The sequence below is a fragment of the Canis aureus genome, chromosome 28 (genome assembly GCF_053574225.1).
Source record: "Canis aureus isolate CA01 chromosome 28, VMU_Caureus_v.1.0, whole genome shotgun sequence".
NCBI lineage: Eukaryota > Metazoa > Chordata > Mammalia > Carnivora > Canidae > Canis > Canis aureus.
In genome coordinates this window covers 9,422,929-9,495,017 of record NC_135638.1, presented here as the reverse complement: position 1 = coordinate 9,495,017, position 72,089 = coordinate 9,422,929, and the positions used below count along the sequence as shown (strand labels likewise).

The 72,089-nt window shown below is 37.5% G+C and overlaps 1 protein-coding gene and 1 non-coding gene across 2 annotated transcripts; one reads left to right on the top strand and one right to left on the bottom strand.

Annotated features, from left to right (window-relative positions):
• Positions 1 to 765: 765 nt before the first annotated feature.
• On the top strand, positions 766 to 900 carry LOC144300691 (U4 spliceosomal RNA). Its single transcript, XR_013367493.1, has one exon. It is a non-coding gene; the product is annotated as a U4 spliceosomal RNA (small nuclear RNA).
• A 31,491-nt stretch (positions 901 to 32,391) lies between these two features.
• SLC7A13 (solute carrier family 7 member 13) lies at positions 32,392 to 46,121 on the bottom strand. The gene is given in 9 exon segments (XM_077876126.1): positions 32,392 to 32,902; positions 35,664 to 35,726; positions 35,729 to 35,772; positions 35,775 to 36,023; positions 41,152 to 41,285; positions 45,451 to 45,767; positions 45,769 to 45,940; positions 45,942 to 46,010; positions 46,012 to 46,121. Coding segments are annotated over 9 exon segments (1,422 nt in total). The 3' UTR covers positions 32,392 to 32,638.
• Positions 46,122 to 72,089: the final 25,968 nt, after the last annotated feature.

Sequence of the window (72,089 nt, the reverse complement as noted above, 5' to 3'; positions counted from 1 at the left end):
CAACAAGATAAAAGCAAGACTAGCAGAGTCCATTTTTATATTTTTATGATACCCTTTATGGATCTGAGAACCCCTGGTCAGCAAATTTGATATCTGTGTTCCCGAGAGATTAGCATTCCCCACGTTCTCTGCGGCTGAGTCTTTGTCTTACAACACAAATTCAAACTACCATAAAGAATTAACATATTTGGGGCACTTGATGAGATGAGCACTGGGTGTTATTCTATATGTTGGCAAATTGAACACCAATAAAAAATAAATATATAAAAAAATAGAATTGACATATATGTACATACGATCCACTGATTTTTTTACAGTAAGTTTCTCTACTTTAATGGTCATTTCTTGATCTGTCCAAGTTAGTATATTAGGCTGAATATTCTTTTGTTTCCTTATTCAATATAGCCATCTAAGAAATACGTTTTTATTTTTTTTATTTTTTATTTTTATTTTTTTATTATTATTTTTTTAATGATAGTCACACAGAGAGAGAGAGAGAGAGAGAGGCAGAGACACAGGCAGAGGGAGAAGCAGGCTCCATGCACCGGGAGCCTGACGTGGGATTCGATCCCGGGTCTCCAGGATCGCGCCCTGGGCCAAAGGCAGGCGCCAAACCGCTGCGCCACCCAGGGATCCCCGTTTTCATTTCTTACCAGTCAAAGCGTTTCATGTAAACTTTTGCAATTGTAATATTTATTATTCTACCAGTATTTGAGAAATCAGGAAGAATTATGAAAATTATTGTTAATTTACTTTTATAAACTAAGATTTGCACAATTAATCGTAGCCAATGAGGTTTATCTGAGGTGCGATTATTGCTAATTAAAAACTTTACTTTTATAAACTATTAGAATGGTAGAAACACCACCTACTTTAATTGTTTAATATGTACCTGAGTATTCACTTTTATAAATTAGTAAAATAGGAGAAACACTATCTACTTTAGTTAATCATTTAATATGTGCCTGAAGATCCACTGTGCTTTATTTAATCCTTTAATATGTACCAGGCCTTAACACACTCAGTGTAATTTAAGACTTCCAGTTGGAAATAATTTTGCCATTGTTCAATGCTGAGGACCAAATGCATAAAATTATTTGGAATGCTAGTTATCAAAGCTTTGATTTATTAAAGTTTTAAACTTAAAATGTTAATAATTAAGTTATATAATGACACCTCAATCTCCCTCATCCATCATTTATCCTGGGACTCCAGGATCACGCCCTGGGCCGAAGGTAGGTGCCAAACCGCTGAGCCACCCAGGGATCCCCCCTTCAGGTTTTAATGTCACCATGTTGCCCGACTCTGATGGGCACCTTTCATAACTCCGGAATTGTGCAAACCACCAGAGTACAATAATAATGCATATTCACCTCCTCAAAGAGGTCCTCCAGTCTTAAGGAGATATCTCACATTCGTCTCTTCACCTCATAATTCTTCCCCTCCCGCCTTTTTTCACCTCACAATTTGTAACCATAAATTTATTTTTTAAAATATTTTGTTTATGCGTGAGAGACACAGAGAAAGAGACAGACATAGGCAGAGGGAGAAGCAGGACTCAATCCTGAGACCCTGGGATCACAACCGGAGCCAAAGGCAGACGCTCAACCACTGAGCCACCCAGGCGTGCCCATAAATGTATTTATATGTTTGTCTTGTAATGTCGGTCTTCCTCATCCAACTATGTTCTATGAGACTAGGAAATTTATCTTTTTAATCACTGCTGTATACTTAGTATTTGGCATAGAGACTGGCATAGGGCAGCATTTAATGTATATTTGTTTAATAAATGAATGAGCAAATTCCTCTACCTGTAAAATTCTATAAGTCAAATCACAGAACTACTAAAAGAACCATATTACAAATTTTAAGACTTTATTTGATCAAAAATCTATCCAATTGGGCAGTTCCGCATGGGAAGTAGGTAGAAGGGCTCCAGCGAAGGGAATGAGGAGAAAGGCTTACAGAGGCAAAGCTGAGGCAAGGTGAGGAAATCACTCATTGACTATAGCTTAAGCATTTGCCTTATTTGGAAAAGTCTATCGGCTATTTGGTTTTTTTTAAAATAAATTTATTTTTTATTGGTGTTCAATTTGCCAACATATAGAATAACACCCAGTGCTCATCCCGTCAAGTGCCCCCCTCAGTGCCCGTCACCCAGTCACCCCCACCCCCCGCCCACCTCCCCTTCCACCACCCCTAGTTCGTTTCCCAGAGTTAGGAGTCTCTCATGTTCTGTCTCCCTCTCTGATATTTCCCACTCATTTTTTCTCCTTTCCCCTTTATTCCGTCTCACTAATTTTTATATTCCCCAAATGAATGAGACCATATAATGTTTGTCCTTCTCCGATTGACTTATTTCATTCAGCATAATACCCTCCAGGTCCATCCACCTCGAAGCAAATGGTGGGTATTTGTCGTTCCTAATGGCTGAGGAATATTCCATTGTATCCATAGACCGCATCTTCTTTATCCATTTGTGACTTGTCCTTAGGTTTTGATTTCTTAACCTTGAGTCACTTACGGGCCTAGGTTTTGCTTTGCTTACTTAGATCCTGGAACCACCTCAGTCTAACGGCCTCCTTGTTTAATAAATCTAACAGAGGGAAAGACCAAAACATAACTAGGCTAGGGGACCCATAAATTGCCTTTGGGCACAGATATTTCCAGTACCCAGGAAGACAGGAAAAGCAAAACAACTAGACTGAGAGATTGCCACAGTCTCACTCCGTGGAGATACAGAAACACGCTGAAAGGTAGAGACCCTGGGGCCCCTGCACATGCATCTGGAGCATACTGCAATACTCAGCCCACACGAGGCGCATCCCACGGATCTGCAATGAATGAATGAATGAGTAAACCCATATGTGAGGCAAGTATTGAATCAGTACCCACATCTGACCCTTGCAGCAAAAGGGAAACCGTGACGTGGGATCTGCATCAAGCACAGCATTTGCTGAGACAGTGGAGCAGCCAAATTGCCACTCCTGCCTGCGCTCACATCTGGCAGGAGCGCTCACAGTCAGAAGCCAAGCCAATTTGATCACAGGAACATACTTTGGCCAAGAACTCCTTAACTAAATGGAGCCTACTTCCCGTGGTCTACAAACACAGGTGTTTACAAAGGACAAACCCAAAGGACAGGGAAATTCACTAAAATGGTTTCATGGTGTTCTCTGAACACCAGGATAAACTCGGGTAATGATTCCCAATCCAATCTGCCTCCCTGCTCAAACACTTAACATCTACCCCGAAATTTATAGGACTCTGAGAATGTATAAAGAATTGGTTAGGTCCCCTGTTCTGAAGCGTATCAAAAGAAAAAAAAATTCAACTGAATTATCAAGTGGGATTTACTCTGCATGGCACTGTTTGTCTATTCAACTAATTATGTTACCTCTCTCCTTCAAAGGGTTCATGTAGGTAAAAGCAGAAGTACGGAATATTACGTGCTGGTGATGAAAATCAGTATATTAAGTAAAAGGTAAAATGGTATTTAGAAAAGGAGAGAGAAACTATTTCAAACAACTGCAAATGGCACATAAGGTTAATTGCAAAGTCTCCAATGTTGCTGAAACCAGTGTCTGCCTGTCTAGCAGGCACCGAGCCACACCCCATTCATCGTACCAAGACCAGAAAGGCACTTAGAGAGGCCACTCGACTTTCAACTAAGAGGGATAGCAGAGATTTTCTGAAATAATTGTTTTGGAGGTTTCACATTCATTACATACTCTTAGTATGGTCTCTTGATAGCAGGCAGCAGTTAGATATCTGTTCGAAACAAACAATTTTCTTTACTTAAATGTGGAACCCTTGACAGGGAGTGGAGAGTTATTCCACACTAGACTCCTTCGGGTGTAGGTGAAGATGAAGTATACCATTGCCCAAACACAGACTAAAAGCCATATAAATGCATGGAGTCTTAGGAAACCTCTATAGTTCTACAACTCTTTTTTGAGATGAAGAGTGCTAAAAATGCACTCACTCTGGACGAACATTGTATTTCTTCAATGACATCTGCTCTTCCTAGGCACTTAAACAATAAGTCTAATCTGCTGAATGTTTCTCAATTGCATCCATTCCAAGAGAAAAAAGCTTCAAAGTACCACTCCCCTAGTTAACCAGTTCAATAGTCTTAATACTTTAATTTACTTAAATTTAGGAAGATGTGAAGCATAGACCTCGGTGCAGGAAAGCAATCAAAGACATTTGGATATCCTGGTCATGACTTTGCTGTTTTTCAAACCTTCTGTCATAAGTCCTTTCTCCAGAACTTACTTCACAGTTGGGGAGTAATATTTTGAGACAAGTCTACCTCAAACACTATTATTTGCTTTGATAGTATGGGGGAATGGGGAGTTAAAAAAAAAATCAAAGTGTAAAATGGTTTCAGAGGAGAGCTTCATTTTCCATAGTCATCCTTCAGAATAATGATCCACCCCTCAAAACAGATTGCCTTTACTCTGCTAGGCGGAACTCAGGAGATGAAGGCCTCAAAAATTAATATTTCAAATCTTGTCAGACATCAAACAAACACACTTTGACTCTAAAAAATTAATTGCTTAGAGCAATTAGAGAAAAGCCTTGAGGAGTGTATGAGTCAGAGGAATTTGGATCTATCTTCCCTAACTTCCAGAACATTGTGGCTGTCGGCAAGTTAACTGAACTTCTAAGACTCAGTTTCCCCATCTGTGAAAGTGAAATAATTATATCTTCTTTTAGGATTGCTATAAGACTTAGATAAAATAATTTATTTAATGCTTAGTACACAGCCAGGCACAAAGCAGGAGCTCAATAATTGCTCTACTCATACTTCCTTAGACAGACTTGCACTAGATTGACTTGGGCACTTGCCTATCCCAGTCACTGGACTGAAAACACCTGGGAAGTGAAGATCATCTCTTTGTGTTCCTATTAGTTCACAATACAGTGTTTGCTTAAAATAAATTATACGTGCTTTTAATTATTTTTAAAGAGTTTCTTTCTTTCTTTCTTTATTTGAGAGAGAGAGAGAGAGAGAGAGCATGAGTGGAGAGAGGGGCGGAGGAAGAAACAGACTCCCCATGGAGCCAGGACCCCAATGCAGAGCTCGATCCCAGAACCCTAGAATCATGACATGAACCAAGGGCAGCTGCTTAACCCACTGAGCCTCCCAGGCACCCCCTCATACATGCTTTTTAGATAAAGTCAACATTTGCTTGATGTTGATAGATATAGACATATGACTAAAATCATTTTACTTTATTCTCAGATTACAGTTGGCTAAATATTAATTAATTAAAATAAAAGAGGACCCCTGCCTCCCATATCAACTTGCACAACACCGGATGGTCCCTTTGGTTCAGTAAGTACCTTCTTCTGCTTCCAACCCAAGGCATCCCCTCTCCAGACTCCTAGAGCAGCTCATGGGCCTGCCTCCCAGTTCCTGCTCCTCTGCTTTCCCATTCCTCCCATTCATCGGACCCATCTGCTGCTACCCTGCTGCCCCTCCTCATGTCTCCTACTTTGTGTCGGGGCTCATCACTTCAATCTCTCTCTCTCTCTCTCTCTTTTTTTTTATATCACTTTTCTTTTTTTAATATCCTCTGCCCCCCCAACCTCAACTCGGTCCTACAATCAATCCTAATGGAAAGTTGGGCAAATAGGCCCCTACCTTTTTAACTAGAAGTCTGCCCGCTGGATATAAACTCTTCTAGATGGTTCAAGTTACTTGCTTTTACTACCTCAACCTCCATTTTTTTGTTCGTTTTCATAACTTATATTTTGATAATCTGCCTTTTTAGAAAGCATCGGTGGACCCACAAAGCCTGAGTTAAAGAGAGATCCCGGGGAACCTGGACACGTGGAGTCTTGCCCCCTTGCCTAGTCCTTAGGGACAGGGAGTACCTCCCTGCACCAGGAGGGGTGAAGATGCCCACAGACAGTCAGCCCCCTGAACGTGCCCCACGCCGTAGGTCACCTCCCTGTGTCCTGAGCCCTCTGCCTGACACTTATAAGCAAGTCCCCCTACCGGAGCCCACTCAAACCCCAGCACCCTCTCCACAGCCCTCCCTTTGGGGGCTGTATATAGGTGTGTCTTATTTTCAGTGCACAGTATTAACATGTGTTCAAGAATTACATTTATATTTAAAAAGTAATTAAATAGCTAAAATTTTTTTAAAAGTTAAATTTATACTTCCATTCTAAAAAACTACTGTTAGAGGGACACCTGGGTGGCCCAGTAGTTGATCATCTGCCTTTGGCTCAGGTCGTGATCCCAGGATCCCAGGAGCCTGCTTCTCCCTCTGCCTGTCTCTCTGCCTCTCTCTGTGTGTCTCTTATAAATAAATAAATAAAATCTTAAGAAAAAAATCTGTTAGTAAATATCTTTCATTATTATTTCAGAATATAAAACAGCAAAATAACACAGTGTTGCCTCAGAGGCTGCTAAACTATAAATAAACTCATTTGGCCTCCTTTGTTGTTACTGTTTTTCTAAGTGAGCTCCATACCCAACGTAGGCTTGAACCCTGGGCCGAGATCCAGAGTCACATGCTCTACCAACTGAGCCACCCAGGCACCCCTGCCTTTCTGTGAAATGTTTCCCAGCAAATACATGTTTTGTAGTTTGGGGATCACCTTTCCTAGAACTTCCTTTTCCCTCCTCTCCGTGCCAGTGTAATAGAATTATTTTTTATCATTTTTCTCTGGTTTCTTTCCTTGAATCTGATTTGCTGCTCACCTACCTGGGAGCAATAAAACTAAACCTTTATATCGGTTCCAATTAGGTCTAAAAGAAGAGTAAATAGAGCTCAGTGTAAACTTTAATACTTGGCATTGTGATGCAGCTTGGAATTCTCAGTAAACCCTTTGGTTTGATGGATTATTTTCTATTTCCTGAGAGCTAAGATTACTTTGTTAAATAACTGCTGGGTACATGAAGAGTCTTTATATTAACATTCTTGTTGACAGGAAGTGGTGGGACCCAATCAGCAGACTGAAATGTCCTCTAACTCAGTATTAAATCATGTCTGCGTCGGTTCACAAAGACAGCGGGTAGTGGAGATGCCAGTTGCCAAACTGCATGACAAAATCAGCCTTTAATTCCTTCTGATTATTAAGTATTCCACTGAGTGTGTGATAACGAAACAAGAGAGGATATTTTCTTCCCAGGGCACAGCCAATTCTCAGCTTGGATTTAACACTTTGGCTGAGCACATTTCCCCTTTCTGTTTCATCTGGGTGACTTTTGCTTTTCTGGTTTCCTGTCATATGAGGTTATGTTTACCAAGGGGCCATATCATCTTTGGGTAGAAGGTATTTCACAGGGCACTGTCAGGCTAATTAACAAGTAAAGCTGCTTAGCCCAAGCTGCTATGGAAACGTCAGATACTACATTATGTCAGACCGTGTCATTTTAATTGGCATTGAGGGAAAGTAGACCTAATCTCTAGGAACAATTTAAGCCAAAATCCTTCACTAACTTGATGTGGCATTTTAAGTTTGAAGTGGAAATTCAGTTTCTTGAAGGGGAAAAATATATTCTTTTTATAAAAAACATCAAAATAGGACACCTGGAAAAGAGGGAAGAAAATATTTTAATTGAGTTGATAGGGTTTGTAGGAAAGACTGTTGTGTGTTTGCCTACCTTTGCTTCTGCTCAATCTAATCCCTTAGAGGGCTATCGAATCTGTAGACTCAACGAGCTTCACCGTGTGGGTTTATGAGAACCTAGTCATTAACCCACAGAACAGGGAATCTACCAATAGTTCGCAGTCCTTCAGTACTTTTCTAATGGGTGCTCTGGTTAAGATTCTTTTATTCGCAAGCAAAAGAAACTGACCGCCTAATCCAAATGAAACAGGAGAGGGTGTGTTAAAAAGTGTTGCCCTCAAAATCAAAGGAAGGGCAGGAATCATCGACCTTGAAGATGACAGACATTGGAGCAGATGCAGGGAAATCATCAGGATTGGTTGTTCATGAACCCTCTCTCCAGGACACTCACATTAGATGACTCAGCTCTGAGAACTTTCAGTTTTTACATACCTCGCTTTATTTTCAAATTTCTAAGAAAGGACTATTCTATGGACCCAGCTAGATTTAGCATCTCTCTAGCCTTGGATTAACAGCATAGCCAATGCCAAGAATAAGGAGAAGAATAAAAGGGAAGGCAGTACAGTCAGGGCCACTTGGAGAATCATTGTGCACCCAGTAGCAACCTCACTTTGCAACTTCCGTTATCAGTGAGCTTATAATCAGGCTTTAGATTCATGTGGTTAGAGCATTGATTTTCCTATATATTTTTTTGAAAATTAATAAGCCATTTCAACACTGTAGTACGTACCTATAGTATACCAGGGAGAAGACAAAATGCCAAGCATAAAAAGATAAGCTCATATTCCAGAAAGAGACAGAGATGTGTAAGTAATGTAATTTGAATCATATCAGATACAATTCAGGTTGTGTGTATTTAGGGAGTTACTAGAAGCTTTGAAGGGAAGTGTCAATGTACATATTCCTGAAGATGTCAGGGAAAGCTTCCTAGAGGAAAGACTATTTGAGGCGTGTCTTAAAGGATAAATGGGAATTTGTTACATAACAGGAGAAGAGAGGCATGCCCTATAGAAGAGGTGCATTTTTGAAACATGCAGCACCTACAAAGGATAGAAGAAAAGGACAGCGTGGCTCATTTGGGAGCTGTGAATAGTTTGGTATTGTTGGAGGAGAACCTGAAGAAGAAGTTGCCAAAAATAGGTCTGAGGCGAGAGGCAAGTCCCTGAAGTTTCTCTTATGAAACATTACGGTGAATGAACTAAATGCCTTAAATAATGGATAATCTAAACGATTTATGATTTGGTAAAGTAACACAATCAGGTTAGAAAAACTAGTTCAGGGGATGCCTGGTGGCTCAGTGGTTGAGCATCTGCCTTTGGCCCAGGGCCTGATCCTGGAGTCCTGGGATCGAATCCCACATCAGGCTCCTCTCAGGGAGCCTGTGTCTCCCTCTGCCTATGTCTCTGCCTCTCTCTCTCTCTCTCTCTCATGTCTCTCATGAATAAATAAGTAAAATCTTTAAAACAGAAAAAGTAGTTCAGTAGTAAGGTGGAGGAGAGTTTAAGAGACGAATACCCTGTCAAAGACCACTACAGTAGAGCAGGAGAAGGAGGTCCAGGGAAATTCAGTCTTCTTTCTGAGGCAATAGTCTAGAGAGTGGCTTCACTAATGGAGACACACAACTAATGAAGAGAACCTTCAGAAGGTCAAGTGTTCAGCGGTCAAGCGCTAGGTCAGTAGCCAAGAGAAGATAGAAAGACTGGAGACTTGTATTTCTGAGTCAAAAATACTATTTGGCTATCAAGGTGTGGATATTTATGAGGCTTTGCATATAGAATATTGAGAATAAAAGCACAAGCCTAAGGATGGAACCCTGGAGACAAGTAAGGGGGATGATCAAGGAAAAGTCTGAACTGAAATTCAAGAATAATAGGAAAGACCAGTAAGGAGCAGAAATCACAGAAAATAAACAGAGAGAAGGGAGGGGAGTTTCGAGAAAGAGCATGTGTTGGTTAGGATTAGATTTAGCTGCAGGTGACAATTCTTTCTGACATCGACTAGATGTGGAGTTAGGCAGCAGATGCTGGTACAGGGGCTCCATTATCATGCAGCTCTTTCTCTAGTCTACAGAATCTTGATAGGCCAAGTGGGTTGTCCAAAATTCAGCCCAGTGTGAAGGAGGACATATTGAAGAAGGGAGCACCACTCCCTTTTAAAATAGTGACTCTACATTTTGTACAATTTCTACTTCCAGTGCATTGGCAGAATTTAGCCACATGGCCACATCTGACTTTAAAGGAGACTGGACAATGCACATCGTATTCTGGGCAACCATGAGTCCAGCTTAAAATGGGGTTCTACTTGATTTGCTAAGGAAGAAGGGGGAAATGGATCCAGGGAAGCAGCTGGAAGTCTTGGCCACAGAGGAATTGATGAATAATGACATAAACTGAAGAGAGTTCTTGTAAGGTAAAGACTTAAAAGTGTTTATTGTGATTAGTCAGTGATGACCTTGAAAAAGTAGTTTCTTAACTGGTGAAAACAATAAATCAAATTATAGTAGATAGAAGCCTGACATTATGATAAGGAAAATGAAGAGGAATATAGATTCCACTTTCAACAAGCTGGCCTATGAAAAGGAAGGTAAGACCATAGTTAGCTCAGCACCCTCGAGAATGGAGTTCATAAAGAGTCAGGGCTAAGATTTTGATGGCCCCTGTGCAAGTCTGAAGCCAGTCATGAAAAAGAGGACAATGGAGCAATCTTCTTCTTCTAGAAACTGATTCTTCTACCCACCTTCTCCCAGTTTTTATGTTTTTTTGAGATGTTGTATTCTTATATGACTTATTTCCTGGTCTAGGTTAATTGGTAGAGGGTAAATCTAATCAAAATTGATCCCACGAACCCAACTTCATGAACCAGTTAATTAAATGAGGAATGGCTAAGTTACTTAAATGAAAGTAACTCTACCATGGGATTTTTAGATTTCATACCAGAGAAAATATCAAGTCATTTCATTCCCGTAATCGAAACTAAAAGCTATAAAAATAATTTTATAGCCATGTTTTCTCTCTTGTGTTGAGAAGCAATGTGCAATGAGAAAGACAAATGAAGCCAAGATTAAGAGGAATATAAAGGTATAAAATGACAGGAAAAAAGAAAGGATCAGAGTCCTAGCAGCATTTAGATCCTTGTGTCTGGTTTTTCCTGAGATCCAGCAACATTCTTTCCCTTGAGATGTATGATGTCATTCGGGTCCCTATAATAAAATTCCCTCTTTCTGCTTAAGTGAATTCTAGCTGGGCTTCTGTCATTTACCATCAGAAGTGTTCAATTAATACTGAGAGGAATATGCTTCTAGGTTTAGGAAAGAGACCCAGGAGAAAGGTCGAAGACACAAAAGACAGAATTGGACAGTGTATCCCTGTTTCTGCATAGCTCCCTTTGAACTAAATGTCCCTGCCCCAAATCCTTCCTGTCCTTGTGACCTCAATCCCTGTCCACAGCTGTTTGGATCACGAGGGGACACCTGACTTCCTTGTATGTCCTGGATGACCTTGTCTTGATTGTATTCTTTTGTGGTGTTTGGAACTGAGATGTGTAGACACTGAGCTCGTAAAGAGTAGAGGCTGAGACTATGTTGAGCCATGTGCAAGCTGAAACTGAGGGAGCAAGCGACTGAGAAGGAATGGAGCATTCCCAGAGGGAAGCAGAAGGGACTGTGGGACCCTGAAAGAGAGGGCGATGGAGGAAGTAGCTACCTTGTAATGTTCAGGGACGTGAGTTTCAGAATCAGAACTAAGTTGGAGCCCTGGCTCCCTATCAACTAATGTAATCTTGCAGAAGTGACTTATCTCTATAAATCTCAATTTTCTCATCTGTAAAATGGGAGTTGATGGTAGCATCATTCCCATTGGGCTGTCAGTAGAATCAAAAGGAAGATATCTATGAAGTACTGAGTTTCCCATGTGTGACCCATGGGAAACTTGTGTTAATCATATGTTAAATACAATATGATCATCAAAACCACAAATAATAAAAAGTACCTCTTAGTTGTACTAAGTTGGATTAATTCCCATCAATCCCAGATCCTTTCTTCATTTCTCAATGAAATCTATGTATCCTTGTAATAATCTTTCTTTCTGATTGACCTGAATAGATTGAGATTTTTTTCCCTCACTAACACGGAGTTAAGAATGCTTTGCTCTCAGTCCCAGGGTGAGTTTGGACAAGTTACTCTCTGAATTATTATTTAGCAATATTGCCCCCTCTGTCCATCCTGAAGCACTCTTGCCCTTGGCTTCTGTGACCCTACTCTCCTGGCTTCCCTCCTACTTCTCTGGCTATGGTGTTCCCTTGCTGGCTCAGTCTCTCCTGCTTATCCCCTAAAATGCTGTAGTCCTCAAGGTTCACTCTTTTTTTTTTTTTTTTAATTTTTATTCATTGATTCATGAGAGACACAGACTGAGAGGCAGAGACACAAGCAGAGGGAGAAGCAGGCTCCCTGCAGGAAGCCCAATGTGGAACTCGATCCTGGGACTCCGGGATCATGACCTGAGCAGAAGGCAGATGCTCAACCACCTAGCCACCCAGGCACCCCTCAAGGCTTACTCTTAGGTGTCCTCATTTTTCTCACTCTGCATTTTCTTCCTAGACAATGATGTAAGCGCATGCTGTCAATCATCTTCTAATTGAACCCTTGACTCCCAAAGAGTTATCTTTATCCCAGACCTCTTTTAATCTCCAAATCTATGTATCTCACTGCTCACTCAACATTTTACTTGGAGATCTGAAAGGCGACTCACAATCTGCAAGTCCCAAACTGATCTCATGATCTTTTCCCTCCAAACCTGGTTTTCCCCCAGGGTTTTCTATCTAATACCACTACCCACCCCACCCATTCAGTTTTGCAAACAGGAAAACTGTAAGTCATACTACAGACCGTTCTCTTCCTTATGCCCTGGTCCATCACTAAGTCCTGTCGATTTCCCCATCAAAATATTTCTTCAGTTTTTCCTTTGCTCTTTCTCCTTGCCACCATCCTTGTCCAAGCCATCATCATCTTTCACAGGACCCTCCAACAGAAGTTATTTCATTACTTCCTATCATATTTTTCTACAATCCTTTCTTCATACTACATCCAAAGCTCTATGGCTTTGTGTTGTTCCTTAAGATAAACTCCTTGTCATGACATATAAGGCTTGGATGACCTGGCCCCTGTGTGAGAAAAAGGATATGTTGGAGTGGGCTCAAGTAGGCTGGCACTGGCATACGGGCAGTTAATCTGGTTAGTTTTCCAGGATTTTGCAAACTGATTTTTGAACGGTTGGTAATTTAAAGTTGGATGAGGTAGGAGAAATTGGCAAATGCTACAAAGCAGGGCTGTTTCCCCCCCCGGGGGAACCAGTTTACCAGCACACTGCTTATCTCTCTCGTCAGCCTCAGACTCCCTTTAACATTCTGTGCATTCTGTGCACTAGTTATTTTTAAGTTCCTCTAATATGTCATACTTCCTCCTATGTCAAATCTATTGGCCCTTTAAGTTCCTCTAATATGTCATACTTCCTCCTAATATCAAGTATATTGGTCCTTCTTTCCCAGGAAACTATAAACCATAAAAGGTCAGTGACTATCTATCTGTTGGCCCAACATTATATTCTCAGTGCTTACCAGTACCTGGCACCTGGTAGATGCTCAATAAATACCTGCTGAATGAAATACCTGTTCTCACATGGATTTTATAAATCTCAAAACAAGTACCTATGATAATGATTTGAAAATGATAAAAATAATATTTAAATAAGATTATTCATCTTAAAAGATGTTTTGCTTTTTTGAACAAATATATTCCTATTTTTACTAGCTTTTCTATTGTCCACTTAGGATAGTATCACAATTTATCTTCTAAATGATGAATTTTTATTTATATAAAACAATCATAATTGAACCATGATATTAATATTCATTAGCTTGAATCAGATATGACTTTTATTATCATAATAAAATTACATCAGAATAGATGAGGGTGATATTTAACAATGAATTCTTTGAAATTTCTTCTTTCGTATTTCAAAAGTCAGTTTTTCAGAAACACATATTCTTCCTCTTTATTCAATGAGGTAGTTAAAACATGATGTTAAACTATTTCCTCTCAAAAGAGATTGTTTAAATTATCAGAACTCTCTTGGAAAACATTTCCAGTTAACTTCTAATGAAGAGAAACTTGCATCATCATCATCATAATTATTAAGATTATATCCATCATTAGAATTTTCCATCTATATGAAAAAGAAATATGTTCATAACTATTTCCCTATCGATATTTTTAATTATTTATGCATTTTTTCATGCTACTTTTTCCCTCACAATGAATATTTTTCTTTTGTCCTTAAGGCACTAAATGCAAATCGGATTTATTTAGCATGTGAGCTAATTAGCCAAGGCAATACCTTTTTACAAATGTCATAGTTTTATACATTATTTCTTCCACATGATTGCAACTTAATTTTGGAAAGAAAAAGTTGCTCCGTCATAGCATAATATGTGATAACATTGTAAAAGTTAAAGTGATATACAGTAATTAGCTACTCTTTACCATAATCACTAGTTTTTGTTGTATTTAATGTTGGTACCAGATGTGATTGAGTAGACATCTTTAGATTAGTGCTGGGGATCTAGCCAATTTTCTGTGGTTCCAAGTTCAAATTATCTCCAAATAAGGCATAACAGAAATAAATATGCTATGTAGAATAATAATCTCAAGCTCACATGGAACATTGGGCAGGATGGATCACATTCTGAGCCTCGAATGTATCTTAGCAAATTTAAAGGAATAGAAATCATACAGAGTCTGCTCTCAGACCATGAAGGAATTAAGCCAGAATAATCAGATGTGCTCAACTCTTAATCCATGCATTGGTCTCTCCCTGCTGGTTTTCTTATTCTTGTATCTGGATATGATCCAGCAATGCAGTGTTGCTTGTAAAATTACGTATTTCTGCATCACTTTATTAAAGTTTCTTATGTGTCTATCACTTGAAAAGTGTCTCCTGTTCTTCAGTGAAGCATTTTATGACTTCTATGTCCTCTTACCCTGTCGGTACACTCTATTGGATGTAATTAGTCTCTGCTTCCAAGTGTATGTGAACAGACCGTTGCACACAGTCCTTCAGTTATATTTGATCATTGTGGACAACAAGCCAACAATTTAGACAAAAATAACTTCATTCTTTTCCTTAATAAGAGAAATAGCTTGTAGTTTTTGTTTGGATTTTGTATGTACTTCAGCTGTCCCCATATGTTTGTCTATGTTGATTTACCTTATAGAAACATTTTTCTCTGCTTTTTTTTTTTTTAAGCTGAGCATTATAATTTAAGTACAAATAATGTTGGTCTGGTAAGAATTTAAGATGTTTTCCTTTTTATAAGACTTATGGCTTACACAGCTTACTAGATAATATTGTTTGGTACTTTATCTTAATTTAGTGTCTTATAAGATGTGAAGTATTTTTCCATTTATTGTATTACTTCGCTCAATTATTCTATATATACTAACATTTGTAATTGCTCTCTCAGGTCCAAGGAACACATCAGGCAGGGAAATTTATGCAGAAAAGTATCATTGTTTTACGAATTGTTAAATACTATACCCAACACACCTCTGATGCTCATTTCATTCCTGCTCTTTCTGCAGTCTTCCCTAAGCTCCCAGACTAAGTCATATCTCCTCATTTATGCTTTTATAACACCACATTCTTTTCTTACATAACTTTTATCTCAGTTTGTAATCATATGTTTATTTTGAGATTAGTTGATAAGCATCTCAGTTTCTCTGCAGATTGTAAAGATCCACGAAGGCAGGGATTGCATTAATTAAGGTACAGACTAAAATACTTGAATAAAGAGAACCTCAAATAATGGAACTTATACAAGTTACAAGTCTATTTCTCTCTCATAGAACATTCCACATAAGGACAATATGGAGCTGATGGGATGGCTCCCCTTTTCCAAACACATGGCTTCCATCTCTAAGTCAAGGGAGCTGACAGTTTCTTACTATCTCCCTGTCAATTAAAAGAGAAAAGGACCAGAGCAGCAGCACAAGGTCAATACTTTAAAGGGTGGGACCCCCTAAAGGAGCATACATTGCTTCTACTCACAACTCATCAAACATAACTTAGTCACATGACCACAACTAATTACAAAAGAATCTGGGAAATGAAGTCTTTAGCTGGTGATCACCTATCCTAGGGAAGAAAGAGATTAACTCTAGGGGGACAGTTAGTAGCCTGCCACAATATCTCTATTATTACTACATGTTGTATCTCCAGAAGCTACTCCAGTGCCTGTCCCATAGCAAGCTCTCAGTAAATATTTCAAGGATGAAAAGATGAATGGATTTCACATTTTCATACCATTGCTGACCTTCCCCCCAACCTTTGACAGCTGTGGACTCAGAAGAGCCAATGGCCCAGGAGAGTTACAGTTATGGGAAAGTGGCTGTACAAGCAACCCAGGAAACAGCTTTTTCTTTTTTTTTTTTTTAAGATTTTATTTTATTTTAGGGACAGAGTGCATGAGTGAAGCAAGGGAGAGAGGAGGTGGTAGGGGCAGAGGGAGAGGTACAGCAGACTCTCCACTGAGCGCAGAGCCCCAACTGGGGCTCCATCTCGGCCCTGAGATCGTGAACTGAGCTGAAACCAAGAGTCAGACTCTTAAACCACTGAGAGACCCAGGCACTCTCAGGAAGCAACTTTTTTTCCAAGAGTGATGAGATAAACTGAGACGCTGTGTGAATCACTAATCCCTAAGGTAAAATGAAGACGTTTCAGCACCTAGCCATGTGGGGGCATCTTCCATTGTGCCATTACCCATCACTCTTAAGTTGAAGGCATGTCGATTTTTTCTTCCAGTTGAATGCACAGGATTGTTGAAAGGGACACACATATCTCCAAAAACCAAATATTAATTCTGAGAGAATAGTGCAGAGGGAATAGAAATATTTTTCTCTTATACAACTCAATTGTTACTTTCCATTATCAATGGAAATAGATGAGAAATAAGACCATGGCTCTCCAAGGAAAATTTAATTGCAACTTTCTCCATGCCCACCTCACATCTTCTTTCACACTTTTCACGTGGTATTATAGTTAACTACACGGTGAGATATTTATGTACTGATAGAATAACTTGTTTATATTTATCTAACCCCCTAAGTACCAAGTAGCACATAATAGTACTCAACAAATGTCTTTTAAATGAATCAGTGAATGAATGAGGAATTAAAGAATGAATAATGAGTTTCCTGAGTCATTGTGCTACCAGAAGAATAGAAGGTTAGTTGAAGAATAAAATTTCCTCCTCACTCCTTCAAGAGAAGGTGAAGGAATCTCAGAGCTTCAGTAGGGCTTTTGTGAAGAAAAAGGGTTGCCCACTATAAAAAAAAAAAAAATTGGAAACAAGGGAAGAAGGAAAATGCTATTTTTTCTGCTTAACCTAAAAACTGTGAAGTATTAATTTAGTTATGAATGAGAAAAATGTTTCTCAGGGCAACTGGGTGACTCAGTCAGTTAAGCATCTGACTTCAGCACAGGGCATGATCCCAGGGTCCCGGGATGGAGCCCGTGTCCCACATGGGGCTTCCTGCTCAGTGAGGAGTCTGCTTCTCCCTTTCCCTCTGACTACTGCTCCCCCTGCTTGTGCTCTGTGTGTGTGTGTGTGTGTGTGTGTGTCAAATGAATAAATAAAATCTTTAAAAAAAGAAAAATATTTCTCTGCTTTATTATATGATTGGAATTTACTATCTATCAGAATTAGGATGTGCTTTGGGAGGTGGGGTGTGTGTGTGTTTTAAGTGTTCCTCCATGCACAATTGGGGGAAGAAACTGCCATTCCATGAACTTATAGTGCTTTTATCTATTCCAGCCGTTACTAAGCTACTTAGGGAGTGTCAGCGGGGATCATTGACTCCCCACCTCCCACCTACCCATCCAGAATGTTACTTTGAAATGAATGACTCAGATTTGGGAAAATGTACTTTTCTGAAGAGAAGAATGGATTGTGGGAGGAGACCAACCTCTGTAGTTAAGAGGCATAATTTCCCAAAAGGAAAGTAAAGATTTGCAGGGCAGAAGTCAGAAAAACGAAGCATGGGGTATAAGAAACCAGATTAGAAACATGGATGTGTCCAAGAGGGATCCTCTATGATGTTTTGGCCTCTTTGGTGCTGTGTCTCTGGACCTTGATAAGGCCATATTTGGTGTATGTTTAGGAACTCCCTTGACTTACACTGAGCTGTGTAATCAAGTGTGAGAAAGTTATTCTGTGTACTATAGTGATGGTGGCAGTAAAGAGTGGGCCTACCCTTAGTTAACCTTGCCCACCTTGGTGCCTATGGACAGAAGCCTATGGCCTTTCCCCAGGCCTGGGATAGAGCAGGAGAAGGGCAAGGATGCTGGCGGGGGGAAAGGGGAGTGGTGGCGGGCAGAGGGTAGCGACTCGCACACAGAGGGAGGCAAGATATGAAATTAGAGAAAGCAGCTCCCCTTCCCCAAAGGGCAGCTATTTTTTTTTCCTCTAAACTACCCTTCATTTGAATCTCATTTGGATGAAATTGTCAAAAGGTTTAGAGATTTCAGATTCTGAAAAGGACCATGACTGTAGCTCACTTTGTCCTTAATATTTTCATTTCCAAAGAGTTTGTCTATAAGTAAGAAGCCAGGGAGTCTACAGATATTAAGCAATTTATATTTGTCATTGAGTAGTCCCAGAGATTCATGAGATCATTGGTAGGAAGCAAGATGTCATAATAATGCTCCACATTTAAAGAACATAGTACTCTAAGGACCTGAAACAATTTCATGGTGGATTTTTATTAAATATCATTTATTTCATAAGCATAATGTCATAGTAATTAGTTCACTAACCATTAAAAAAGATTATAAAATACTTTCTGAAATTATATTGCTTTCCATATAAACTGATTATTACCAGTTCTCAATTTGAATGTATCATCTCCAGTCTGGACACTAATTCAAAGCTAAAATAGCCATTTGGCTACCAATATGCATTCATTTTACATGGATGTGTGTACTTACACTCAATTTTTATGTTTAATGCACAACCACTCATTTCTCTATTAAATCTCCTAGCAAGTCTTGATCTTTTTTCCATGGTTTTTAAAGGCTCATATTCCCTAGTTAAAGGTCACCTATCCAGCAGATTGATGATGACCATGCTAATAGTAAGTTAGGATGTAAGATAAGCTAAATTCAACATTTTCTTCTCATCCAGCAGAGATTTCTTTTTTCTTTTCCCAGAGGAATGCTGGAATTCCAGAGGCAGTGATGAAATCTCAAGGCTTCCACAGCAGAATTTGCCCCTCATTTGTCTGCACTTCTCTTCTTTTTGCTTCAAGCTTTCTTCCAGGGCATCTTTCAGTAAGTTGTACTTCTGGCCCTGCCTGCAGCTCTTCAACTGCTGTTTGGAAGTTGATTAGCTACCTGCAGGCTGGAGCACCTCCCCAAACCCCCACCATCAACATCAATTAGAAACAACTCCCAAGACTATCATTTGTGAAGGTGACACTTGACCTTGGAAAGTTCTCTGGCTCCTAAAATGATTAGTTAGATGGATAGATCACTGCAGTGCCATCACTGATAACATTCAGGGAAATGTAACCCAACTTGCACAGAGGAGTCACCACTTTTTTGTCTGACCAGGTCTGTGTATCCACCAACAATTTGGCATGAGGTCAGCTGTGAGAAGTTTCTTGAAACTTTAACCAGTTAATCTGAAATTTTGTTTTTCTTAAGCTCTAAGCCAATAACCTTAGAGTCTCTTTTCATGAATTAAGTAACTTTTGGTTGGGCTAATTATAGAAGTAAGTTTAGTCCTACATAAGGCATAATGCTGACCTGGTCTCTTTGGTACCTCTATCTTTAATCTCAACTGAAACTGTATCATATAAATTCCACGTTGACTCATGGCATTCTCCTTAGGTACCAGGAAAACAACACTGTGTAAAGAGGAATAATCATGTTGGATGGGCCATGATACTTTAGCTTCCTATGTATCAGATTATTTCCCATTTCCACCCTTAGAATACATTTGAAGTCTTTAAAAGTTTTTGCTTGGCAAATAGTAGGCATATAAGTATTTCTTAAATAAAAGAATCATCTTAGTTTTATACTTCATAGGACAAAATTTTTTTTCATTTATTATTTTATATGTAGGTTTTCCAAAATGGTAGGTATGTACCATTTTGTTTTAAGAGGAGTACAATTAAAGGGCTTGCTGTGATCAAATTTTTTTGAGAAGCCTCAAGAAAGGTAACGTTAAGGAAGCTTACTTACTGAATCTGTTGGGAGAACTAGGTTGTTTAAGGTTGTAAAGATCAAAATAAGGTATTTTGCAAATGCCCAGGGCATGATTTATTTTATTCCCTGAAAATCAGTGTTAATTTTCATTGACCATCATAATTGAATATGCCCTGGCTAAGCTAATTAAAACCAGATGAGCTGGGTTTTCCCACTCTCAGTTTTCGAACCAAGAGTTTTCAAATACTACTAAAAATCATTCTAAAATTGAAGGACTGATAAGTTAAACCTTAAAGTTTATTAATAAACCTAGGTTTATTAGAAAACATAATAATTATCCTTGTAGGAGTTATCTAATTGTGGAGATTTCTCCCAGATTTCAAATTTGTTTTATATTTTCTACACAGCAGTAATCATATTTATTTAATGATTTATTGTTTTCTAGTATGGTATTTACAAAGCACTGGCTCTTGGCATTTTATGAGAAATGAAGATGGATAATATGAGGAAAATTTATCAAAGACTTGGAGATGGTTAGGAGGTACTGCTGGGTGTCCTAGCAGGAAGGCCATCTAGGGGTTATCTGATTGTACAGAGGTGAGACCTTTGACTCTCTTTGTTTGACTAGTGTTTTGCAATTCTGTAAAGACAGAAGAAGATGTAGAAAACTGATAGCAATGTAAATAATTTCAGTTCCTGTCAATGCAAATTAGTTTTGTCATGTGAAGAACATAAATCTCTATAAATTAAATTCTTACTTGAAACAGTTTTAACATCTTACTGGTTCTCTCATTAATGACTTAAATAACGTTTGGTGCATGTTCATTTTTCATTGGTGTAAGAGTTATGATTTCAATATTTTGAAAATTATACCTTAACAATGAAATATGTCTCTGCCCTTTAGAAGTTTATAATCTGAAGTGAGGAAATAGACATATGTGCCATATCTGTAATACATGTCAGAATTTGGGAAATTCCCTATAAGAACTGTGTGTTCATTAGACAGGTTATTTTTACTTGGAGAACAGAGATTTCAAGCAAGGATTCAGGCCAATGTTACTCTGATGACAAAGATAGAAATAAAGGAAAACATTCCGGGTAGGGATATTATAAACAAATGCGTTGGGATGGAGAAAATAAATTGAATGTTAAAGGAACAGCAACCAGGTCAGTTTAATCAGAGCACAGGTGTACATAGAGAAATTGTAAAATGAAAGCTAGTAAAGGAGAAGAGGCAGGAGAGAAAGAGCAATTGCTTTTGTTGGGCGTCCCTCCATAATTCATCCTATTTTACAGTTTTTAAGGTAACATGGTCACATAATGACTTTTAAGATTAAGATAAAAATACATTAGAGGGAGAAATGTCAAAGCAGCAGCAGCCTGGAACACTTAAAAGTCAAAAGTGTTGCCATTTTTATATACAACACCTCCCTTTACTTACGCACTTCACCTCCTCTCTGCCATCAGGGCAACTTTTCTTTCCTGGCCCAGACGCTCCCTCTCTAGTGTTAGAGACTGGCCATTTCAAGGTACAAAGTAATGCCACGATGAAAATATTATGAGTGTTGACACAGACAGATTTAGGTTCAACTATTGACACTGCCACTTACTAACTGATGTTGAGAGCTTCCCAATCTTCTGTAAAATAGCTGCATCTGAATCTTTAAATCCTTACTTCTGGCCTCAAGGCAGCCAGTCTAAGGGGCAGGGAGGCTGGGGAAGGAGACGACAGGTAAGAGATTTGGCATTATTTTTTGTCTAGCTGAGCTCTCTCACCCAAAGATGGAAGAGTCCCAGTAACCTGCTATTGAATTGGCTCCTAGGCATAATAAGGAGTTTCTATTACCCCACAAAGAAAATTCCAAGCCAGGTTCAAGAAGTCCTGTCTATCTATGCTCAAGTTTCCAGGGATAAAACCCAAATGTTACAGACATAGGGAGAGGGGTGGCATTTCGTACTCTATTCTCATTATCCTATAAAGAAATAAAGAGTTGACCAAATATCCATCCACAGGTGAATGGATAAACAGAATATGGTATATTCATACAATAGAATATTATTCAGTCCTAAAAAGGAAAGAAATTCTGACATAGGCTACAACAAGGATGAACCTTGAAGACATTATGCTAAATGAAATAAGCCAGTCATAAGAGGACAAATATTGTGGGATTCCCCCTACATGAGGTAACTAGAGAAATCAAATTCATAGAAACACAAAGAAGAATGGTGATTTCAGGAGCTGGGGATTGAGAGTTAATGTTTATTTAATAGGTACAGAGTTTCAACTGGGAAAGATGGAAAAAAAATCTGGAGATTAAAAAAAATCTGGAGATGATGGTGGTAATGGTTGCAAACAATATGAAATGTACTTAATGCCTCAGAACTATACATTTTTTAAATGGTTAAAATGGTAAATTTTATGTTATGTCTATTTTACCACAGTAAACAGAAAACAATATAGAATTGAGCCGCCCAGCTCTCAGGATGTCCTCAAATGAACACTTTCTAAGTTAGGAGATTGTCCTGTACTGACCTTTCTCTCTATTTCTTATACTCCTATCACTTTCTCACCCCCAGAGTCTCCACTTTCTTCATCATGTTACTCTTCTTCCTTCTCCACTTCCTGGGCACTGCAATTTTCTCAGCAGCTAGTTATTCATAAGCTTTCTTTAGCACCTGAGAAATTTTGTTTTCTTCCAGTGTAAGTTGTAAATCACAGTCATTTCCTTCTTCCCCGTGGTTTTCACTGCTGGGTAGGGAAGAAGAGGAAGCTTCAAGCCTCAGGATGGGGGAGGAAAGGAAGATAATCCTCCAGTGTGAGCTGCAGTTTGGGTCTTCCGTTTGTTTTTCTTTGGTTGTCCTCAAGAACATGAAACAAGTTAGATAGCCTCTCTGCAGCTACCTAAGAGATTTATATCTCTCCTACTAGCATAACTTCAAGTCCTTGTGTTAAGTTTCTTCTCTCCTTGGTTGCATTTCAAAACTCTCCTCCGTTGATTCAGCGTGGGAGGCCTCCATCACCAACTGCACCTTCCCAATAACTAGAATACACCCACCCACCCCACCCAAGTCAAGGAGTGGGGGATCTGTTGGTAGAGTCTTACCACACTGACCTAATAATGAGGACAAAAGATAACACAGATGAAGCCTCCACCTATTCTTGACATGGAAGCTCAATAAATGATGCTCATTTTAAAGATCAGAACCATATGCAAGTATCACAGAAGAACTTTAAACATTACCCAAATCTGTTTAGTATGGACACTGTACGATTTTTGAACAAGGGAATGACACATTCATAGCTCTCCGTCAGGAAGATGAAATTAGCACCAATGAGGAAGATAGATTGAAAAAAAATGCAACTAGATGCTGAAAAATTAATTAAATGATGAAGGGATTTTCATGTAACACTGCTGACATCAACTCTAGAGTGTTTTCTAAAACATGAAGCAGTCACTTTTCTGATTCTCTGAATACCAACTGGGTGTTCAACAATTCAATTCAATACTGATACTTAACTAAAGTTAGTGCAAACTCCACAGATTAAGGGCTCAGTCCCACAAGACTATCCCCTACTTCAGATGCTAATCACAAATCCTGAACCTCCCCCTACACTTTGACCAACGGGCTACAAAACTAAGGGTCCCACTACCCCTCTTCGGGTTTGATAATTCACTAGAACAGCATGCAGAACTCAGAAACATACTTTATTTACTGGTGTATTATTAAGGACATTTTAAATTATACAAATGAATAGCCAGATAAAGAGTCACATAGCTCAAGGTCTGGAAGGGTCCTGCTCCCAGGAGCCTCTGTCACCCTAGAGATGCAGTGTACCACCCTCCCGGCATGTGGTTGTGTTCATCAACCTAGAAGCTCTCTGAAATCCATCACGTAGCGGTTCCTATGGAGGTTTTATTACATAGGCACAATTGAGTAAATCATTGGCCATTAGTGATTAGCTTAATCTCCAGCCCCTCTCTGCTCACCAGAGATTGGGAAGGTGAGGTTGAAAGGTCTAGGATTCTAATTAAAGCTTGTTATTTCTGATGACCAGCCCCCATCCTGAAGCTACCTAGGGTCCTACCAAGAGTCACTTTGTTAGAACAAAAGAAGCTCCTATCACCCTATCACTCAAGAAATTCCAAGTGTTTAGGAAGAATGCCAAGAATGGGGGACAAAGACCAGGTATCTTTCTATGATATCACAGAGGAGTGTTGCAGAAACTGCTAGGGAATTAAAAAAAAAAAAAAGGCATTGGTTATTGGTGTTGGAAAACACCCCAGAATTGATGGTCAGAAGTTAAGGACTTGTGTTAGGAAAGTAGATGCAGCAATGGCAAGGAGTAGAGCAATAATGTGAGAAACACTGTCACAGTAGATTCACTATAATGCAGATGGTCAACTAAATATGGGGAAGTGAGGGAAAGGAGGACTCAAAGATGACCCTTCAGTGTGAGTCTACATTGCTGGGAAGATATTGATGCTGCCTACTGAGAAGTAAAGGTAGAATAGATTTGGTAGGGAAGATGTTCAATTTTATATTTGCGGAGTTTGAAATATCAGTAAAAGATTCTAGTGCAACAGCTCAAGTAGGGACGTGAAAATACTAGGATACAGTTAGATAACAATTTTACATTATATTGAAAGAACTGCTCCTTTGAGATTGGATCAACCCACGTAAAACTTTGGGACATGTTGACATTTTATACTCTCCACCTACAACTTTTGAAAGAAACTCACACATTTGGCAATAATTTTCACTGCTAAGAAAGTAAGTTGAGAAATAGGTATCCCCAAAATAAGAAGAAAATATCAATTACAAATGAATCCTTAAAAGACCGAAGTTCAGACACTTTCCAGAAAATGTCTTTCATTGACCTAAATGGCTAGAGAATGCTTTTGTGTGTGTGTATGCTAATTATGGTTGTATTTCTGAAGATCAGTTCATATCTTCCTTTGCCCCTTCATGCAGCTTTGTGAGGTTTTCTCTTCTTTCTGATTTTCTGTATTCTGAATGTACCCCTTCAAAATTTGAAAAGAACACATGGGTGGGCCATGTTCTTTAACATACTTAACTTTTTCTCGAGTTGACAACCATTTCTAATAGAAATAGAAAGTTGGCAATAGGAAGTTGGCAAGATGTAGTGGGAAGGGGGAGAGAGGAGAGGTGAAGAGAGAGGTTTTGAGGCAGATGAGGCTGGCAGGTAACTTCTGCAGGCTCTCAGACACACTATTTGGCAATGAGCTCTGGCTCTAGTAATCGGCATTATCGTTTCCAACTTTGCTGAACGTTACCTGCGCTTGTTTAAGGAGCCTTGACACTTGTAGAATGAAAGGTAATTCTCTTCTAAAGTATCAGAAATTCTTTCATCCATTCTATCTTGTTATAAAAATGAGAAATCAATAGGGCATGGATGTCTAAGATCAAATGACTGACTTGCTCATTTCATAGTTGCTTGATTTAGAGTAGTGTCTAAAAATAATCTAAATAATTTGCCTCTATAGAATGGCTATTTTTACTACACATATGTAACAATTTCTGGGTACTTATTAGAAGCTGTGCAACTTGTATGCAAAATTTTCTTAAGCCTCACAACAATCCCATGAGGATGGGATATGGTTTTACACACCTCCATTGTCGATGTGAATCTGCAAACAAAATCTCCACCTCCAAAATGAAGACTGGTAATTGTCGTTCTCAAACTTTTTCTATACCCTAATTTAGAAACTCTGGCTGAATATTCTCTCACACTGGAGTCTGAAGCCTCATTCTACTAGCTTTACCAAAGCTAAAATCTCCTCAACGTAGTCAGGGTCTAACTAAATCTGCCACACTGTCCCTCCTGTCATTACTGATTCACAAGTTTGTGAATGAATATTTTCCCTCATCAGACCACAAGTTGAGTCTTCCAGTGACTGGCGTTTGAAGACTACTCATCCCATGAGACTCAACAAAGGCCATTTTTCAGCTCATATACACAAGATGAAGAAAGCATATGGTGCTACCCCATTAGTGGCTTTTTCCCCTCAACCACAGATGTGTGCCCATAATCTTTCAATGGCTTTCCAGAAGGGCAACCAAAGAAATGACAGCATTAATTCTTCGATGGCTTTGGCTTTTCAAAACTGCATGTCTCAGATTCTGCCTTTAGGCTCATAAAATATTTAGACATAAATCATTTACTTGTTTCCAGAGGACTTCACACAAATATAATCATTGGTTTAAGTCATTTCCTTTATATTGACCTGAGGTAACTTGGATGCTGTTGAACCAGCAACAAAACATCACAAAGTTTTGAGCTCTTACGTTTTAAATTATGATTTCTGCAGAACTTGCAATCAGGCTTTTATAAAATTCCAAAACAAGAAGGGGCTTTGAGTTTAGTTGTGACATCAAGAGTTATGTGAGCCAGAATTTTTCAGTGAGAAACACAAAGTATGTTTCCTGTAAGCAAAAGAAAATAATATTATCTTTCAATTTTATGTATGTCTTTTAAAAGTACAAACTGCTGTGATAAGATTGAGACCAAAAGATGATGAAATTCAAGTTGGAACTCTGATTGCTGCCCAGAATGAGCCCATCAATTCAGAAGAGGAAGAGAATTATAGAGGCTACAGGCTTTTATAAGGAACACCTTGTTCTGTAGAAATCTCTCTGATGCACTCAATTTGTTTTAATGAGTTCTGTTTATGGCAAAATGCTAAATGCATATTATATAAATTGAAATTTGATACTACATAAGCCTGTAAGATTTTCAGATAAAATTCCAGATAGGGTGAGAGACAAAGTCTGTCCTTAACACAGTTCAAAGAGATTTCTCATGAGCAGCTCCAGGATAATTTCCCATGATGCAATAGACTACTTTATTAGCAGTAAGTGGCACAACACAATCTTCTGTGGAGGGTTAATATTTTTCTATTGATACTGATATTCACTCACTCACTCATTTATTTATTTGTTCCTCTGGTAAAAATGTATTACATACCTACTGTGTTCACTTGTTTTATACATTTTATGGAACATTTACCATGTACCATATAGTGAACATGAAAATATTTATATATAAGGCTGGGCCTGACTCCAATTAGCATAGTCTCATTAGGTCAAATCATGAGTAGTAATCTAAATTACGATGGCAGACTGAAAAACCATCTATTTCAGTCTCTCTTCTGGAATCCAACAAAAATTATGGTAGTGGAAACTTTGAAATAAATAGCCCCATAAGGAAGGAGAAAAAGAGGAGAGCAATAAAATATAGGAAACTGGAAAGTGTGTTCATAAAAGGCAACTGATTAGCAGACTCAAGATGGTGGGTCTCTAAACTAAAAGTAAGAGAAGCTGAAATGCAATGTGAGGTGTACTACAGAATGCTCAGTGTATCATATAGAGCCACGCAATTATCATGACTGGAGATGGCAGCCCCTAAATAAGGAGGATTAAGTGGAAATAACTTCTAGATTCCCCACTCTACTCTTCACCCCTAGTAACTGCTCTTATCCTGTGCTACCACAACGAAGAACTGGGGACGTATTTCCGGGAGTCTTCAGCACAGTTGGTGTTCTAGGTACCATGTAAAAATAAGAGATTTAAATGTGATTATATATACTGATTACGAAGTGTTGAGGCTCTGCTCTCTAGTCCTGTTCCAGCACAGCTCCCAGTGGCATTATAGCAGTCAGTCTTGCCCTTCAAGGAGAAGATTTGAAGATTTTTCTGGGGAACCTGACTAGCTCAAACTGATAGATATACAGATTTTATCTTTGGGGGGTCATTAGCAATTAGTCCATCCATATCACCATAGACAGTTACCCCTAATCCATGGGTTCTTCATTTCAAGACTCCCATTGGCTGCTTGAAACCAAAGATACTACCAAACCCTACATATAGTTTTTTTTTCCCTATATACATACCTATGATAATGTTTAATTTGTAAATTAGGCACAGTAAGAGATTAACAACAGTAACTAATAATAAAATGGAATGATTTCAACCACAAACCATAATAAAAGTTATGTGAATGTGGTCCTTCTTTCTCTCTCTTAAAATACCTTATTGTACTATACTCACCCTTCTTGTGATTAAGAAGGTAAAATGCCTATGTGATGAGATGAAGTGAAGTCAGTGACATAGGCATTGTGACTTGGTGTTAGACTACTACTGACCTTGTGACAAGAAGTAGGAGAATCATCTGCTTCCAGACCACAGTTGACTGCAGGTTAACTGAAACTGTGGAAAATGGAACTATGGATTAAGAGGGACTACTATAGTCAGTTTTCAATCTCATAAACCTCATGCATACATTCGGACAGTTAAGGCACAAGACATTTGAGAAAAGCCCTAATTCAACATTGACAATAGAAATACAAATGCAGGAATGCCTGGGTGGCTCAGTGGTTGAGCATCTGCCTTCAGCTCAGGGAGTGATCCTGGGGTCCTGGGATGGAGTCCTACATCAGGCTCCCCGCAGGGAGCTTGCTTCTCCCTCTTCCTATGTTTCTGCCTCTTTCTCTGTGCCTCTCATGAATATATAAATAAAGTCTTTTTTAAAAAAGAAAAGGGAATACAAGTGTAGATATTGAATCTATGAGCCAAAACAACATGTTATTAAAAAGAAATATAAGTGAGACAGTGAAAATTAAAAATATAATAAGTAAAATGAGAGAAGAGTAAAATGAAGAAGAGAGAAGAGATTTTCTCGTGAGAAGCATGAGGAAATATCCAGAGAATAGGAATAAAAACAAACAAATAAAGATTAAAAATAGGAAAGAAAAGACAAAATCAGAAGACCAGTCCAGGAAGTCCAATATCAAAATAATGAAAATTCTGGAAAAAGAAAACAATAGAAAGAGAGAGGAGGCACTTATTAATGATTCAAGAAAATTTCCAAAAACCAAAAGAGAATATTTTCTGTATTGAAAAGGCTCTCTGAAGATCCAACACCATAGGTTAAAATAAAGAAAAGCTTGATTTTCCCCTTCATCTTAAAGTTACAGAAGTGCCTTATTTAGAAATATAAGGTTGAAGCTTTATTCTCTACAAATTTACTGTGTGACTTCTCTATATTTAGGACATTGTTACCCATGCTTCTAAATAAGCACATAGCTATATGCTGGGAAATATCCCAACATGCCCAATCCATTGGCACAGAGCTGACACTGAGGCAAATTGAATAAAGCTGCAGTCTGCAGCAATTCAGAGGGATGTCATCTCAAGAACCCTATCTTCCCGGCTTAATGGAAAGACATGAACAGAGTCACTGAAGCACAATTATTTTCTTCACAACCACATCATTAGCCTAGACAACAAAGCATGGCATAAATAGCAACATCAAGATTCTGGCTTCTCAAGAATTCCCAGGGTGCTCTCTTTGCTGGAGTCTCTGACATCAGGATCATAATAATCCAGCTCTAGAGATTACCTGGCTATGATCCTCAAATCTACTTTATGGTCTCTTTTGAAATACTGATCCTGTCCTTTCAGGACACATTGCTAATATGGAGGCTCACAGTATTACATCCTGGGATGGAGTTTGAGATCCTTCCAGATTGCATATTTTAACTCCAACTCTAGCATGCAGATGAGTTGGCACCCACAGAAAGAAGTAAAAATGGGGTAGCCTATATGAATCAGCCTGTGTGGCTGTCAGAGAATACCCTGCAAATTGGGAATTGAATTTGATGAGTAGGAAGACCTAGCTTAGTGGGTTGAATAGTAGTTTCCCTAAAAAATACCCATTTGGAACATCAGAATGGGCTTTTATTTGGAATAAGAGTCTTTTTGATGTAATTAAGGGTCTCAAGATGAAATCATCCTGAATTTAGGGTGAGTGTCCTTACAAGTGAAAGGAGGAGATCTGACATACAGAGACACAAGGGAGAAAACAGAGGTAGAAGCAGCTAGAAGCCAAGGAATGCCAAGGATTCCGGCCACCACTAGGAGCTAGAAGATAGTCATCGACCAGATCCTCCCTGAGGGCCTCCAAAAAGAACCAATCCTTACAACACCTTGATTTTGGACTTCTGGACTCCAAAACTGTGAGAGAATAAATTTCTGGGTTTTTAAGCCACCAAATTTATGATTTGCTATATTAACCAACCCTAGAAACAATACACCTTCTCAGACCTATTCTAAACCTGCTTTGGCTAGAGAGGAAGTCAAAGTTCCTCAGAGGTCATCTGCTTTGCTGATTTCATGATGCAAACAAGAGCTAATATCTCTAAGGTCCTATTTACACAATAGAGATGAGATCACTTTTAAACTTCAAAGTACAGTCATGTACAACTTATTAATTTCCACAGTATGCTTGGGTCAAATAGGTACGTGTCATTAACTGCACTTCAGAGTATAGCAAATAAATCCCTTGCTTAATGTGATCAAAGGAATTCTTGACAGATTGGCTTCAAAACAGACTCCCTTTAAAGTAAATATGACAGGAAAATGAAGCATTCATGGTCCTGAGTGATACAAAAAGAATTGGAAAGCAGAAGATTTGCTATGCAAACATTGTAGAAGATCTTATTTCCTATATATATACATATAAATGTGTAAATATATATTTGTATGTATAAATATATGTACATATATAAAAACCATATAAAAATACATGTTGTAATTTTCCTTGAAAGACAAATGTTAAAACCCTGGCTTTTGCTACCATCAAGATGATTTCTCACCATCTTATTAAAATAAAAGTTTCCCTGGGAACTTTTATCTACCTTACAGACTTGCAGAGGGGGTATCTATCCCACACAATCTTAGAGTAGGCATGTCTCAAGCCATAATTTATAGGAAAGACTTTGGGGCCAAAACAGCGAACAAAACTGTAATGTCTAGAACAAGGGACATGGTAGCTGTGGTCTACCCTGCCATAATCAGACTGTATCTAGAAAAGCATATGTTATTTACGACACAAAAAATTAGACATTTCTTAACATAAAAAGATCCTAGGGCAGCCCGGGTGGCTCAGCGGTTCAGCGCCGCCTTCAGCCCAGGGCCTGATCCTGGAGACCCGGGATCAAGTCCCACGTCGGGCTCCCTGCATGGAGCTTGCTTCTCCCTCTGCCTGTGTCTCTGCCTCTCTCTCTCTCTGTGTCTCTCATGAATAAATAAATAAATAAATCTTAAAAAAAAAAAAAGAAAGAAATGCTTTTGGAAGGTAGAACTATCCAGAGATAGGATAGGCATCTTTAATAAGTATGACCCTCTACCCCAGGGGTATATAGGCACAGGCAGGTGAGTTACTTTGTGGGCATGCTGGAGACATTTAAGCTTTTTTCTAATTCTAATATTAATCAAATCTGTGATCTTCTCACTTGTAATTTAAATATCTCCCAGGTCTCCAGAATCTGAAGTTCTGGTCCTGACTCTGAAAAATGTAAATGATTTCTATGAAACTAAAGTCCAGGAATGACTTTGTCACGTACTGTGTTGCTGTACCTATCCTGCTAACTTGAATATGTTATTGTCTAGATGCGAAAATGTTTAACAATATGCCAAAAGGAGATGGAGTGTGAAGACCAGGTAGGGGTGGTCCTTAGTGAGCAAGAATAGGGTATGTGAGTTGGCTGGGAAAAATCAGGGTTCTACAGAGAAACAGAACATATAGGATATCATATATCATATATATAAGGAGAGAGAGGAGAGAGAGAAATTTAAAGAATTACCTCATGGGATTATGGGGGCCAGTTAGTCCCGATGCTGCCATGTGGGTAGGTAAGCTTGAGAGTCAATGTTGCATATCAAGTCCCAATGCCATCTGCTGAGAAGTCAGTGTTTCTATTAAAGCCTTCAACTAATTGGATGAGGTCTACACACATGGAGGGGGTACCTGCTTTATTCAAAGTCCACTGATTTAAATGCTAATTTAATCCAAAGAACACTTTCACAGAAACTTCCAGAATAATGTTTGACCAATATCTGGGCACCACAACACAGCTAAATTGACACATAAAATTAGTCATCACACCAGGGGATGGTACCTGGGAAGTTCTTTGACGTATGTGGGTACCACCGCTAAAAGATGAGAGGGGATGGGAAGCAGAGTTGGCTAACAAATGTCACTGAACATCTTCCCACGTTGCCCTTGTGCTTTCCAAAAGGGTATCTCCAAACCCAGATCCTTTAAAACTCTAAGCTAAGTAGACAGATTTTGTATATTGAATGATACCAAGTAAGCACCATAACCGAGATACGATCCACTCTACATCTGTTACACACACTTCATATACACAACTCCATAGTCATAAGTAAATCACATTTTAATCAAACAAAGACATGGTAAACCTGTTCCTCTAAGGCACCTCAGAATTCAGAGGAAGGAATACAAAGGAAAATAACCTAAAACCCATGCTTCAAAATAGTTTTTAGGTTGAAAAAATACCACTGGTAGGGAAAAGCTAAGACAAATGGGGTTATTCTTTTATCTTTAAATCAGGACCATTAGAAGGACTCAAAATGATGAAGAGAATGCTTTTTAATTTTAATTGCTAACTTTTATCACAAAATCACCACAAATTTGGTAGTAAAAGGTTAGGGTGCAGAAAAAAATGGAAGAGGGAAAAATATCATCAGTGTATCAAGCAAGGCTAACCAAAACAGCTTTAGTTAGACAATGACTTCTGCATGATTTGTATAGCTAGGTACTATCAGGGGAATGCCTTTATATGCTATTTCATTGGAGAATGAAAGTTACCATGGGTATTTCATCACTAATGCTCCATCAGGTTCTTGATCTTTTTCTTTTTTTTTTTTTTTTTTTTTTTTTAATTTGGCATGCTTTCTGAAGGCTATTTTCTTAAAGTTTCTACTTCTGGCATCTGTTTTTCAGACACATCAGAGATGCAAATATTAAACAGCAATTGTAAATAGCATGTCATCTTTTCAAACCAAATCAGCCTCAATTTGAAATATATTAAAGGTCTGTAATACAGAAGTCCACTGAGAACAAAGAGACACACGTAGATATAATGTATATGTGGAGACTTCACCAAAGGGATCAAAACCAAACATAGGGAGATAGCTGTTGTTACCAATGGTAATGGAAAAGACATCTGGAAAAAAGAAAAAGCAAAATTCAAACAATAAAATATGAAAATCCATATAATATATCTGTATATTTATATAAACAAAAAAATAAGATATAAGCTAATGATAGAAAATGGGCTAAGTTATCTGAGTTTAAATAAATCTGGCTTAGTAGTTAGTATGTTGGAGACTTTCTTTGTCAGGGTATTGTTGAAAGAAATGAACAATGTTTGACTGTTCTTGAGTGGAAATAATCATGATCATTTGTTAGTAAGATAAGCATCTTCTGATCTAGGCAGAATGAATTCCTTAAGAAGTTGCTCCTAGAACTCCATGAAAGGCACAATTTTCCTGGGAAAATATCTCAAGGCAGCAAGAAATTCATGTCAAAAACACAAAGTATCCTTGGACCCTCTGTTAGGCAGATATTGACAGGTAAATATTATAACTTTATAGGCTCAGGATATTTTAAAAAATCAAAACAAAAAACTTCAGCCAAGACCATTCTCCCTATTTCTAGTGGATTTTTACTTTTGTTTTTGTTTTAGCCAAAAAACTTGAAGCCCTATTCTTGGTACCTGCTTTGTGTTAGGACTGTGAAGTGTCTTGCACCAAACATAAACCAACCTAGGGAGAAAGTTCAATAGGCAGACACTTTTAATATATCTTTAATAAATAGATTCCAATCTATACTCTCAAAATATAACTATTTTCATATTTATTAAACCCTTTAACTAGAAGGTCATTCCCTTGGGAAATTTATTAAGAATTTCCTCTTGGGGCACTTGGCTGTCTCAGATAGTAGAGCATGAGACCCTTGATCTCAGGGTGGTGAGTTGGGTGTAGAGCTTACATTAAATAAACAAAAAACAAAAATCTCTTCTTAATTTTTAAAACACTCTTGAGAAAGATAACTTGTCATCTCACAGCTCATATAAATTATCAAATAACTGAGGGAAAAGAAAAGAGCATTCATATGGCATTCAAGACAAACATTAACTACTTATAATTGCCCTTGCCTTCCTTTTTGATGCAAATGTGTATCAAATAATAATATAAATCATTATAACCATCAATGTCAGACTCTGGACTGTTTGCATGTCTTAGCTTACATTCCACATTCCTAGCGTGTAGGCATTATTTATTCCCATTCTAGATCTGAAGAAAATGAGGATTAGAGGTTAAATAACAGGTGATTCCTCCTTCTTCATGTATTTTCTGAACACTCTCTGAAGGTTACCACGTGGCAATAATCATACTATGATTTTTGGTTCACTTGACCAGATAGATTATGCCCTAATGGCAGGAGCCATGTCTTATTCCTTTCTGCACCCAGAATACCTGGTAAGATACTTAAGATATAGTTGCTTCTCAAATATGCTAAAGTTACAGGATGGCTGGACGGAAAAAGTAGGAGGACTGAATACGAAAGATGGTTATAAGTCAACCAAGGTTGATGGTTAGAACATTGCTTTCTTTTTCCCTATGTTCTTTCTCTCTTTTTAAAAAGATTTTATTTATTTATTTTAGAGAGAGAGAGAATGCAAGCAGGGGAAAGGGTAGCGGGGGAGGAAGAGGGAAAGAATCCAAATAGACTCCCCACTGAGTGCAGAGCTTGACACAAGGCTCCATCTCACAACCCTGAGACCATGACCTGAGCAGAAACCAGTAGCTGGAAACTTAACCAACTGAGTCACCCAGGTGCCCCTTCCCTGTGTTCTTTCTTAAATTTCTTATATTATATATTTCTTACAGTTGTTTATATCTGCTAAAAGTCAAAAACTCCAAAGAGACTGCCTAGATTTCAGTCCTGCCTCTACTCCATGCTGTGCGAGCTTGGGCAAGTAACAACTTTTCTAAACCAATTTCCTCATTTATAAAATGAAGATAAGAGTAGTATCCACCTTTTGTTTTACTGAGAGGATTACATGTGATAATGGAAGCAAAGCTTTTAACACGATGCCTAGCCCACCAGGACTATTCTGATAATCAGAGCATCAAGGCCATGTTTCTCCAGTAGTATTCTTATGCTCCTAAATTTTTGCTTATTTCCTTTTCCTTTTCTATGATTAAAAGGCTCTCCTGTAAAAACAAAAACAAAAACAAAAAACTTCCTGATCCAGACTGAGAGTAAGTCAAAGTAAGTAAAGTGGAAAGGATGTAATTTTTGGTGATCAAATTAAGTTGATGTTTCAGGGGATGCCTGAGTGGCTCAGCTGTTGAGTGTCTGCCTTTGGCTCAGGGCATGATCCTGGAGTCTCTGGATGGAGTCCCACATCAGGCTCCCTGCATGGAGCCTGCTTCTCCCTCTGCCTGTGTCTCTGCCTCTCTCTGTGTGTCTCTCATGAGTAAATAAATAAAATCTTAAAAAAAAAAAAAAGCTGATGTTTTAGGATAGGAGGTGCTATCACCTGTGACCCCACAGCAGCACTTGTCTCTTCTATTTCGCATTTGCCAAATCTGACCGTGTGTGTGCAAGATACCCATGTGCATAGGGCGCTACATTGGTAAACAAAGTAATCTCTGGCCAAAAGACTCATCATGATCTGTCTAATCACCCAGAAGACTAGCCTTCCCTCTAGTAAACCTAACAGAACCTAGGAGATTTTAGACTGAGGAAAATCTACCCAATAAACATGAAAACTAAGGCCAGACTACCTTTATGCGCTTCACAATTTGGTAGTAGTGAGAAGGTCTACCCACAGATGTTCTGAATATAGTCTTCAAATATGGTTACACCTGATACATTTTATTTCACAAAGAAAAAATGAGAAAACTCACTTTTACCTTATAAGGTCTAGGTAGATTGGGCTCTTGGTATCGCAGTTTTAGTATTCCTATCATTGACAATATACAGACCAAATAGAAACTACAAAATAAAGATAGTTTATCAGATTAGGTTTGTAGAGACAATAGCCATGGATGCCATAGTGACAAGTACTAGCACAGATACAAATGGAGAGGAGTGAAGATTAAGCATATTAAATAACAAAGGCAGTTGGCCCTCTTGGCCAGGCGTATATGTCACTCTTGAGTATTCAAATACATTAACCAGAAGGTTGCTAAATATTGAGGCAGACATACTACAAGGAATAACTCACGTTAATGAGGGGATAACTCTGTCAGTCCACATTATAGCCACAGCATCTGCAAAAAAAATAAGAGCACACAAAAGGCAGTGTATTAAGAACCAGAAACTAATGATAAACCTTTAAAGATTATTTCTGAATAAAAGCAGAAAATTCAAAAGGAATTAAGAAAGTTAAATTTTGTTTAATTTCACTGCTTATTTTACACAGACCTAACACCATACACACGTACATTTTAGCCGTATCACACTGTATCATAAATGCTTATCATCTCACACATTGTCACCAATAGACCAGAAACTTCACTTCCTGCGGGCAATTTCTTTTCTATAAAAACTAGCATTTCAAAAGTCTCAGAAATATTGTTTCAGTTTTCAATAAGACCTGTGAAATGGATGGTTGAATCGAAGATTGCATGCTTATTTTCTAAAACGAGTTTACAGAGTGCTAATAGTTGCAATCAGAGTCAAAAGAGCACAGTGCAATATTACTGACACAGGAATGAGCCTTACAAAGTCTCCACATCAGGATGCAAGTATTAGAAATATCAAATATTTCTATTTGAAATACTTAAGAGAAATTTAAAAATCAAACCTGTAGACAGAGAAAACAAATTATACATAGATTAAAATACTGATGACATTTGGTTGCTTGTCTAAACTATAGACCAGTGGCTTTCAATGGGAATTGATTTTGCTCCTCAGGGGTCATCTGGCAATATCTGGAGACATTTTTTTGATCATCACAACGGAGGAGGTAGGAGATTACTACTGGCATCTAGTGGGTAGAGGCCAAGGATGCTCCTAAACATCCAACAGTGCCAGGAAGCTGTCCATAACAAAAAATTATATGGTCTAAAATGTGTAGTGCTGAGATTGAGAAACCTCCTATTGACCAACTATTAGAGAATATTCTGATTTTCATACTCAAAAGTGAAGAGCTCTTATAAACACTCTTTTAGTATAAGTCAGTAAACACACACACAAAAAGGTGTTAATAAAGAAATGCATATCCATTGTTTATGAGACTCTGAGTCCAATTCCTATTACATAGATATAAGCTAAGACAGATCATTCAGATACAGAAAAATAGGTTCTCAGCTTTTGGAGTGAGTACATCAAGATCTAGTATCTTTGGGAGTAGGTGTCCTCTAGGGCTTTGCCCTGGTGCCAACATTGCCTCTAGGACATCAATGAAATGACTTATAACAGATAGTAAAGCCTTTTCAATATGACAAAATTAAATCATCATTAATGGTTCTTGTTCCTAAAAATCTTCATTTTTGAACCCATTTTAAACAGCCTTATTAAGTGCTGTTTTCACTTCTCTCTCTAGAACTATCCTACAATGTTGGGTCCTGTTTTAAAGTGTTTCCTGGGGGCACCTGGGTGGCTTAGTTGGTGAAGCATCCTCCTTCAGCTCAGGTCATGATCCTGGGATCCTGGGATTGAGCCCCACATCAGGCTCCCCATGGAGAGTCTGCTTCTCCTTCTCCCTCTGCCTCTCCCCCTGCTTGTGCTCTCTCACTCTCTCTGTCAAATGAATAAATAAAATCTTTTAAAACAATAATAAATAAACTATTTCCTGTCTCACTTATTGTTCATTTCAAATAAGGTATTATTGGCTGTTCCTCTTGGACACCCATACCTCCCCACATTTTCCATTTTCAAACACATTTCAGAAATACTTCTTTCCAGTAGTGAGGTCCTTATTCTCCTTTGATTTCCTGTCATGCATTCTACAAACCCAGTTGGTTATAATTAGATGAGGTTCTAGTTCAACTCCGCTATAATCTTTATCTCTATTCCACAAGTAATTTTTTTCTCTTTTTATTCTTTTCCTCATGGCATTTTTTTTAAAAAAAATATTTCTTTATATATGTTTTGGTAAAAAGTAAAATAAATAGCAGTGAAAAACATAAAGTAAAAACTAAACGTCTCTCTCCTTACCAACCCTTCATTCATGCACCCCAGATATAACTACTGTTACCCTCTTTTTGGATATTCTTTCAGAAATTTTCTAAGCATATATAAGCGTCCATGTTAGTTGTGTACATGTATGTGTGTTCAGACACTTGCTTTATTTTTAACTTTCCAATATATCTTGATCATATTATATATATGCATCCATCTAATTATTTTAAATAATTCTCAATATTCCATTATATAATTAAATTATTTAGCAATTGGTGGATTTTCAAGTTTCTTTGTTATTGTTTTTTGTTTGTTTGTTTGTTTGTTTGTTTTTGCTAATATAAGATGTACTTTAATGGACATATTCTTCAGGTCTTAGTAGTTGTGCAGTTCTCTTCTTAAATTCTTAGAAGTGGGACTATGAGTCCAAAGGTGATACCTTCTTAAATAAGTAAGATATTACAAAATTACCCTCTCAAAATGATTACACCAACTCACTTGTAAGTGATTCTGACATTTCTGTTTTCCTCTCAAAATTTCTAACCATAAATAAATAAATAAATAAATAAATAAATAAATAAATAAATTTCTAACCACATTTGGTTGGCTAGATACCTGCAGGCTATTTTTGGTCAGGGGAACCTCCTTAGCCTCTGCTCCCATGCAATTTACTTACTGTTTTAGATTCACCATGCCAATATTCTCTAGTTTTAATGATAACATGGAACCCTCAGGAAGGTTCTACTAAATGGGAGCACTCTTGTCAGGAGTGTTTTAGCAGGACTTCGATAACATTGAAATCCTCAAGCTGAAAAAGGCAGGAACGAGGGTTTCCCACTATGACATTTCCACACACCTCATTCTAGAGGGACATCCTTCCAACTGGGTTACAAAGCTTATTCAAAATTAAGGCTATTTTTTTCTTCTAAGAGAAGAATCAGCAAAGAAACAGGTCAGAGCTCTAACATTGATACAGATAAAAACACTTCATGATTAATAGCACTGGTTCTTTTTCCACATAAACTATAGAATCTAATATGTATCACAGCTTGGTACAATTTTTTTCAATGTTCATCAAAGACTCCGTAGCACCCAATTCACACCACATCTTAGATAATTCTATATTCTTTTGGAACTTTTCATGTCTTTTAAATATACCCATTTGATTGAAAACATTCACTCCTTAATCCTTAAATTTCTTTAATTTAGGAATCTATTTCCTTTGCTTATAATTTCTTTCTTTCACTGCATAAATTACACAGTTCATGCATTCATTAAAGAAAATTTGGGAAATCTAGAAAAGAATAAAGCAAAAACCACCCACAAGATCATTCCAGCATATCTTGACCATTAACTATGTACTTTCTGTTCCATTTATTTATTTTTAAACATTTTATTTATTCATGAGAGACACACAGAGAGGCAGAGACACTGGCAGAGGGAGAAGCAGGCTCCCTATAGGGAGCTTGATGTGGGACTCGATCCCAGGACCCCAGGATCACAACCTGAGCCAAAGGCAGATGCTCAACCACCGAGCCACCCAGGTACCCCTTACCTTCTGTTTTATATCGTAATAGATCCTGACTTTTCATCATTGTTACATTATAAACATTGTCTCTTTACTTTAAATATTCATAGCAACATGATCTTTGAAAAAGCTCAGAATGGCCTATTATATGGATCTCCATAAATTATTTCCTTCAACTCTACTAGATACTTTGGTGGTCCTTAATTTTTTGTCTTATATATAATGCTATGATGGTTGTTCTTATGCATATATTTTTTGTGTATAGCTCTGATTATTTTCTTATTTTAAATTCCTAATACAATAAAAGATGGATGTTTGAATTCAAGAGAATTATTTCAGAATCTAAACGAGGTCTGAGGATTATATGCCTAGAAGAGTAAGCATTAAAAACCAAATCACAAGCATTAGTCAAAACACTTCATGGGTCTTCCACACTGGTGGGTCTTCCACACATGTGGAACAATTGTGCCACTCATAGAATTGCTGCAACTATTAGGATGCACCAGATGAGATCATCATAATTTTTAACAGCCAGTAAGACCAGAACACCGGCAGTCATTACACATGCCAGAATCAATGAACCATAAAGTCTGGGTCAGCTGATCAGCAGTCCATACCACACCCATAATTAATTTTGTAAATTTATTCTTTACATAATCAAAGTAGTTAATAAATCACTAATTGTTCTTATCCAATTTAGCATTTTTCCCCCCACAGACGCTCAGAATCTTGATCATGTCTAGTTTACAATTCCCTAAGAGAGCTGGACCATTGTAAATCAACACTAATACCATGCATATGGCAGCTTCCTGCATGACACTAACACAAGAATGGAGGCAAAATGTGTTAGGACACTTACATTAAACCTCTCTTAGATTTACCTCCAGTGCTTCAAAGATTTACCGAAACAGTAATAGCTACTCAAAGATTAGTTCTAAAAAAAAAAAAAAAAAGATTATTTTTAATGGTACTGCATGCTAGTTTATCTCAGAAGTTTATTGCATATTTCCAATATGTTCAGGGCCACTTGGTCACCATAAATTTTAGAGTCATTTATAATAAACATTATATTATGCATTATTGCTATTAATTATACCCATCAATTCACTATTATCATCTATTCTTTTAACTGCTAATATTCCACAATTCATGTTTATCATTCTTTATGTCACATAGAAGAACATTTTTTTAAAAGATTTTATTTCCTTATTTATTTGACAGAGAAAGAGAGAGAGAACTAGAACAAACAGCGGGGAGCTGCAGTGGGAGAGGGAGAAGCAGACCTTTCACCGAGCAAGGATTCCGACGTGGGGCTTGATCCTGGGTCCATGACCTGAGCCACCCAGGTACCCCTCACGTAGAAGAACATTTAGAAAATCAATATGGTAAAAGCTTTAATAGACTGATGAAAGTACAGATTACATAGTGTCAATACGGTGAGGGAAGATCACGAAAGGAATATAAATATTTTGAACTTAGTCTGCATCATATGTCAGCATTATAAGTATTTTTCCATATCACCAGGAATATGGTTTTCCATATTAGCTGCTTAACTAGAAAATTCTTTCCTAAGCCAAATCATACTCTTTGGCCTCTTCGTTATTTTCGAGAATTGCAAGTTGAGGCTCTATATAAAATAATTAAAAACAAACAGCAGTCTGCCCGTTAAAGTGATATTTACATGTGCTAAAATGACCAGAACTGTCCTTATTATTATTTATTGCCTTAGTCACTTGTATACAAACCTGAAGAGAGAATTTCCTTGGGTATCAGAACAGTCAGGTAGGAAATACTAACCTATAGATATATGATAGTCACCAGAGGTAATGCAGTAAATATGCATCTTGGAATCATCTTTCTGGGTTTCTTCAGCTCCCCTATAACACATAAAACAGCAAAATCACGATGGGTAAAAATTATGTCTTAAATTTATCATTTTTTAAAGGATTTTATTTATTCATGAGAGACAGAGAGAGAGAGAGAGAGGCAGAGACACAGGCAGAGGGAGTAGCAGACTCCATGCAGGGAGCCCGATGTGGGACTCGATCCCAGGTCTCCAGGATCAGGCCCTGGGCTGATGGCAGCGCTAAACCACTGAGCCACCCGAGCTGCCCTAAATTTATCTTTAATATTGCTTCATGCATTAACTATCAGTTGGAATTCCTGCAAAGCACCCAGGCCACCGCCACACGTATTCACACACATACACAAAACACAATGGTGAACTGCTACACAACTATCTCCTTTCTGAGTTCGGTGATAAGTGCAGAAAGGGGGGGAAATTTTCCTCATTTTTCTTCTAGATGGTAATATTTCTGAAGAAAATCACAAGAATGAATATCAAAGCTGAGTCCATGGGGCCCTGTACGGTTTGGAGCCTACCTGTGCCTTGTACCTCATCTATTAGGTACAAGGTAGTCTGGTAGTAGAATATGATAGTGAGCAAAAACAAACATGAAGCCTAACCTCAAGGGATCAAGGGCTTTGAGAATATATTATATGATAATTTGATGGTCCCCTTTGCTGTCTGTGTCAGAGGCTCATGGGCTTTTCTTCAGTTTCTCAAAAGTGTCATGACCTCTGTATCCATTCTCTCATGTGGAATGTTCTTTCCTTTCCTAGTTGCTGAGCTGGACCCTTACTCCTCTTTCAGATCTCAGCAAAATCATAACTTCTTCTGGGAACATAGGAGAGGAAGCTTTCCTTGGCTAGCAAAACTGTCCTAGTCTATGTACTTTCATAACATATATGAAGAGAGTACTTTCATAACATATATGAAGAGAGTAAAAGAATCAGTCATAAATTTTCTTTTCCTGTAGGCTCTTTGCCTTCCCTTTATGTCAGTATTAAGTGGAAAAAAGGAGAGAGGTCATGATTTAACATCATAGATAATGGACTTTCCAGAATAGTCTTATTTTCAAATATTATTCCATTTGTTATACCATTTTCCCCAATTTTGCCATTCTCTGAAAATTATCCCTGACATGAAGAATTGAACGTTATAGTTCTGTGTATAAAATATGACCCTGTGCCCTGCCTACTGGTAATAGAACTGAGTCCAGATCTCTAGGACTCACTGACAGCCAGTCACTGTCAGCATACACGAAGATTCCTCGCAAGGATTTGAACTAAATGTCAACAAAACTGAGATAAAGAGGGAAAAGGCAACATAGCAGTAGCAGAAAAGAAAGGGGGCTGATAAATCTAGTTTTAAGTCTCAGAGCTTGCCTAACTCCTGATGCTCCTGAAGATCAGTAACTCTGGTCTTCCTTGAAAGACGGCATTATTCTTCCAGCAAGTTCTTCTTTTATTGTTTAAGCCGATGTGTGTGGTTTCTGTTACTTAATGCCTAGTCCCTCTGATGAATAAATATCTGTCCTTTGACATATGTCAAATCTGTTTCATTTGCATCTGCCCAGAAGTAGAATGTAATGTCCATGGTGTACACCCATATGAGCTGATTAAGCACTCGAAGAGTAAAGAATTAGAGTGTTCTCAGTTAAATGATGCCTCAACCATTTACTAGTTGTGGGCTTCTGGACAATTTATTAACTGTTAAGGTTTCAATTTCCTTACCTGTATATTGGGGAGAATGGAAAATATAGGGACAATAAAATTCCAATCAAATGCCTAGCACTTCATAAGTTAGTCATAAAGATGGTTATTAGTCAAAGGTTTTGAACAAGCATAAAGGCAACTTTCAGGATTAACTATACTTTCCTCTGGGCCTTTTACTCTTTCTTATTATGTGTTAGATTTATAGAGAGAGGATAAGAAATATAATATAACATAACATAATTCAAGGTTATAATGGCCAGACCGTGAATATCCTTGGTCTTGAACTTAGAAGATAGATGTTCCTACAATATGTTAAGTCAGCTGCCTACATACCAACGTTTTACAGGCAAAAGTGTTACTTAGAACTTAGCTGTACTTAAAGTTTATTAAGTAAATTAACAATCCTAGCATACGCTGAAATTCCTCCGGCTTTTTTCACTGCCAGCTGCTTGTGAAGAGTTCTATAATAGTTTATAGGTTAGTAAATTTTGTGAATCTATTTTCAGCAGAGAAAAATTATCTAGCAGTGAAACATCTCTGGCAATGGAACAAGATGAATGAAACAGAAGCCAGAGATATCTCTTCTATCCTTCTAAGAGAGACCGACGAAGTGAGAGAGAGAAAGGGGGAGTTGAGCTAATTCTTCTAGCCTCTCAAATTGCATTGGCACATTTAATCACAAACTGCTTAAAAGAGTAACTTCATCTCATGGCTTTCTTTTGTCAATGCTTCACTTTTTAACTCAATGCAGACTGACTTTCCTCTCATGTCCAAAGTTCACCAATGACTTCTTACTTAGTGAAATGGCTTCTGCTCAATCCTCACACTCCTCAACTTCTGAAGCACTTCACCATGTTGATTACACCCTTTTTTTGGAACATAGGGTGATTTTTCTTTTATAATTCTCTCAACTTTGTCTGGCTTCTTCATTGCATCTTCTTTCTCCACCTACCCCCTAAAAGTTGGCCTACTCCAGTCATCTGTCTCTAACCTTATGCTATTTTATTCTACTTTTCTCTATATACTTGCCTTAGTAATCCTATCTTAACCAGTTCATCAGATGCAGACCATTTTGCAGTCACCCAAGATGACATAATGGGTCTTATATGTACCTGCATACTTCTGGTCTCCACGGCTTCACTCACATTATTTTACTGCTGGAATTTTCTGAGTTCAGTGAAAGTTGCCACTTTTTAGATAACACAACAAAAGGTGATCTTACCATCTGCTGAATTCTCATAGTAATCACATTGTTCTTTTATTACCACTTGTTAAATACTATCATGCCATTGCTTATCAGGACAGAATTATACTGATTTTAAGTCAAAATGGCTGTTTTTCAGATGAAGGAGGAAAAAAAAGTAAGTCCAGAGAGGTAAAGATACTTGCCACAGCTCACAAGTGGCAGAGGTCAGACAAAATCGAGATATTGCTTTTTCCATTAAACTGTTAACCTCTTTAGAGTAAAGAATATATCTTACTCATTTTAAGGAACCATTATAGGGTTTCAAAAATATCAGTGTTTAAAACGATATTTGCTGACCAAATAATGTAATGCATAATGGACACATCAGTGACGGGGGGGTGGGGGCGCTAAATTTTGTTTAAACATTTTAAAAAAGATTTTTATTTATTTATTTGAAAGAGACAGAGAAAGAATGAGCAGAGGGGAGGGGTAAAGGGGCAGAGGGAGAGGAAGAAGCAAACTCCACTCCACCCTGAGCAGGGAACCTGATGAGGGACTCAATCCCAAGACCTTGGGATCGTGATCTGAGCCAAAGGCAGACGCTTAACCAACTGAGCTACCCAGGCACCCAGGGGGTCCTAAGATTAAAGGAAATATGTGTTTTAAGAGTAGAGCCTACTTCATGTCGAAATGTCAAGGAAAAGAACTGAAGTTGGAAAAAAATTAAATAAATGAATAGGGAAGATCCCTGAGGAGGTGAGAGGGAAAGAGTCGAGTTCAAGAGAAGAGACTAATTTCAAAAATGAAGAGAGAAATCTTTTGTCTTGACATTGAAGGGAAAATATTAAATCTGGCCTCTGGACAATTATATTTACGATTCTCTTCTCTTTAAAAGTACTTCAGAGCATAAATGTGTCACAACCATTCACAAGACAAACATAATCTGGCATTGGATCATTCCTGGGGAATATACCCACAACCTCAGAATTCATCCATTGACAGAAAGGAAACCAGATTAACATGGAGATCTCATATCTCTGGTCCCAGAAAAGAAAGCTGAATAAAAGAAGTCATTCAATAAAACAAGCACTTTTGAATGAATGGGGGAAAACATTAAGACTGGGTGGTAAGTACAAGACTGCCATATTCTGACTCAATTTAGAAAGTAAGAAAGAAGAATAAACACTGAATCATCATGTACTTAAAATAAAATTCAAAATATAAAAAAATGATGTACATTGCACATTGCTTGCAATGTCATGACTTGAGATTTTCTTCCTCAATGAATTGTTAATTATCAGCTATAAATGTAAAACATCCCCCGCCTGAAAAAGCAAAATATCCTTGGAAAACAGCTTCTATAAACTGGGAGGCTTCAGGAAACTCAGTATCAAAAGAGTCCTGAAAGTTTTCTACATTCTCCTTCCTTCCTCTCACCAGCAGCACCACTCCACTCAGGGAAATAAGGCCGAGTATGGCCATTTTCAGCACTAGGCTGGCTGTCTGAAGCCAAGTCACCTCTTTCACACCACAAGAATTCAGAATTCCCACAGTCCACAATATGGCTAATGCCAGACATTTCTTTGGCAGCTTTGGAACAAAGCAGATGGGATAAAAAAGGCTCGATGCTATACTCAGCGAGGAGTAGGGCTTGGCTGGCAGCTAACCCTGGCCCCAGAAACAAAGCTGTCCAGAGATTCAGGAAAGAGATAAAGTTGCCAAAACATCTTTTGAGAAAATAGTAGTGAGCTCCACTGCGTGGGAAGGTGATACCTATCTCTGCTGAGCAAAGTGGTCATCATGGACAACAGGGCACAGACAGGCCAAATACACAGGGAGAGCCCCACATTCATGCAAGTCTTTCAATACCCCTTTTGGGGCCACAAAAATTCCTACACCAATTATATTAACAATTAAAAACCTTGTGCCCAAGCAATATCCAAACATTCTTTGGAGTTGTATCTTCTTCATCCACTGTAATTATTTTTTAAAAAATATAAAAATATATATAAATTATAATTTCTGAATTTTTCTGCCCAAGTTGCTGAAAAGGATGTTCATGGACTCTCAGAAATAAAACAGTGCTTTCCTTTTTGTTCCACTTTGTTAAATATAGCCTATTTTCAATCCTTAACAAAATATATGTGATGCATCCAAGCAAAATAATGTAAAGTTACTTGGAAGGGTTCAGTTTCACTTGTTTCTTAATTATTATCAAAATAATACATTCAGATGGAAAAAGGAATTTCATAAAACAGTATTACAACAAAAAACAGGAGTTTCTTACTCTAATTTCACTCCTTTCCAAATACATTTCCAGTTCTTTTCTCTGGAAACAACCATTTATGTGTGGTTTTAGTTATTTTCGATAGTTGCCTCCATAACTCTAAATAATATGGGAAGACTTTTAATACTAAATATCTCAACTTTAAAAATCATCTATTGACTTCCTCCCATAAATACTGAGGAGTAACTCACTTACTTTCCTCTTACTTAACCTATGCCTTTTTCCTACCATTTTTTACCATTAAGCTCTCAAGAAACAAAGTATTTACCTTTCATCAGGCTCATGGAAACCAATTAATACAGTGAGAGAGTGAAAAACCCTGCAACATAAGACTGTCCCTTAACCAGCCATCATTCTGGTAGCCTGGGTCATACACAGGAGATGTGAACCTGAAGTATAGGAGAAAGCCTAACCCTACAGATGGAGGGAAGGAAGTTTCTGAACATCTGAGCAAGGCCTGGACCTTGGTAGTTCTTTGTTGGCTTTACAACACAAAGCATTGTTCTGAGTATCTGCAAAGCCCTATAAGCTTGAGGCACACCCCCAGCCTTGGAAGTATATTATTTTCAAATTATCCTCTAAGAGTGAATAAAAAGGAAATTGTTTATGTTTTCTTTCTTTTCTTTTTCTTTTTTTTTTTTTTTTTTGGCTATAGCTATTTTCTGGCAGATTGCATTCAAGAAAAGCCACTGAAAATACTGTATACCTCTCAATAAATATGACAACGTCCTCTCCCCAATGAAACCATACCTCTCATCCCATCCCAGAAAGCAAAGACCTGGGAGTAGGGAAGGAGACCAGAAAGCTCACCTTAAGATAGAAACAAAGTATGAGAAGTAAACCAGACATAGAGAGACAAGTACTGCATGATTTCACCTATATGAGGCATCTAAAATAGTCACATTTATCAAATCAAAGACTGGAAAGGTGGTTACCATGGGATGAGGGGGAAAAGGGAAGTTATTAATCAACAGTCATAACGTTTAAGCTAAATAAAATGACTACTGTAAAGGTCTGCTGTACCATAGTATACCTATGGTCAACAATAATGCACACTGAAAATTTTTTAAGTGGATAGATCTCATGTTAATTGTTTTTATCATAATAAAATTTTTTTTAAAAGAGTAAAATATAATTTAACTTACGAAAAAAAATTAGAAATAGGAGGGAGAGTTAGCCAATGTCCTGCCCATTAATCTCCCACCTACTTGTTGCTTTCAGGAGAGACAATAAGAGAATCCATTACCCATGCCCTGAATCTTGCAGCAGGAAAATAAGACAAGAGGAAGAACTATGGCCTCCAAATAAGAGTATGGTAGCTTTTCGGTGTGTCACTTTGGCTAACCTGAACTACATTTGACAAATTTCTCAGTTAGAATGGACCACAAGGATGATTCTTGTGTGAGAGTTAAAGTACACAAGTGCAACAGCAGTTATTTTGGTAGTTCCATTGACAAGTTGTTTTGGTAGTTCCTTGACCAAACTTTAGTCAGGCTCCATTGAGCACTCTTCTCAACTAAGCTGCATCCCTGGCCTGTTCAGTACCAGTTTAGCAAGAACACCCACACCCTTGATATGTAATCAAGTTCCTCTTAGTAATTTCCATCCACTGACCTTCTCACTCTGCCCATTGGCTGTACATCCTTAGATATCTTTGCTACATTTGGGATTAGGCTCAGTTCTAGACTGAAGTCTCTCTTTTCTCTACTACAGTAGCTCGAATAAAATCTGTCCTGCCATTTTTAACAAGTGTTCTGTGCAATTTTTCTGTCATACATCGTCTTGTATACAATGGCCTACCTCTTTGCTGTAATTATCATGTATCTGCTGGCTTACTTCACTGGTATGATGTGGTGACCAAGGCTTCAAGTGCTCCACCTTCACCAAGATCTTTCAGCTTCACCAACTTCAGGGTCTAGTGTATGTTTAGCTCTGTGATGAAGGACCCCAACTTCTGTAATGTAGCCACACTATCAAGTTTAGTGATAATGAGAACTGACACAGATTTCAGTTCATTCTCTTGGGCTCCAAGAAAATGCCTGTAGGTTCCAGCCTGTTCTTGTTCTTCCCTACGTTCGCACCTGTCATTCCTTCTGGATTCCTTGAACTTCAACTTCCCAGCAGGAGACTTGAAGGCAATAGCCCTAACAGAGACAAATTAATCAGCTCCCACAACTACATAATGTCAAATCTTTATAACAAACAAATTCTTGTAATTATAAAGGTGTGTAATTAGAGAGAGATTCAGATATAGATATAATGATAAATAGAAATATATGTAGATATCGTTACAGATGTAGATACAGATATAGATAAATAGACAAAGATACAGATACAAATTTCCTAATGGTTCTGCTGCTCCAACTGATACAGAAAGCAAAAGGCTATGCCAACTCATGCATCCCTGGAGTCCTGAGTATTCAGATATGTCTATGATTCTGAAAATGTAGAATGTGAAACTGGAGACTTGGTTGAGGTATCAGTCCCCATTTTGGCTTTCTCAAGACTATCAGAGATTCTTCAAACTAAGGGAAAGCACTCTTTAAACAGTTCCCCTGGTCTGAGGGGCATATACTTGAAAATTCTATGTGAAACTACTGCATCAAAAGGGAAAATATGCAAAAATCATCCAATATTAGGTTCCCTGACATAGCTCCTGCAATGCCTGAAGGAATATCTTCCACACAGCATATATATAGATGAGCTAAGCTCAGCCATTGGACAGAAACTCTAAAAGGGTAAACAAGAAAATGCCATGCCAGTGCCTTCTTACACATAACTTAAGAAACAGAAGACTGGGAATGTGGAGGAGACATTTTGAAGGACATCAAATTTTACAGTGACATGCCACTCTCAAGGGTTTGCAGTGTTATTCTTTTTTATCTTTTTTTCTTTTTCTATAATCGATCTACTAGGAAAAGATCTGTCATGATGGCAGATCGAAAAGTGTCAGTCTTATTGAGTGTATACCATCAACTCAATTGTATAGATATGCAAAAAATGGCTTATAGAAGTTCAGGAATGTATCCAATTCATGTGCCTCTAATTCCATCTTATTCCAGAGTCCATGATCTTAATGTCTAAACTCTACTTTTTTGTAGCCCTGACTTAAAAATAACTTTGACAGCTCCAATGGCAGATGGAGGATCCCCACTTGTCTGCTTTTCAATAAAAAGCAAGAAAACACTGGAAAATTTGCCAAAATAAACCTTTTCTTTACTTTATATAAGACTTGTAACAATTTGAGGAGAATTTATTCAAGAAAAATGTCTGAATTTTGTGGGTTTTTTAGCTTGTCTACTCCAATCCTCGTTCTCTCAGCTCTAAAGCAGCCTTGAAAACCAGCAGCCCTGATATCATGGTAGCTGTGAAAACTCCCAGTACCGCAGGGACAGACCAAGAGCCCCTCGAAGAGTACCGTCTCCAGCGCATTCTTCTCAAATATCTCCTATCTTTGAAAAAGCCCCATTTGCAGGGCTTAGACATTACTCAGAGCTTGCTCTGGGAAAATCCCTATCTGTAGGGCATTTGTCTGAAATAGTCAACTGCAATTGATTAACACAACAGCTGCCTACAGCAGCAATGCCACTTTAGTGAAAAAAATCCCAGCCTAAAATTTAAAAGGCAGATCTGGAGGATGAAACATCCCGAAGGGCCTTTGAAAAGTGTTCACATGTCCCTGAGTAACTAGGAAGCCATGTACATGTTGAGGCTATCCAAAGCCGGGGAAGGACCTGATAGGGCCCCAATCCCTTACCTCTGGCTGACCTTGAGGCTGTACAAACAAGAAATGAACCCCAAGGCAGACTGGTAAATTGCCTTAGCCTCAACACACACACACAGAGATCCTTGGCAAAGAGTAGAAGAATTACTATTTCCAAGCATTTGTGGAAACTTCTGATCAGTTGTTAGCTGACTATTGAGCCAGCACAGTAGAGAGTTCAGTGGTTGCACACTACAGGGAATATAGACTGTATCAGGTTCCCAGGGCTATAGTAATAAATACCAAAATCTCAATGTCTTTTTTAAAATATTTTATTTTTTAATTCATGAGAGACACAGAGAGAAAGAGACAGAGACAGAGGCAGAGGGAGAAGCAGGCTCCCTGAGAGGAGCCCAATGTGGGACTCAATCCCAGGACTCCGGTATCTCAACCTGAGCCAAAGGTAGACACTCAACCACTGAGCCACCTAGACATCCCCAAAATCTCAATGTCTTAAAACAATATAAATATTCTGTCTCATTGTTCTAGAGGCTAAAAGTCTAAAATCCTCAGCAGGGCTATGTTCTCTCTGACAGCTCTAGGTAAGGATCCTTCCTGGTCTCTTCTAGCTTCTGGTGATTTCTGGCAGTCCTTAGCATTTCTTGATTTATAGATGCAATCTCTAGTCACATGTCTTTTTTGCCCTGTGTATCTTCATACTTCCTCTCATCTGTGCCTGTCTCTGGGTCTAAATTTCCCTTTTGAAAAGGATACCAGTCATATTGGATTAGAGTCCACCCTAAAGACCTCATTTTAAATCATTTACCTCTGTAAGGGTCCTATTTTAAATAAGGTCACATTCTGAGGTACTAGGTATTAGAACTTAAACATACCTTTTTTTGAAGGACACAATTCAACCATAGATTGTTATAGAATTAGTCCAGGAAGGTGATTAAACACACAGGCATGCACGGGCACACACACACATACACACACACACACCAGCAGCAATAACAACAATAAGCTATGGGAATGAGGGCTCTGATTTTCAGAGGTGCCACATTATATTATCTAAAATGTCCAATTTTGACAAAAATTTATGTAACCCATAAAAGAAGCAAAAAAGTATGCCCACACACAGGAAAATAAGCAGTCAATAGAAAGTCTATTTGAAGAAGCCCAGATGTTGGACACATCAGAAACATTTAAATCAACTTCCAAAAACATGTTCAAAAAAATAAAAGAAACTGAGTCTAAAAAATGAAAAGAAAGTATGATAATATCTCATTAAATAGAGAATATTAATGAGGATATATAAAGTATTTAAAAACCAATAGAAATTCTGTAGTTGAAAAGTAAAATAAGTGAAATGAAAAATTCAGTAGAAGGACTCAAAAGCTGATTGAAAAGCTGACAGAAAATAGAATCACTGTACTTGAAAATAGATCAGTTAGGATTATTACAATCTGAAGAGAAAAAAAGAAAAAATAATTTAAAAAATTAACAAAGCCTGAGAGACCTGTATGGTGCCAATAAACACACTGGCATGCATGTAGTGGAAGTACTAGAAAGAATTTGGAAAATTGGGAAGAAATTATATTTTAAAAATAATGTCTGAAAACTTCCCAAAATTGATTAAAAGCAAATGAAACCCAAGTAGAATAAACTGAGAGCTCCCCACCTATGTGCATCACAGTTGAACTGTAGTAGGACATAGAGAATTTTGAAAATATCAAGAGAAAAAAACAACTTATCATGAATTAAAAATTCTCAATGAGATTAATGCTAACTTCTCATCAGAAACTATGAAGACCAGAGGGAATGGGATGACATATTTAAAGTGCTAAGGAGTTGAGGAAGACCACCAACCGAGAATTCTACATCTGACAAAACTATTCTGCAGAATTGTGGGGAAAATTAAGATATTCCACTGTAAACAAAAGCTAAAGGAATTCACAACCATCACTTCAGTCTTAATGGAAAGTTTTCAATCTTAAAAAAGACACTATAGGGTAACTGAAATCCATATAAAGAAATAGAGTTTTAGTAAGGTAACTACATAGATTAATATAAAACACAAAACAAATGAAATCTTGTAGCTTTTTTTCTTCTGATTTAGAAGACAACTATATAAAGCAATTAATACAAACCTGCATTGATGGTCTTATAGTGTTTAAAGATGTAATTTGTTTAACAAAAATATCACGTAGGAGAAGGGAAGGAATGGAGCTGTATTAAGGAAAAGTTTCTGTATACTATTGAAATTAAACTAATATTAATCTAAACTAGATTAATTTTTTTTAAAGATTGATTGATTGATTGATTGATTGATTGATTTGAGAGGGAGTGAGAAAGAGCATAGCAAGGGAAGAGGGAGAAGTAGGCTCTGCGTTGAGCAGGGAGCACAACATGGGGCTCGATTCCAGGACCCTCAGATTAGGACCTAAGCCAAAGGCAGACACTTAACCAACTCAGCCACCCAGGCACCCCTAAACTAGATTACTTTAAATTAGGATGCCAGTTATAACACCCAAGGCAACTACTAAGAAAGTAACCTTAAGAAAAGGGTAAAAGAAAAAAAAAAAAAAAAGAAAAGGGTAAAAGAGGCACAGTGTGACCCTGGTGTCTGAAAAATGGTAGAGTAGGGGAAGCTGACCTTGCAGTTTCCTCTGTCCCCTTCCCTTTGAAGCCAGCTTGAGCTCCATCTCCTCTAATGGTCCAATGAATGGGGCTCAGCTATGGAACTCAGGAAAGCAGCAATGGAAGAGACCATGGAAGAGGTCATAGCACAGTGTGTATTTAGTTCTTGAGCATCCCCATGTCCCAGCCCACCACAGATCCTCCAAGCACACAGTTCAGGCTCTTTCCCAGTACCGAGGACCTCTACAGGGCACCAACCCAGAGAATGTAGCAATCCACTAGATGTGCTATACCTGTGGGTGCATGGTGAAATATTTTTTTTTAAAAGGAATTTAAATGGTACATTGTAAAATATCTATTTAACATAATAGAAGAAAGTAATAGAGAAACAGAGGGACAAAAAAGACATACAGAAAACAAACAGCAAAATGGCAGGCATAAATCCTACTTTATCAGCAGTGCACTAAGTGTAAATAACTAAATGCTCTGATCCAAATTGCAGAAACAGGTAAAATGGATTAATGAAAAAAAACCCATGATCCAATTATATACAGTCTATAAAAGACACCTTAAATTTTTAAAAAATAGGTGAAAAGTAAAAAGATAGGGGAAAAAAAAAACCCATGTAATACAAATAGTACCCAAAAAAGAGCTGGAGATGCTATACTAACAAAAAACAAAACCAGACTTTAGGAAAAACTTGCTACTAGACAGGAGAGACATTTTTAAATGATAATAGGATCGACATAGCAAAAACAAATAATAATTATAAGCTATAAACACCTAACAATTGAGTCCCAAATATACGAAACTAAAATTGACAGGATTGGAGGTAGAAACAAAATTCAACAATGGTTATAGAGTTCAATATTCTGCTTTCAAAAATTGATGGAAAAACTAGAAAGAAAATCAGCAAGTATATATACAGCTTAAAAAATATCATCAACCCATTTGATCTAACACCCACTAATAGTAGAATACAAATTCTTTTCAACCACACTTGGAACATTCTCCAGGATAGATCATATATTAAGCCATGAAATAAGTATTAACAAACTTAAAAGAATTTAAGTCATACAGATGGAGTTAAATTAGAAATCAAAAACAGAAAAAAAAAACAGAAAGAAGCTACAGTAATCAAGATTATGTGGTATTGGCAAAAGGATAGACAAATGGATCAAAGAAGCAGAATAGAGTCCAGAAATAGACCCACACAAATATAATCAACTGATATTTGACAAAGAAACAAAAGCAATTCAATAGAGAAAATAGAGTCTTTTCAAAAAATAATGTTGGAACAACTAGACATCCAAATGCAAAAAAAAAAAAAAAAAATTCCAGACAGAGATTATACACCTTTCACAAAAATTAAGCTAAGGAAAAAGTATTTGCAAAATATCCCATAAGGAACTTGTATCTAAAATATACAAAGAACTCTTTAAACCCATCAATAAGAAAACAACCCAATTAAAAAGTAAAAAAGAATTGATCAGATATCTTATCAAATAAGACATACAGATGGCAATAAGCCTATGAAAAGATGCTCCATATCATATGTGATTTGGGAATTGCAAATTAAAACAACACTACACATCTCTTAAAATGGTGAAAATCCAGATCACTGACAACGCTAAACGCTGGTAAGGACATGGGGCAACAGGAACTCTCATTCACTGCTGGTAAGAATGCAAAAAATGGTACAGTCCCATTGGAAGATAGTTTGACAGCCTGACAGTTTCTTAAAAAACGAAACATTGACCCACCACATGATCCAATAATTGCACTCCTTGATATTTACCCAAATGAGTTGAAATCTTACCCCCACACAAAAACCTATACACGAAGCTTTATTTATAACTTACTATAACTTGGGAACTACCAAAATATCCTTCAATAGGTGAAGACATAAACTGTAATATATTAATACCATGGAATATTATCCATGATTAAAAGAAAGAAGACATGGAGAAATCTTAAATGAATATTACTAAGTGAAAGAAGCCAATCTAAAAAGACTACATACTGCAGGATTCCAACTATATGACTGCTGAGATTTGGAGTAAGCTACTCCACGGTATGGCTGCCTTGGCATCCATTTTGTTTGGCCAAGTGGCCTTCAGGGACCTTAGCTGACCTTAGCCCCTCATGCAAGCACATGCTCCGGTTAACAGCCTGCAGAGTCACAAGTAAATATAAGTTCCTGATAGGGCTTCCCCAACAACCCTTAAAATAAAGTCTCTGCTGCCTGTCAGAGCTCTCCCCTTGTGCACCCCTGAGATTAGAGACCTGTATCTTATCAAAATCCTGCTGTTTTGATGTGAATTGACTAATCTGACCAAAACCTGGGAACTCCAAAGTACTCCACCTCTGGACCTTAACAAAGGCATGCACCCTAGATCCTGTTACTCTCTGCCTGCATGCTGCCTTGACCACTCCACTGACCCCTCAAGGTATGCTGTGTACTTCTTCCATTTCCTATAAGTAACACACTTCTCTATTTGAATTCCTTTGTGATCTCTTGTGAACCAAGGTTCACCATTTGACACTCTGGGACTGTACTTAACAAATACTAATTTTACAAATACACAACAAACATTCTGGAAAAGGCAAAATTACTGAGATAGTAAAAAGAAAAGTGTCTTCCAGGAATTTGGAAGAAGGCTGTAGCATGGGAGACTTTAGAGGAGTAAAACTATTTGTATGACACTGTAATGACAGACGTATTTGTAAAAACCCATAGGATACCTGAAACTAATGTAATATTGTATGCCAAGGATATATTTCAATTAAAAAAAATAAGGTGTACAACACAAAGTGAACTCTATATTAAACGAAGGACTTTAGTTAACAATAACGCATCAATATTGGCTCATTAAGTGTAACAAATGTATCACACTAATACAATATGTTAATAATAGAGGAAACTGTGTAGGAAAGGTGAGGAGGTAATAGGTGAGGTAATAGGTAGAGGAGGTATGTGGGAACTGTACTTTCTGGTCAATTTTCTGTAAACTTAAAACTGTATTAATAAAATAAACTGTATTAATTAAAAATAAAGTACAGTAAAATTGCTGGGTAGAAGATCAATATACAAAAATCAATTTTATTTCTATATACAAACAAAATTAAGAATATAATTTCACTTACAATAACACTAAAGAGAATAAAATATTTGAGAATAAGTTTTATAAAAGTGCAAAACATACACTGAAAATTATAAAACTTGGCTGACGTAAATTAAAGAAGACCTAAATAAATAGAGACATTCTGTGTTTATGAATTAGAAGAGTCAATCTTGTTAAGATGGCAATTCTCTCCCAAACTGATCCATAGGTTCAACAAAATCCCTATCAAAATTCTGTAATGTGATGGAGATGCTAATTATCACTACAATGGCAATCATATTACAATATATAAATGTATCAAATTAACATGTTGCACACCTTAAATTTACACAATAGATTTTTTAAAGATTTTATTTATTTATTCATGAGAGACACACAGAGAGAGGCAGAAACATAGGCAGAAGGAGAAGCAGGCTTCCTGGGGGGAGCCTCATGTGAAACTTGATCCCAGGACCCTGGGATCAGGACCTAAGCTGAAGGCACACCCAGGGGCCCCTAATTTACACAATATTATATGTCAATATATATCAATTAAGAAAACTACTGGTGGGCTTTTTTTTTCTCCCAGAAATTGAAAATCAGGGGTGCCTGGTGGCTCAGTTGGTTAAGTTCCCTACTCTTAGTTTCAACTCAGTTCATGATCTCATGGGTTGTGGGATCAAGCCCCACCCCGGGCTCCACAGTCAGCTGTAAGTCTGTTCCAAGATTCTCTCTTCCTTCCCCCACATAAATAAATAAATAAATAAATAAATAAATAAATAGTTAAAAAAAAAGGAAATTGGCAAATCCTAAAATTTGTATTAAAATGCAAAACACTTAAAATAGTCAAAGTAATTTTGAAAAAAATAAGAACAAAGTTGGAGAACTTTCACTTCCTAACTTCAAAACTTATTATAAAAGATAAAGTAATCAGATAGTCTGGTACTGATACATAGACATGTAATTATACAAATTATGAAAACAGAATTGAAAGCCCAAAAATAAAGCTTTCTATTTTAGTCAACTGATTTCTTTACAAAGGAGCAAAAGCAATTCATTGAGTGGAAGGATAGTCTGTTCAGCAAATGGTGCTGATACCATTAAATATCCACACACAAAAAGATTGACTTAGACCTTCATCTCAGACCTTACATAAAAATTAACTCAAAATGGACCATATGTTTGAATGTAGGAGTTAAAATAATAAAACAGTTAGAAGAATATATAGAAGAAAATCGTCAAGACCTTGTTAGACAAAGGCCAAAGCATGGTTCATAAAAGAAAAAATGTTAAAATGGACCTCACCAAAGATTAAACCTTCTGTACTTCAAAGGCACCATTAACAAAATGAAAAGGTAAACAATAGATAGGAAGCAAATATTTTCAAAACACATACCTAATGAAGGACTTACACCCAGAATTTACAAAGAATGCTTATAACTAAATAATAAGAAGATAGTCAATCAAAAATGGACAGACATGTGAATAGACATTTACAAAATAAAATATATGAATGGTTAATATAAAAATGCCACAAGAAAAGATACTCAATAATATTAATTATTTAGGAAATGGAAATTAAAATCACAATGAGATATCACACCTACCAAAATAGCTATAATAAATTAGGCAGGCAGTAACAAGCATTGGCAAGGATATGGATAAACAGGAACCTTCCTACATTGCTGACGGAAATATAAAGAAATGTATTCACTTTGAAAAACAATTTGGTCATTTCTCAAAATGTTAAACATGAAACTACCATTTCACTCAGTAATTCTACTCCTAAAACCCAAGAGAAATTAAAATATATACCTGCAAAAAGACTTGCACAAAAATGTTTATAGCAACATCATTTATAAAAACCAAAACTTGGAAACAATTTAAGTGTCTGTCAACTAGTATGTAGGTAGGGAAAAAAAAATATGGTATATCCATACAATGAAAAACTATTCAGCAATAAAGAAGACAACCTGCCAACACGTGGCCCATCATAGATGAGCCTCCAAAACATGCTAAATGAAAGAAGCTACCCAAAAAGACCACATATCATATATGATTCTGTTTAAATGAAATGTCTAGGAAAGACAAATTTAAAGAGATAGAGAGTAGATTAGTGGTTTTCTGGGACTAAGGGTGGGAAAAAGAATGACCTGTAAATAAGCATGAGGGACCTTATTGAGGTAAAGGAACATGCTCTAGAACTGTTTTATGGGAATGGTAACACTACTTGGTAAAATCACGAAAAACCATTGAATTGTACACTTGAAATGGATGAATTTTATGATATGTAAAACATACCCCAATAAAGTTAAAAAAAAAGAAGTATGGAAACGTGCTATGTGAAGTATTAGTTTGTATTTTCCCTTATCCCTCCTGGTTTCCTGCTGATCTTCCCAAATATAACTACATACGGAAAAAAGTATGTATTTCTTCAAGTGATTTTAAAGGTTAAGGGGGAAAACTGGATGCCAATTCTTTGTTTCTAAGCTATAAAGACTTTTTCCAGACAGAAAATATTTTAGAAGAGAAAAAGTGATGTGAACAAGCCCCCATTGGATAAGGAATCTTTTGAGCAAAAAAGTAGGAGACTTTGGTGGGGAAAAGAGAGTTACACACATTGTAAAGGACATGCTTTTTGCAGACCAACCAACTCCAGGACTTTCTGTGTCTTCAAACTGGAAGTCCTGCATTCTGGAAATCCTTTCATTCTCAAGCACATCCGGAGATTTGGTCACCCTACTTTTAGTTCACACCTTCTGAGTCATGTCCTGGGGGATTGGTGCAGGGGTGTTGGTGGGAAACCAAGAATAAAAAAAACTTGTGTCCTGGTTTCTACCTGGGATTTCTGAAAGTCAGGAGCTTACTGTACCCCAAGAAGATAGGAAAAGGTGAAGAACTAGACATGGTAGTGTGGCCTACTTAGGAGTACACTCTGTTCCAGGACATATATGCCACCTGCAGGGTGAAGAAGGGAGTCTAAAAGTTCCTTTAAGCCCCACATGTGCCTTGAAAGCTAACTCATGGTTATCTCTGTGGATGTCCAAAATTAGGATGAAAAGAGGCATATCCAATAAGGCCAATACAGACCATCCTCAAAAGAGAGGTGATAAGAATGGGCTCAAAGAATCATAGATGCCAAGATAAGGCCACATTCTACCCAGGTTGCTGTTTGAGAAAGCATCATACTCAGCTTTTGCCATGAATCTGATAGAATAAATCCTATAGAGAGTAAGGACCCAGTTCGGGAGTGAACAAATCAAGACCCGGGTGAGATCAGGCCTCTCTCACACCACCCACAGTGGCAGATGCATAAGCCCCTAAAATTGAAAAATCTACCCAGGGAAAAGGATAGTAAAAAAAGACTGAATCGGGGAAGGGGTGGGGGAGGGCATCCTGAATATAATTAAATTTCAAAATTAAATACTGAAAAATAACTGAATTTATTTTTACCTCGAAATGACTAAACTAAGCTTTCTGCCTCAGGCAAAATGAGAACTCGAGACAAAAATCAAAGTGAATTATATAGACAACAAAGGCATGGACATTTGAGAAGTTCCTAAAGCAAACACTCTGCCCTCCACTGAGGTTCTCAAACTTTAACTTTCAGAGAATGTGGAAGAACAGTTGGCCTGTAATTTGCATGAAGATAAGTGCTGGCAGTCATTGAATCCCTGCGTCTCCTTTGCAAATAAATCTAAAAATGCCAGTACCATCTCTAGGAATGAAATACTGGAGAGTGAGACGCACCGGGAAACAGCTCATTGCATGTACAAGAAGATTTAATGAGGAGACCTGGGAGCTCATTATGTGCTCATTTTAATAATTTACAGACTGGGAACAAAGGTTTACTTCTACAAACAGAGATTTTAAAATTAGAGATCGTTCAACAATCTTGCCCCTGAACTTTGGATTCTGGTTAATGTCTGTTCAGGTTTTCAGATGAATATGGGCAGAGAAGCATTGTTTCAATGCACTATTTTAAGCGTTCTTGAATTTAGTGAAGACTGGAAAACGTGTTCTGTGTTGTTTCTCATATTAATAAACTAAGTGACCATTCTGATGCAAGGAAATGGCATAGGCTCGCTTTCAAATGTTTTACTCAGCATTAAGCATTTTTTCTGATCCTGTTTAGTTTAAAACATTTAAACGTACCAAAAAATGTTACTTAATCCTATCTTGTTTCTCAGACACTGACGGAGTTACATCATTTAGCCAATAGGCACAACATTAAAATACACGATATTTTTGTATGTGTGAGTGGAAAAATATTGGCAAATAATCCAATGTAATTATCCTTTGTGATCTCATATTTTGGCTTGGACCAAAAATCCACAACTCTGATATAAGAGAATGTACTTCAAACAAGAATTGTATTTTTACAAAAGAAAAAATGGGGGAAAATAACTTGAAACTAAAAATTTTAAAGACTTTTCCATTACTGGCTCTGTTGTATAACACGTTGTGTAACATGTTGGCAAAATCCCCACAAAATGCATAAGGAAAAAATGTCTGCCACAAAACTACATAAACACTAAGAAAAATATCGATATTCTTTATGAAAAATATATCACATTATGCTGATAATCTAATAAAGATAGAAACATGGAGAGTGAGAAGACTAAATAAAGAAAAACAAGGGTACCTGGGTGGCTCAGTGGTTGACTATCTGCCTTCAGCTCAGGTCGTGATCCTGGGGTCCTGGGATCGAGTCCTACATCAGGCTCCTCGCAGGAAACCTGCTTCTCCCTCTCCCTAAGTCTCTGCCTCTCTGTGTCTCTCATGAATAAATAAATAAAATCTTAAAAAAAAAAAAAAAGAAAAAAACACTGAGAGGAAGGAAAGAATTAGAATGAAACAGAGAACAAAAGGATGGGGAAAGAAAGGAGATCTAATTTATTCTTTCGCTATTAATTAAAGTGTACTATTCAAATTTCAGGAGTTCTTTCAAAGTAGAAGCTTTTATATTGATCTTTGAGGGAAATAGCTAATTTATAAAAACCACTGCTTGTATAAAATAAATACAATTTGCCCAGATCATACGAGATGGTACTTACAAAGACAAAAATGGTGAATGGAAAGGGGAGATACTAAATGAGTAAATGCACTTTTCAATTTTGAAATTGGTCTTGAAATTTTTCATTGTGTTGAAAAAAAAAAAGGGACAATGTCCAGTTTGGCTTCAATACCATCATCCTCTAAGTCCTTGGTATAACCATATTTAGTATAATTATATTTTATTGTAGGAGTTAGGAACCACATACAAATCAACTTACAGGAAATCTGAGTGGCTTTTTAAACTGTAGTCATCTTTTTTCTTGCATCAGAGGAAAACTAAGGTAGACATTAGTTCGGTGGCTTATCTCCACTAAAGTTCCTAAGGGTTGCAAGATGGCTGCTAGGGCTTGGGCATAGCACCAGGAACCAGGGCAAGAGGAAGAGGAGAATGGTAGTGCTGCCTCACGTGTTTCTTTGCCAGAGAATCAAGAAAATTCATGAAAATTCTCCAGCTCCAGGCGTAGGAAAAACTGTTAGGTCAGCCAACCAACAGTTGTCAGCAATAGTTTTTTTAAGATCTGTTTTTAATTCTTTGTTCTAAGATCCTAATTAAGAAGTAAATCAAGTTCAAGACCTCCATAATAAATTATAAGAAATTTATTTCAAAAGAACTAAATATTCAGGGAAGTAGGTTAACCTTTAAGTTCCTACTTGGTACTGTACCCCAAATGCCGATCATACTTAGTGTTGCAAACTGCTTTCTAGGAGAACTCACTTTCCCTCAACATGTGTATCTAACAGGAAAGTATCTATCGGCAAAACAAACACTGTTAAATTCCAACCCATTCACCGAGAAATTTAAACTAAGTCCCTTGCTGATTAACAACAGTATTAGAAGATCAAAACCCAGTATTTCATATGAACATATCAAGCTCTACCAGGTGGGAATTTAGAAATCCCTTTATATGAAAGAACACTGAAACACATCTTTTTTCTGGACCCAAGTAACATTATTTTTCTAAGTGGAGAATAGCACCAAAGTATGGCTCCCTAAGTATTTTGAATATGTGTTCTCTAGTTTTATTTCATTTCTTTTTTATGTTTTTATAATATTTCCACATGACTAGCATTCTAGAAAATATCTCAGCATTGCAATCATTTTTCTTCTTCTCCACTGGCTTCACATACAGATGTTGGTCAGAACTGTTCTCAGGGGGAAAGTTCATAAAATAGATTTAGAAATGTTGGAACCTATCTTCCAGGCCTAACCTAACAAGAAGGGAGCAAAGCCATTGGATCATACTAATGCTTCTTCCAGGAAATCATTAGACGAGTTAGGTAAAATAAGTTAATGAATAATACCAGAGATTTTCAAGTTGTCTATGAAAGAATCTTCAGGCCTCTCTCTATGGCTGTCTCTGTTTCTGGCTGAATATTCTTTTTTTTTTTTTTTTAAGATTTTATTTTTATTTATTTGACAGAGAGAGAGAGAGCACAAGTAGGGGGAGCGGCAGGCAGAGAGAGGGAGAGGGAGAAGCAGGCTCGCCTCCAAGCAGGGGGCCAGATGTGGGGCTCCATCCCAGGACCCTGGGATCATGGTCTGAGCCAAAGGGAGACCTTAACTGACTGAGCCACCCAGGTGCTCCCTTGGCTGAATATTCTAGTGGAAGCAAGACCTGACCACTGAGGCCTTGTTCTTTACCTCAGAGATATTTTGTGGAAAGAGTGATTCCATTGAATTCAGGGAAATCCAAGGACCTCACAGGGCTCAGTGTTGACACCATGTTTATGATTATCTAGATGTTTAAAGTATAGCTCATATTTGAAAAAGTCATGAATTTGCCTCCAGAGACAGGCAAAGCAGAATAGGCTTTATGGCTCAGTGTCTGTGGCCAGGGAAGGTCAGACACATAAACTAGGAAACTATTTTTGATAACTTGGACTTGGAAAGACCAGCTGAGCTCCCTGTAAGCTATTTAAAACCTGCTCCGGATTCTCAGGCAGCACCAGATCTTCTGATTACATGTTTACAAGCCAGTCCTTAAAGATCTGTGTGGCTCTTCGATCCACAGCCAGGACACCTAATGCTATTCACCTTTAAAGTGAAATCCAGATACTAATGGAATAATCTCCATAAATATCTGTGTGTCTAGATGAGTGCAATTAATCTATTTTAGAGACCAGCCAGTAAGCTCTTTGTCTAGTGTCATCAGGAAAATCCACATTAAATCTGAGTTCAAATCTTACATTTTTCCAACTTAGTCAAATTGCTCAGCATAAATTTGATGTTCCAGAAATAAAATCTTTGAAGAAATGTAAGACACATGCTGAGGAGCATGAGAAAGCAGTGGTTAAGCTTATAGACTCCAAAACCAGACTGGCAGCTTGCTTCCTCTTCCTGTGCCTTAGTTTCCCCATTTTAAAATGGGGCTTATGGTGGTAATAAGCACCCAATAGATTTGCTGTTAGTACAGAATGAGTTTAATGTTTATAAAATGGTGAAAACAACTCCCTGGAACATTGTGACTGCATCACAATTATTAGCCATCCTTAGCGTAAAGCAAGAGATCTTATTCTTCAGAGTGATTTATTTCTCAAAAATAATTCAGTTACATAGTCTCTGTGAACAAAGAAAATTGGCATTGTTTTCTGTGAGACCAACAATCTATTTTTTTTTTATCTTGCTCTGGAATAAAGATGTCCCTACCAATTGTGAAATAGTGGTGTGAAGATTTATAACTACAAATATTACAAAAGTTGTAAATAAATTTAATTTCTCCACAACTGCAATTAATTTTACTGTCAAACCCTAATTAGCATCTTTGGTGGAAAGTTCATTCTTGCCAATTCAAGGTAACTTAATCACTTTCAGTTTAAAACTCACTCTCTTATGACTCCCATCTATCTCTTCTCTTTTGCCCCCTTTACGTCTGTGTAAACTTTTTTTTTTTTAAGATTTATTTATTTATGTATTTGAGGGGCAGAGTAAGGGCAGAGGGAGAGGGTGGGAAAATCTCAAGCAGACTCCATGCTGAGTGCAGAGCCCAACATGGGGCTCGATTCCATCACCCCAAGACCAAGAAACCAAGAGTCAGACACTCAACCAACTGTGCCACCCAGGCACACCTCCCCTCATGTAAAGTTTTTGAGTTTTTTTTAAGTTCCTGAGAGATTTGTCTTATGTCTATAAGAGAATAAAGGTGTTCTGTGCTCTCTCAGGTGTGACTGCAGTAAGGGTAAATCTTGGGCTACTTGACCTTGGACATTGCCTCTATCTCCACTGTCTTCCAGATAGTCCTCAACTGGTTTAATGTGGAGTCTCTTGCCTTGGCAGGGCTAGTCCACCCCACAGACCCAGCTAGAGGCTCCATAACCTTAGCCCTGGGCTCCTCTCTCAGATCTTAGTGCTTGACCAAAAAGATTCGGGCATGGGGGTGAACTAGCTCATGCTCTTTTTTGCTCAAACATGCCACACCACCATTTCTATCAAAACCACCTCTTGTTGGTGCTAGACAACATTAATCATCTATTACTGCATAACTTATTACCCCAACACTTAGTGGTTTAAAATAGCAAATATGTATTAACTCAGTTTCTGTTGGTCAGGAACTCAAGAGCAACTTAGCTGTGTGATTGTTGGTCAGGGTCTCTCATGAAGCTGCAATCAAGATGTCAGTAGGACTGCAGTCAGCTGATAATTTGGCTGGGGCTAGCAGACTCACTTCCAATATCACTCATGTCACTGTTGGCAGGAGGCCTCAATCCTCACTGGCTATTGGCCAAAGACCTCGGTTCCTCATCATGTAGGCTTCTCCATACAGATTCTGAGGATTCCTGGGGACATGGCAGCCCGCTCCCCCAGAGCAAGTGATCTGAGAGAGAGAACAACAATTTTATGTAAAAGACTAATGTATTTTACTTGTATAACAATATTACATGGGATTCAATGGTTTATGTGGCTTCTAAAGCAATTAAGGGAAGTTTGATATCTAGAATTAAAGAGATGATAATCCTGCTCTATGATTATTCTCGTTTGTTATTTAAATAACTGCCAGACATTGTCAATTTGAAGCTGTGAGACTGAACATCCAAAAAAATGGGGATAATAACAACAAACTTTAAATCACAAAAATCCAATTTTGCCATATAATTGTGGTACTTGAACAAGAAATAGATATGAGTGTTATTTTAAACTGAATCACATACAAAATAACATTGTTTCTATAAATCTTTTGAGAATTTTTTTAAAGATTTTATTTATTCATGAGAGACACAGAGAGATAGAGAGGCAGAGACACAGGCAGAGAGAAGCTGGCTCCATGCAGGGAGCCTGATGTGGGACTCGATCCCAGGACCCCAGGATTATGCCCTGAGCTGACGGCAGACGCTTAACCACTGAGCCACCCAGGCATCCCGAGAATTTTTTTCTTTAATGCACACAGGAAAAAAAAGACAAATATCCTAATATATCAGCCTTCTCCCAGGAATAAAATAGGGAAAAAATGTTTATTGGGCAAATGACATTACTCTCTTCTTCAAAATAGTATCAGTAGAAACATTCAGGAAAGCTGGAGAGGGTATTTCATTTAATTGCAATCATTTCCTTTAATCAAGCATAATTTACAAATTCAATAGAGAAAGTATAGGAAAAAAAGGACTGAATATGAACAACTCCTTTATTTAACAAAATGATCATGCAGATCAATATTAAAGAGATACATCTGGTTTAAAACAATATGAACCTACAATAGATGAAGTATGAATTTAGGCACATTTACATAATATCTCCTTTCAGAAATAAGTATTATAGTGTTTTCACCATTATTGATTTAGCAGACATTTAATCTTTATCGGGAATGTGGACCATCCTCACAAAGCTGTGCTGTTGGGCGCCTGAGTGGCTCAGTCTGTTAAGCATCTGTCTTCAGCTCAGCTCATGATCCCAGGGTCCTTGGATAGAGTCCCCCATTGGGCTCCCCGGGGAGTCTGCTTCTTCCTCAGCTCCTCCCCCCTGCTTGTGCATGTTATCTCTCCCAAATAAATAAATAAATAAATAAATAAATAAATAAATAAATAATCTTAAAAACAAAAACAAAATTGTGTTGTTGTTTCTAGTTTCCTGCTCTGTTAGCAATTCATCAGCTACATCAGATAAAGAAGACTTTGATAGCAATCAATGATTTTCATCAAAACAAAATGAAATATAATTTAAAGAATATTGAAATTAAACACATCCCATAAGGAAAAATATTGTACACAGATCATATGGAGACATGATCATTGGTATCCAAATCAAAACTGATGAACAGTTTAGATATGAAAACCCATAAAAAGGTATCTGCATATTTCTCTGATGATACAAAAACAGCGTGTAGGTTAATGAGCTACAGCAACTTAAGCTACCTCTGAAGCTATACAATGAAATTAAATAAAAGGAGATGATTTCAGAGGGCATCTTCGTCAGAATTTTGGTTAAAGGGAAGGAGCACTCGTGAGTCATAAACCCCATGTGTGTGTCAGGATTATGACTACTTGCTGCCCTTGCCAGCATGTGCTTATAAGGAGATTTTGTTCAAGGCAACACAAGTAATCAAATCTCATGCTAGAAAATGTTCAGGTCATAAACCCATAAGACATCATCTAGCTGTGTGACGGTCCGAAAGTAGCAGGTTATTGGTGTGATTTAAGAGGCGTGTGGTGGGGGGGGGGGTGAAGAATAAAGAGAGATGCTTGCACCAACAATTCCCTCAGCCAATTCAGAGCTTTATTACTTCCCCTCCCCCAAATCCCTCCACCGTTGGTGCCACTGCTTCAGCCACTAATCTCAAACCACACAATTAAGGATTTATCCTTCTGGTGTGGAATCATTTTGTGTTAAGGCATTTTCTCTTAATTCTTAAATATCAGTGTGAAATATAAACTTTTTACCTAATACCTTTTAGGGCAGCCAAAAACTAAGAATAACAAAGAAAGACAAACAGAAGATAGCAAGGACACACAAGACAAATGTTAGCCAATTCTCCCTCATAACTTGGGCTAGCTTTGCCACTTTGAAGATGCAAATGTATGTCAGGTAATAATGATAATCACAGAAGCTCATCTTTATTGAATGTGTACTATGAGCTAGACACTGTAGTAAGTGCTTTGCTGTTATTTATTTATTTATTTATTTATTTATTTATTTATTTATTTAATACTAAATGCCCAATACTATTCTTCGTTCGTGGATTATGCTAATGAAGACAGTAGATACTACCAGGCTTTCCTGGATTGTTTATTCTAGTGGGGAGAAGGCAAGCTGATAAACAATATATCAAGAGGTGGTAAAGAGTATGTTGAAAATAAAGGGAAAGATGGTTAAAAAACAATGTCGCTGTCTCATTTAATATTCAGAGCAAACCTAAGAAGTACAAGTGAGAAAACATGAGGTGCTGAGAGGTTAGGTAACTAGACCAAAGTCACACAGTACTTTTGTGATAAGGGTTTAACAAAATTCTTTAATAAAACTTATAAAAATAAATATTTAAGATTTTTCTCAGTTTGAATTGTTTTCCTTTTCCACCCCTGAAGAACATGCAAAATTATTAGCACCCATATACATATACTCAAGCTATAGTGACATTCTCTGCACATGACTACATTAGAGTTTAAAAAGTTGAAAAATCAAGACAATTCCAAGAAGTGATTGCAGGGATGATTTTTTTTTTTATTTGAAAAGTAGATGACAGACAGTGAAGCTATTTAGATAAAACTATTTTCTGTGGTGGTCAAAAGTTTCTCAAAGGTCACATTTCAACTAAAAGAAGATCCAAATCCAAGTTCTCCTCTCCCCTTGCTAACAATCTTTAGGGCTACATTTCCTACCTGCTCCTAAGGAAAAAAGTTGGACTTCCTGATATGCTCAGTTTTCTTTTTTCTTTTTTTCTTTTTTTTTTATGCTCAGTTTTCTATGCACACTTGAAATTTGGGGCAGATGTGTCCAAATCAATGTGAACTTGACTCTTAACCATTGTATGGCTTTCTCGGTTATTTTTATTTAATTATGTTCACTATTTGATGAAGAAATGGGACAAAGATTAGCAAAGGAGAAAGAATTTAGAATTTCTAAAGAAGGACAAATCCCACTGCCAGTCATAAAAACCTTTCAATGCTAGCTAGCTGCAGGGTACCTAGCACTCTTTGCTTGTCCCTACATGGTCCTTACCATGCTGTATTTTCAATTCTTTATTTTGTAACTGTTCCATTGGGCCATGAACTACTTGATGGAAGGGATTATCTTCCATTCATGTTTATATTCATAGTATCTAACACAGTCCCAAGATCAAAGTTGGTGGCCAACTAATAACTGTTAGATGAATAAATTAGCAATTAAGTTAGAATTTGAGATGATCCTCTTTTTTTTAAGATTTTATTCATTTATTCAGGAGAAATACAGAGAGAGAGGCAGAGACATAGGCAGAGGAACAAGCAGGCCCTCCATAGGGAGCCCCATGTGGGACTCCATCCCAGAACTTCTAGATCACGCCCTGAGCCTAAGGCAGATGCTCAACTACTGAGCCACCCAGGCGTCCCTGAGATAATCCATTTTTGAAGCAGACAGCCCAAGTAATCATTGCTCCAGGTGTTCTTTCCTGCAGCTCAGAATACTCACAGAGCATAAGGTTAAGAGCTCTGACAGCAGAGTCCAAAATCTAAGGTTAGATTTTCAGTCACAGAACTCATGAGTTGTATGCTCAGTGCTCTTTAGTCAACTTCTCCAAACTTCAGTTTCTTTATCTGCAAAACAGATAATAAAAGCATCTAACTTTTTACTGATATATTAGATATAATAGTTCATGTTAAATTCTTAGCAATAAACCTAATACTTTGTCATTGCTTTGTACACATTAGCTATTATTATTATTTTTTTAAGTATTTGACACAAAGCTTATAATTAGAGCACCACTTAAGAAGGTGCCTGTTCTACTTGCTATCTAATTAAGAAGAAATACAGAGTGCTAATTCAAGAGTGATCCATAAGTGCCTTTCAAACTTCTATGCATAACTAGCTGCATAACTGCTCTTCAGAAGCAGAGTGAGATCCTAGGACACAAAGTTTCCCCAGGGGTATTTTTTCTCTGTATGGTGCTCTGAGAAATTCAGTAGCCCTAGTTTGTCTTTGATGGCATCAATACCTTGTCCTCTCATAAATATATAAAAAATTTTAGCATGATGAAATTAAAATGACATAATATGGATAAGACACTTTAATAGCTTCACTGAGTTCAGTTTTTAAAGGCCTATGAGGTATTTTTCTTCTCTAATTCAGTATACAATAGTCTCATTCTTAGAGTTTCCGCCCTTCTTACTGTTCATGTCCAATACTGATACTGATGCTGGTTGCCCCTGGATACTCTTACTTCTACACATTGTCCTACACTTTTCTACAAGATCATTGTCTATGAAGAATTTTGAAATAAAAAAAAAGCAGCTTCAAAACTGTGTCTCCACATTTGACTAGTTGAGCCAAGAAAAAGCCAGACAACTAAACCAGACAATAAAACAGGTGCCACCTATTATTATATTCTTAATTAAAAAATGATGAGAAGGAAAAAAAAAAACACAAGAAGCAAAATTGGGCAATGCATTGTGGCAATGTTCCTAACCCTCCTGTTCTTACCATTTCCTATTCATCTCATTAGTGTAGTAGGGATCCTTCACCCTAAATAGTATGAGATGGCTGAACACATGACACCTAACACTGAGAATGATAGCAGTTTATTAGTTATGTAACTCACACTCCACGGAGGAGAACACCACATGCCCTGCAGGGTCACACAGGGATTATACTCAGGAGTAGAAAGAGCCAACAAGAGCTATGGAGGTCTGATTTTGTAGGACCAAGTGGATGAGGTGCCTTGACCAAGTGGATGAGGTGTCTTCTGCTTCCCACTGGAGGATGTGACTGACTTGCTTGAAAATTTTTCCAGGGATCCTTGGGTGGCACAGCGGTTTGGCACCTGCCTTTGGCCCAGGGCGTGATCCTGGAGACCCGGGATCGAATCCCACATCGGGCTCCTGGTGCATGGAGCCTGCTTCTCCCTCTGCCTGTGTCTCTCCCTCTCTCTCTCTGTGTGTGACTATCATAAAAAAAAATTAAAAAAAAAAAAAAGAAAAATTTTCCAGTCTGACATGGAAGCAAAAATCATTAGGTTGATGACTAGGTGCGGTGCAGCTGGTCCAGCTGGGAGGGTAACTAGTCAGGTAGGAAGTCTCTCCTGTTAGGTGGGAAGTATTTCTGGATACAGCAGGAGGACTCACAATAATGACTTTTGGCTCATTGATGTCAGGACAGCCCTTAAAATTTTATGTCTTACCCCTCTATACTATTGAGTCCATAAATCCCTGAGAATTCTCTTGAATACTCCAATACTTAGTTTTTGTAGTAAAGCTAAGTGAGTCATCTTATTTTGTCATAGAAATGAGTGATGAAAAAAAAAAGAAAAGAAATGAGTGATGAGGGGTACCTAGGTGGCTCAGTCGGTTAAGGGTCTGCCTTTGGCTCAATGACCATCTCAGGGTGCTGGGATCGAGCCCTGAGTCAGACTCTCTGCTTAGCAGGGAATCTGCTTCTCCCTCACCTGCTCCCCCTGATTGTGCTCACTCTCTCTTTCTCTGTCAAATAAATAAATAAAATCTTTAAAAAAAAAAAAAGAAAGAAAGAAATGAGTTATGGGAGAAACTGGTTCAGTAGGGGAAACTAACCACAATGAATCACTTCAGACTGAAGAATGGATCAGCATCATGACTGTACTTACTTTTTTCCAATTGTTTTATTATTATCAAAGCAGGGAGTGAACCTGTGTTCATCAAATTCATCTACTGTTCCTTAGGAGCACACATTTTCTCTGTATCTCCAAGTCACTTTGCAACTACCTTGGGGCCATGAAACTGAGATTCAGCCAATGGAATGGGGGCAAAAGTTACAAATGCCACTTCCAAACCCATATGAGATCCTCTATTTTTTCTTCCCTTTCCATAGTAACCATAAAGTCACAGGTTGAAGATGATAGCTTCAAAAATAATAGTCCCTGAATGACTATGGTCCTCTTCCCCAACAATATCCTCATTGGACTAGAATGTAAGTGAACTATTATAAACTTTTATTATATTAAATCTCCAAGGTTTGAGAATTACTTCTTATAGCAGATAGCTTATCCTAATAGATAAGCCCATACAGAACACTAAGAAAACATAAGATATGAAAGTACAGCCTAGGTATTGTTACAAATACTGGATACCATTTCCTCTGAGTCATCCCTTTCTCCTAGCATGCCTTGAGCTGTAGAAAACATCTCTAAATTATACCACAGAGAAGAAAGTGAACTCCTCTTAGAGACAGTGGAAAAAGAATCAAGAATTAAATGTAATAGAGCAAAGATAAGTTCTGAACAATACTACCCAAGCAAGAGTAAGGTAAAAAGAAATGGAAAGACAGTCTACTATGTTAATGAATAAAATGAGAACTAAAAACAAAATGATAAGAGAAGAATGGGAGAATAAATAAGAGATTGTAATAATTTAACTGAGGGCCCAAAGAGCATCATTATAGATAAAGCAAATAAATTAGTAACAGAATGAATAGAGATGAAAATTGAATTACTGAGATAGATAAAAACTTGACCAAGTCACCAATAAAATCAATCAGCAGATAAAAAAATAAGAAAGGGGAAGTGAGTATTGAAACTATCAAATATAAACAAATAGATAAAGAACATAAACATCTACGATTCAACAAAAGACATCCTGAAACTAGAGAACTTAACAAATGCAGCCAAAAGTCTTCAAAGAATCACTACCAACAAATAACCCTCAAATAAAGAATGATTCCAGCACACTGAACACACATAATTAACACTAATGAAACCATAGTTTAGTGCAATCATTATATTTTAAAAATAAAGGAAACAGAAGGAAAAAAGGGGGAGAGGATAGAGAAAGAGAGGAACAAAGAAAGGAAAAGTTAGGAAAAGAAGAAATTCTTTAGGCATCAGGCAGGAAACAAAAAAATCTCTAGAAAGGAAAAAGAAAAAAAGTTGAGGGACAGCAAAGACCCAAGCCGAAACATAGGGGAGAAATATATGAAGAACATTTCTAAAGGAAAAAAAATAACATACAGCCCAAGGAGATTATACTCAACCAAGATGTCAGAACATCAAACGGACCAT